The 72,089-nt window shown below is 40.3% G+C and overlaps 1 long non-coding RNA gene across 1 annotated transcript; it reads left to right on the plus strand.

Moving 5' to 3' along the window:
- Positions 1–5,266: 5,266 nt before the first annotated feature.
- On the plus strand, positions 5,267–54,319 carry LOC141737850 (uncharacterized). Its single transcript, XR_012585248.1, has 4 exons — positions 5,267–5,482; positions 44,393–44,555; positions 50,381–50,507; positions 53,922–54,319. It is a non-coding gene; the product is annotated as an uncharacterized LOC141737850 (long non-coding RNA).
- Positions 54,320–72,089: the final 17,770 nt, after the last annotated feature.

Genomic DNA, 72,089 nt, shown 5'->3' on the forward strand with positions numbered 1-72,089 from the left:
GGCCTTGAACACTTCCAGGGATGGGGCAACCACAATTTCCTTGGGCAACCTGTTCCAGTGTCTCATCACCCTGAGATTAAAGAATTTCTTCCTAATGTCTATTCTAAGTCTCCTCTCTCTCAGTTTAAAACTATTACCCCTCATCTTGTCGTACACTCCCTGTTAAAAAGTCCCTCCTCATCTTTCCTGTAGGCCCCCTTTAGGTACTAGAAGGCTGCTATAAGGTCTCCCCGGAGCCTTCTCTTCTCCAGGCTGAACAACCCCAACTCTCTCAGCCTGTCCTCATAGGAGAGGTGCTCCGGCCCTTTCATCATCTTAGTGGCCCTCCTCTGGACTCACTGCAACAGATTCAGCTGATCTGCCTGACAGACAGAGGCAGCGGTCACTTTGATAGCTGTTGTATCTGGGAGGTCTGTGGTATGTCCCTGCCCTCCCCCTGTGGTGATGTCCCCATGGATGAGCTGCATTAGCGTCACTGCTGACATCACAGGGGGCACCATAACTTCAGCCCAGAAGGCAACCTGGAAAGCCAGTGTGCAGCTCACATCGGCTTTTTGGCTGCATCAGTATGAAGTGTGCTGCATGTGTTTCCTAAGGAAATACTGCTTCCTGCAGCAGAGCAATACTGTCATTTTACAGGTTGGTTTGCTACAAATGTGTTCCCGTGGTTAAGTCAGAATGTGTCTGGTGATGTACAGATCCTGTTTTACAGTATGTAAATGCAATCTAGTTTCCTTATAAAAGAGAGCAAACAGGTAGTCTGCAAGACATACCTGGAGCGTCAGGGAATGATAGAAAGGTTGGCTTTTACCATGAAACAGACTTTTGGGATAAAGATGAGGAAGAGCGAGTTTTAATTAAAAAACCTTTCAGCTTATCTTCTCACTCAAGGGAACATGATTTTTCAACCATTAAGAGCAACTGGAGCATTGCAGTTCTTTTTTTCTGGAAGGAGAAATAGGTCCTAATGGAGTGAGGCTGACACTGTGCAATGCAGAAAAATTCAGGTGTGCCCCATTTGCTGTGCATGTGTTGCAGTAGTGCGTACAGGATGCAGTTTCTCCACCCCGACATGCTTTCAGCAGTGGGATGCATGGCATGGCTAGACAGGGGGGCATACACATAGCCCACCTTGTCCGGAAGAGCCTGGTAAGATAGGGAGGCGTAAGCTGTGCATGCGTGGCACGCCGGGCTCCCATCATGCTAAAGAGGGAGACAGCCGTCAGATGGATGGAACAGTAACCAGGGAATTGTAGGGAAACTTTAGAAAAAGGAGTCAGCTTGAAAAGGAGCGACAAAGCAGCAAGAATCCTGGATGTTTGTGAGCGCAAATTAACATTTTGCAAGTGCCCAGCATAGTGATTCACCTGCTCTATCGTGGGTATTGATCCCAAACGTATAGGTCACAGATTGGCAGTTCTTTACGAGTTGTTAATAAATTGATAAACTGATGTAAACTATGTAAATTGAGTGGATTTTTTTTTCCCTATTATGCTGGTGAACAGCAAGATCCAGACAGTTGTGAGAGAACGGAGAATAGAAAGAGTGAACTGCAGAGAATATTTTGCTTTTTTACAGTATTTGTCTGTGCTGTTGCTCAGAGATATTACAGCTCCTCCCTGTGTTTTTGCCATAAATAGTGTATGGGTTGTATTGATGTAGTTGTTTCTTTGCCTTGTAGTTACAAGAAAAAATATTTCAGGGCCTATCAGACAAGAAATTAACCTTTTTTCCTCTCTATATAATATTTATTATGTAGTGGATGAAAAGGAAAAAAGAGAGGTAAATAACTCCACAACTCTTTCCTTTACTTCAATTACTAAAGAAAAAAAGAAAAAGAAAAAGAGCAGGTGTTTGAAAAACCCTGTCATATAAGATTTCCACTTTCTTTGGAAAGCAAGAACATTGAAGTGAATCTACAATTGCTGGTTTCCTCTAGAAACAGTAACACTGACCTTCCTCTAATCCTTTTGACCTCCTATTGTAAGGCTGCTTATAAACAGAAATAGAAACCACATGCTGTCAGTCAGGGCATCCTTAATTTCTCATCCCAAGTAAAATAAAGCTATATCCTTCATGAAAGAGCTCATAATTTTTCTCTTTTCTTGCAGCTGAGAAGGAGTATAATGGAAAGTGACACTGAAAAATCACAGGTGGGTAAAAGTTGTGGCAACACCTTTTAGAGCTGAAAAATCCATCCAAAGAATAATGTGGTTGTGTGTGGTTTTTTTTTTTTTTTTTTATTTTGTTTGTGTGTGGGAGAGTGCTTCTACAAACAGTTTCTCACTTACCTGTAAGTGGACAATTTCCCGAGTAGGTAATTCCTGAAGGAGTCTATCACAAAATACCGAACAACCGTTGATCACATTCATGGTGACACTTGATACTGCAGCATTTTTCTACTTGTTCCCCAGCGTGCCAGAGAGACTGCTGGTGGCAAATACGGGGGTGAAGGCACGCCTGCCTTTGGGGATGGAGGAGCAGTGCAGCTCTTAGTGTGAACAGGGGTACCCAGTTCACGCATTGACCATCCCTGTACATCCCATGATGGTTCACTGTGCAATTTCAGTGCATGTGAAATAGATTAACTTAAAGGGAAACCAGACTGCTCCGGTTGTTTGCTGGAGAGAATGTGTCTGAACCAACAGCTGGTTTTGAGCCATCTCTGAGCTATGTGCCCAGTGGGGATGTTCAGTCAGGCGATTAGACTGACCGTAGGCCAAAGCAAAACCCCCAAAATGCCTGAAACATAGATGTGAGGACCTCAGAAATATTTGTTTCCACAAGAAAATCTTTCCCTTTTATGCCGATTTACTTTTTAAAGTAGATAGAGCCCAAAGTAAATTCCAGTTTGTAGAACTCGTAAACTACTTTTAGTTACATATAAATATAAAAAAAATAAAAAGGGAATGATTAAATAAAAAAGCAATTTTTAGAGAAGTCCTGACTGCTTTAGGTGTCTTGAAAGATACTGTCCAAGTAGGAGCAAAATCAGAATTCTAGTTGCATGTACTCATAAATATTCCGTTAGAAGGATTCAAGTGACTCAAGCCTCTAGAAGATAACCTGATTCCAGGAGGAAAAAAAAAAAAAAGAAAAAAGTTGTGACTATTACTTTCTAAGAGCTAATTGGTATTGTTGCCATTTTCTTAACCTTTTAGTCCTTTACCTAGTCATTACGGCCACTGTGCCTCGGGTCCTCATCATACCATTTATGCTAAGGCAGTTGTGATTATGTAAAAGAATGCACAAATATCTCTCACGATTGGGTCAGATATTAATGATCCTGCTGTAGGGTTGGGGGCTGCACTAAATCACCTATATTGATCCTTTAGGGCCCTATTTTTTTGTATTATTCCATATCTTCTTGTTAGTGATTCATGGTAGGATATTGTCTGATATGCAGTGTATCAAATAGTTTGGGTGATAGATTGCCATCCCAAATATCAAGCAATTCGAGTGATGGATTTTCATCCCACGACAAGTCATGACCAATTGCTCTAGGGGTCAGAATAGAACTGATGGTGCAGCTGTAGTTCAGAACAGCACAGAGATTATATGAAATCATATGTTTCCATGAAGTTCCTTATTTGCCCCAAAGTTCCTCATTTATAGTAAGTAAATGTGCCTGGATACTTAAGTGTTTCTAGCATCACAATATTTGAGTGTTTAAAATCAGCAATGAAAATTAGACATGACTGAATTTTTTTCTAAGTTTCTTGGAGGCCTGTGGATATTTAAGAGATCGGTCTTTACTTCTTGTTTAGGGATACGGAGTGACAGAAAACGGCAACTGGTCAGAAATCCCATTGCTTGTAGGAACGGTTCTGGTTATGGGTCTGAGTTGTATGAGGAAGTGCATCTCAACTCAGAGATCAGGTTTCTCCTGAAAGAAAAGTAAAACCAGTTACCTGTATATGGCAAGACCTGTGCCACAGGTGCTCGGTATTTCAGTTATTCAAGCCACAGAGAGCAGATTCAGGTGCAAACTTGTGCCTGTGTGTGCTGGCCTTGCTGAAGAATCAGGATTGGGTCTCCCATATCCCAGGCTTAGTACCCGTTGCTCGGTGCTTCCACCTGCTCCCACTCCTGCTGCTGCTGCTCCACCTCATATAACTATTTCATTGGATTGGAGACTGACCCTGTAACCCATCCACCTCACATGTAAAAGCCTAGCCCCAAAGAGTTTGTGCGTGTGTTTTTGTTTATATAAAGTGGAAAGCTGTCACTAAAGAAGACCAAAACCACCAAGAAATGGCCTCAGGAAAATATTTTGGGAGATCCTAATTTGTGTATACCCCACAAGACGCCTTTTGTTTAGACAAATTCCATATTAAAAACAAATTGCAAATCATTGTGAATTTTTCAGCTGAAAATGTAATTACAGCATTTGTATTTTTTTCTTCTTCAGATTGTGCTTTAAAGCTGTGAGAAGCCATTGATTTAGGGAAAAAACCTCTACCAAGGTCATTTTATTTGCTGCATAACTTGCATTCGTTCACTTACATCAGGAGGGCCCTGCAGCGCACAGCAGTACCTTGAGATGACAATTATTCTGATTTGGAATTTTGTGTACCATAATTAAACAGTCAGGTACCAGCAGACATGTGTTACCCTGAGATAACACACTCCTTGGAAGTATCATGAGACAGAAGGTGAAATTAGTGCCTCCAGTGACCTGGGAAACACATTATCTCACCACTGCACAAGCTTGAGGGTGTATTGTTACTGTATACCAACTATTAGCGTTATTAGTTGCATCATGATTGATTGCGCCATGTAAAACATATGTTTAAAACATGTTCACTGTTGTGCATCACGCGATAATTATGTCTGACTCTGAAGGACCAATATACCGTGTGAGTTGATAGGAGCATGAAGTATTGTGGTTTTTTTCACTGGGATATGCAAGACTGGCAAAAGTCATCGCGAAAGGGACTTTAGCATCAGAGTCCCATGGCTTCCACGAAACCAGCATCCATTATGCGGTAGAGAGAGTACTCACATGTGGTCAGTTGAAGTGGAGTGTTCACAACCATTGTGCATCACAGCTATGGGATGCTTTCTGATGAATATATGCGTGTGTCTGTGTGTTTGCATGCCCAGAGTGATCTTCACAGTGTTTATTTTTAACGTATGATTATTTTTGTCCTCCCTTCCTGTGCCCGGTGCTGTCAGTTGTTTCATTTTTCAGGTGACCGACAAGAAGCATTTTTTCCACCACCGCCAAGCCTGGCAGTGTACGTGGGACACGGGCCGGCTGGTTCAGCGCAGCCCTGGCAGACAAAGGGCTTTGTGCTGCCTGCTCCTTCTCACAGCTCCGCAGCGAGGCACCACATCAGATGGAAGAGAAGGTCTATCTTTAATCTGAGCTACTCGGGAAATTCAAAGGAGGTGGTTGAAAACAAGAGCGGTGACTGATTCCCGTAGGAGATCGCTTTCCTGTTCCATTTGATATAATGAACAGGATAATCAAAGCAAGGTTAGAAACCCCCCGTACCTTTTCTCCGAGGATTTTTGTGATGTCAATTCACAAGGTATTATAATAATTGAACACACGTGTGATAATGATTTAAAAAATAGTTTCCTTTTTTACCTTTAGAATAATTTGCATACAGCTGCTCTGGCAAGGTGCGTGTCTTATGAGTCATCAGGCTTGTAGTTAAGCATGTTAAACCTCATTACACCTGCAGATGTTTGTTTCTTTGCCTCTTAGTGTCTTTTGGTCTTTGCTAAAAATAGTTGCAGTGCCTCCATAGGGTCTGTATTTCAAAGATACAGTGTAATGTTGCTATTTAAGTTCAAATCCAATAATGAAGCAGAAATCTGGTTCACGCTCAGATAAGAAGAGCATTAGAAGGAAGACAGATGCTGTGGAAAAGATGTACCAGGTTTGGTTGGGCTGTAAGGTCATAACCTACTGCCTCATAGTAATTGCTCTTTCCTTTTAAAACTGGTGTGCTGCCAGGACTGTGCTGGTTTCTCAACAAGGATCCCTGGAAGGGCAAGAACGAATTGCTGCCCCCAGTCCCTGGGGCTTCCCTGGCGGTTCCACCTCAAGGTCTCCCTTTGCATGCCCCGGCTCAGCGCCGGGGGATGAAGCCCTGTGAGGGGGAGGGTGGCCCATGAGCCACCTCCTACAGCATTTGCTGCAGTGTCCCAGGAGAATCCAACAGAAACATTTCCTGGGCTGGTACTTACGCAGTGACCCTGGGTCCCCCCGGCAGCTCTTGTCGTAGCTGGTACCACGTGAAAGCACAAGTAGAGCTTTAATGCGAAGGGGAGCCTTATGTCCTTTGCTGGCAATACCTCCCATGTAAGTGAAATGTGCTACTCTAATGTGTTTTAGACAAGTCGATGATTTTTTTTTTTTTCCTTTTTTTTTTTCTTTACGATGAGGTTAAGGTGTCAGTGCAGGATCTTGGCTAATTCTGTGCTGGCTTTCTTTGCACTTCAGTTGAATCCACATGGGATGGTGATACTCAGCTCTGCATTACTGCTATTTCTCACTTTAATGACCCTGGTAAATCTTTAATGATTGCCATCACTGTCAGAAGGGCACAAAGGGCCCTCGTCTGTCTTGATGCAACCTAAGAAAATATGCTCACAGATGTCAATTAAAATAATGGCATTGGTGGTAGGTCACTTGTATTTTTATGGGCACCCACCTCTTCTTGCAAAAAGCAGCATAAAAATTCCACTCATAATCATTATATTCACTAAAAAAGAGTAAATGTGGATGTCTTATGTTTTGTTTTGATTAAGCAGGGCAGCACATCCCTGACAAAATGAATTGGGACAGACGCTTCACAGAAATGGGCCTAGTCATTTCAGTAATTCAGAGTTCCTAAGATATAGGCTGTTATTTTAAATTAGGTATTCTGAAGTGTGAAATTTTCATCCTGTAATACTTGTTTGAAAGTCTGTGTAAGAGAAATTCATTTAACATTAGAACCAAGATTTTTCCACCACTTAAACATTGTTTCATTGTGAATGATTTCTCTATCGCAGTATAGCCTTTAAGACATAATTCTCTCAAATTATGGGGTATGTTAACGGCCCTGTGAGCTAGGAACTGGATATACAGATCTCCTATTTTCATTAATAGCAGTTGCCTGCCTAATTCACTGAGCAGCACAGAGAAGATGTAGCCCCATGGGTCAACATCAATGGATTCAATGAGGTCTTCACCCTCTAAAAATGTCATTAATAGGAGTAATAGCTGGCTGCGGGCCCTAGTGCTCTCAACAGCTGCAGCAAGACGTCTCTCTGGAGAGCAGAATTCTGACGCAGAGGTGCTCAAGCTTGTTTGGGGACACATCGTTCACTGCTGGCCAGCCATTTGGGCTCTTAAGAAGTCAATAAACGTGCTGGAGAGTTAGACTTTAAGCCTAAAATTAGGCTCATCTCGGTGAACCATGGGCTGTATTTGACAGGGTGGAGTGATGTCTACTGCTCTTCTCCTTCCTCCTGCTTGTCCTGTATCACCAGCTCACCTGAATGTAAGGATAGACCCTGACCCATTGCCACCTGCCTCCACTCCTCTCAAAATTAAATTTTTTTGCTAAGCCAACCTACGTCTTGAAGGGAGTTCACTGCCCACCAGGAGGTGCCCCCGTATATCTTTTCATGCCTGTTTGGTTACAAGGCTGAGATTAATTGGCAGGTTGACCTAAGGGCTTTCATCAAAGATGTCAAAAGAAGGTTTGTATGGTTACCTCTAATGCAGGGATCTGGTGGTACTTCTGCTTAGAGGTGATAGAGTGTGGGATCAGGTTAGCCTGTTTCCTGAGTCAAAAAGTTAGAGTTGGGTATGGTTTTTTCCTTATCATAATGTATTCAACTGCACATTAAAATGTAATTTTTTCTAGAATATGCTTTCCACAGAAATTTCAAGGTGCTGTGGCTCTAAACCCGATCAATAGGATATGATTTTATATAAGAAACCACCTTCTTGTGCGGCATTTCAAATAGAGAAAACTCGAGAACATTTTTGCTGTACGTGGCAGTTAGTTAGTATTTTAATCCATACAACATCCTGCACATGAGAGCAGAGAAGGGTGGATGACCTAGGAAAACACTGTGTAATCTTAATCTTATTAAAAAATAATAATAAAAGTATTCAAGCATTAATATTGGATACTCTAGGTCATTATTTTATCCATAAAGCATATATTCATAGAAGATTTTTATTACACTTCTCTGTTCACCTAACTTTGTAGTCGCTTTTGATTTTGTTTTTTTCTGTAGTTATTTTCCACTTCTAAGTCATTTGATCTATGTTTTCCTTTAGACCTCTGCCTCTGTATAGATTACCAGAAAGAAGTTCAATTACAATTTTGTCTCTGATGTGGATATTTCTTTAGTGAAGGTTGTACAAAGACATGTCCTTCCTCCGGCTCCATTTCAAACAGGGCTTCAAATGCAAACTAAAAAAAAAAAAAAACACAACAAAAAAAGCCTAATCTGAGTAGTCCAAGACATGCTTCATTTCAGCTTTCATGAATATGTGCTTGATATGTCAACAGCAAATGTTTAACAAGCTTCAGTGCTAGAGGATTTGAGTAGTCCCACATCTGCTAATTTTCTACTTTGGATTTTATGTATGGCTTTGGATTTTACATACAGCTCCTTAAAAAAAAAAAAAAAAAAAAAAAGCCAACCAAAAAAAGAGTGGGCTCTTGAACAATATGTGATAGTATCAGATTTGGTTGGAATTTTAGGATTCAAAATTCCTCTGTTAAATATGCATTTTTCGCTTGTATGTGGGATTTCCTGCCTGCGTTTTGTGTTTTCCTCCTGCGAATAAACATATTACAAAAATTTACACTCTGATTATGAGAATATTCTAGTGGAAATACTTTTTTTTTTTTACACATGTTTTAATATAAACTGTGTAATAGTCCCTTAGTTAAAATTCTCACTTAAAATATTTTAGCCCTCTTTGTCAGATATGAATTATAGAAAGACTGTTCACCCTACGTTTACAACACTTTCATTGCTGAGTGAGTTCTGTGAGAATTTATGAGTAACGGTATTAATTAGTTGGATTATACATTTTTATTAGAAGTAATTTTCCAGCAATATAATTCTTGAAATTTGAAAGGTGAAGATTAACCTACTTGGAATTTATTCCAAAATCAAGGCTATAGGTTTTTAGTCTTTCTCTATAGGCATATTTTTATGTAAGGATATCACTATTTGTATCCATTTCCATTTTATGTTGTAATATTTTCCTCATGTCATTTTGTCTTCAGACATCTCTGAGATGAGTATCCAACTGAGATAGTGCTGCTTGTTAAGGGAGAGAGGGGTGCACAGCTGACCTTTCCCCAGATAACGTGTATATAAAGACTAGATAAGAATACCTTTTTCTTAAAGAGGGCTTGGATTTCAAGATGCTAAACATATCAGTCCCTCAAGGTATTTAAACGCTGCTTAACTTGGCGTTAAGCAGCGATTCCAGAGACAGCTAGCCTTTGTGTTCAAAGGGAGGTCTTGACTGCTCTGCAGGATCCAGGGCCGTTCTGCCTACTCTTCTAACCTAAAAGGAACAAACTCACTACTGACCCCATTTCGTGCGACTGTAAGCTGGGTGGAAAGCAAAACAAAACATTGGCTTTTTCCAACCTTCAAACGGGAAGTGGTGGTGGGGGCTAAGCTACGCTTGGGCTTTGTGGGAACAGGAGTTGCCACGCTTCATAGAAAATGTCACCTTTTTTTCAAAATATCAAATCCAAATCTGACTGAAAAAAGGAATATGCTAAATGGTTGGTGGGTGTGGGGGAGAGGATGTCTTAATATAAGATATATTAAGTGTGAAACAAATGGCATTTGCAAGCTGATTGCTAAAGCTTGGACTCCCAGCTGCCTGCTTAGCCTGAAATCCCTCAGACCCAGGGGCCTCCGTGAGACTCAGGAAAGGACCCGGATGCCCCAGTATCCGCCAAGCAGCCACCTCCCCAGGTACCATCCCATTTCCATGCTTCTATTGTAAGTTATATTTCCTTACGTATCTTAGTTGTGTAATTGAGAAGCCTAAGCATTTCTATAAGCACTTGGGTTTATATAAATGAATTTCAAACTTGCTATAACAAGATGTGATTCTCTCTTTGACGCTTTTGTGTTCTGGCAAAGGGGCACCTGAACAGTAAGTTACTAGCAATTATGTGTAAGAAATTAAAGAAAAGAGAATCTGTACTACTTGTCAGAGATGTTTGCAAATGATCCTGAAGGGATAATTTACTAAAACAGACCAAAGAAGTTGAGACAACTGACAAATTTATGTGTGCATGTTAGCACCTAACCTGACTAATTTATTATTTCTCCTTTGACAGCCATCAAAAGCTCTTAATTTCACAAATTTCTTGAAGATATACGTCTCATAATGTAGGGAAAAGCCTTTTTACAAAGGCGGCTTACGCAATTATTTTTTTCTTTTTCTTTCGGAAAGCATATCATATTGGATTTTGCAGTCAATTTTGGAAGGTATATTTCATGTTTTTAGTCTACATCCCTGTATTTACTATTCATGCTGTAGAACTTGAAGTTAAGAAGTAAATGAGAACATTTCACCGTCATTTGTTCAAATATTTCTAAAACTGATTTTGAGTTGAAAGTGTGACAGATGTCACGTTACTGGTACTTGATGTTGTAATTCAGGCACACATTAAATCAAAACTGCCATCAGAAAAAGCAGTCTTCCTTTGCTTCCTCTCTGTGTTCCAACAAAACTACTTATGACACCGAGTGGTGACTTTTTTCTGTCTTGCTATTGTCCATCTACAAAACACCCAAACCTAGAGCCTTTTCAAACAAAACCTTTTTGGATAGTATAGATATTTTTTTTTCTTTCAATTACAGTTTACTGTGAACTTCAGCCAGGGTAGCTCTGCTGTTGCAATTTGGCATGTGGAGATTATGAGCATGGTGTATGACTGAATGCTTTTTTCAGATCAGTGTGTTTGGAAGTGCAATGATAAAAATTCCCTGTACACACCAGTATTTGGGCATTCATTGCAAGTGTTTATATTGAAGCTTAATTTATAAATATATTTCCCAGAAATAAATAGGAATGATTAACTATTTACACAAACGGTTGTTAAAGTTTTTTCAAACTGACAGTTAAAAAAAAAAACGTAATGGGTTTGATATCTACTGGAGCTGTAACTTGCGTAGCTCTGATTTCTGCAGACATCAGCTGTAAGGGACCTTCCCCAGGGCATAGTCTGCTTCCAGAAGCGACCCACAGATTCTTACCTACTAACTCTTGCCCCTGCTGTCGAAGGTGGCTAGTACACTGGTGGAACCCTTGATCTCCTCCAGTGTTTCTCTGTTTCCCCTAGGTAGTCCTGGAGGCCTTAAACTGATAGAGGGCAGTGAAGTGTGACGCATGTGTGAGGGTGCATGGAACAGATGCTCTGTCTGTCCTCCTGGACTAAAGCTCTACTGTCTAAAGGCTTGTGAATTTGGGAGACCAGACTGATCTGGTAGATCCCTTCTAGCCTTGTGCACTAATCTTAGAAGAGAGAACATTTGTTAGAGCTGTCATTTTGTTAATTACAGGTACATTGATTCTTTTTGGAATTTTAGTAATTTTCCCTCACGAGATTATTATCTGGTATATGATTATGTGATTTATTTTCTTTTTCTCCCCATTTGGTTTTGCAGGATCTGGTATTGGAGATTTGCTAATTGTTTGGTCCTTATAAATATGTAAGAATCCTTTTCTTTCCTTATCATCACCTCACCAGCATCCCATAACAAATAAGCATAGATTTCATGTGTGCGTTTTATGTGAAAGTGGAAGTAATGTTATTCAGGTTGTCTTGGACAATGGGGTCCTGCAGGATCATGATGTTTTGCAAAGAAGGTGCTCCATGCACAGGATTCTTGACTTTGTAAGTGTCATTACAAAAAGGATTCCAATATTTTCATCTTCAGCATTAGGAGTTAAGAAAACATAGATATTTATGCTTAGGACAGTGAATGTGGAGGAAGATAATGAATGGTATTGAGTTCTTTATGTGCAAACTGCTCTCTGTGTCTAACTGCATTTTATTACTTATGTTTCCTCTTCATTCCCATGTTAGTTTTCTGGGGCTATGAAATGATGACAGACAAATACTTACTTGATATCCATCAACTTTGTTTGTTTGTTTGTTTGTTTTGGTTTTTTTTTCCCCCTTCAGTGCTGTAAGAATCAACTGTCAAAACCTCCTCACTTTATTTTTGTGGCTATGGGAAAGATGAGTTCCCCTGGCAATACACGTAGAAATACATTAAAATATAAGTGTTTACGCTGATGCAGTATATTCCAGTTTGGGAGACAAAGTAAACTGTATTGGCCTAAGGTCTCTACAGTAATGCAAGAATATGGTCAGATTTCCTCTTGCAGAACCCACTCGGTTGAAATACAAGATTACTGCCTCTAGACTGCTCTTATTCCTCCTTTTGGGACGCCTTTGCTGGCCTAACAAACCTTGTGAGTGGTCTTAAGTCCAACTGACCCCAAAGTCTAGAAGCATTTGCATGAACACTTTGTGTCATTTACTTTCTGCTACTTCTTTAATTTCTGCAACTATACTCTATTAAAACTTATTAGGATCAGCTAGTCATCTGATAGCATTGGTATATAGCTGCTCTTATTTTATATGACGGCATCAAGTTCTTATTTTTCTGCACAAGTAGATGAAGATGCTAAACCCCTCACGTATGTTCTTTTACTGAAATTATTTTAAGTGATTTAAGTCATTAAGAGCTTTTATGCTTCCCTGCTAATTGTTACTATACCGGCAGATTGGTACCCGAGTCATTTTGATAGCACTGCAAGCCTCCCAGAGTTTGGATGCATCACTAGTACAACCACTCCAAACTGCTATCTTGTGTCATTACCATTTATCATTTTCATCATGCACCAGCAGTATTTGATAGGACCAGTCTTAACTTCTGTGTAGTATTGAACAGATGATGAGTGCTTATTTCAAAGATAAAATTTTGAGTGCTTCATACTCTTTTAGCATTATCCATGTGGTGCAGTTCTGGAAGAATGAGTTGACATGGACTATATAGCATCCAAAAACGGCAACTAAAATTGTATTGCAGACTTTATATCACCGCTGGAGAAATGTGAGCCAAAAAGAATTCATCTTCATAATCCTGATCATAGGCAATAGTTGCAGGGGTTGATGGTAAGAAAAATCTAAAAGCCAAATTTGAATTTGTATTGTTTGAGGATACGTGACAATACTGAGAGACGATGAATGATGTGTTTGCAGAGTAAATTAGAGCTTGTAGTAAAATGTTAACCTTAAAATCTACATGTTTGAACAAATTTAAATGGGAGCAAACTTGCTCTCTGAATATTTTAAATAGCTCTGTTACCTAACTGTTTGTGTAGGATGGTTGTACATATGACTGATAGCAATTTCAGGATCAAAGTAATTCATGACATAAGTCAGTATAATTTGAACTGGAGATAATGGGGATTATGCCCGCTAACACTGGAGATGTATTTGGCCCAGTGTCTTTATAATCATTGTATAGACACAAGTCTGAAAAGAAGAGTGAAATTATTCCGATTGCTTTATTGTTTGATTTACTACGTTCTAAATCAGGAAATAGGTTAAATGTTCCCCTTTTCCACCCAGGCCTTCTTAATAGCTGTTTTTGTACTTCCTAGAGTAAAATTATTAATATTACTATTATTATTATTAAAACGAGGATTACTTTTCAGGACCTCACCTTTAAGACAGCATGCGGAATTTTTCCTTTTGATCTTCGCTCTTTTTTTTTTTTTTACCCTTATGTAAACTTGAATTTACACTCCATCTCATGTTGGCAATCTGCCATGTCCTTCTGTGTTCTCATTTACTTGTCTCTTTGTTTTGCTGCTATCTTCTGGTGTCTTTTTCAGTAAAATTAACAAGTTCTTGCTTACACCACAGCTGAATGTGGTCCACTGACTGATACAAATATGCTGTTTGTGTCTGCATGTTCTTTGTGTCTGGAATGACTCCTGCTTTAATGTTGCAATTACCATATATAGCTGGCTGGAAAATTAATTTTTTGCATTAAGAATGTTTCACAAAAAGCAAGTTTCCATTGAAAATGCTTCCACTGAACATTGTAGAAATGTTCCTGTTTTCTTTGTGAAAGACTGCAGACAAATTTTTTGGTATTCTTAGTATTTTGTTAAGACTTTGACATAAAAAAGAGAAATTATATTAAGTGGGTTTTTTTTAAATTGTAGAAGTCATACAAGTGTAAAAAATATTTTTATATACTAAAATACTTTGTATATGTATTTATATGGTGCTAAAAGATGTTACCGAAGGCCAGAAGTCAATATTATACTACCTGTCATCACCATGTGTGAGAGTAGTGTGTCTTGCTACCATAGACTAATTTTGGTTTTCCTAAGGAATTATATCATAAAATTAGTGCTCTTGAAAACTCATATAGATTAACTTATTTTTCAAGCGTTGGCAAGCAATTTTATCTAAATGCTTAAAATAGTTGTGCTTTAATTTTGCTTAAAATGTTCCTATAGCGCAGTGGTCTATTAATGCAAAGCACATGACAAATTAAATTGCATATGTAGGAGTTCTGCGTGATTGTAGTCACTTCATGTTATAGTTCCTATTGATAAAGGTTTGGGAACTATGACCAAAGTTTTATAAGAAACAGGTAATTAATCGGGAGGGATATATCAACTATCTATATAGTGCTCTGAATCTGTAAATAAAGTCCTGCTCCTGTATTTCATCTTTTTTTCAGTGAAAAGTGGGCCCTGTCAAACCTTACATGGTATACCCTGAATCAAGAGCGATTTTTGCAAACATTGGCTTTAGAATCCGTGTGTGAAATTTGAAATGAAAATGGGTTTTGTAGTCTTGATCCGTGCAGTGGTAGAGCTGAAATCATGGAAATTGCCTGGTGGTCTGGCAGAGGAAGGATCCATATCATGAGGAATATGGTGTCAAACCAGGCTGGTGGTACTGGAGCAGGGTCAGGTGGGGAGAGTCTCATAGTGTCTGTCCACACCACGTGTAGCCACATCGCTCCAGTGGAGAGGGGAAAAAATAGCAGTACTGCTATTACGGAATTATTCCAACGTTTTCACTCTCTGCAGAAGGTAATGCAGTGTATTATTTCTTCAGCTGAAAAAAAGAAAGTATTCCTATGGACTGTGTTTGCTGAGTGATCTGGTTGTAAGGGCATCAAGACAAAATGTGCATGCCTTCTGCAGAGAGAAATCTAAGCCGGAAGACGTCGCACCATAGCTTTATCTAAGCCTGGGGGATGAAAGCACTGATCTTGATCATGAAGTTAGCCCTGGTACCTAGATACACTCTGAGGAAAAAACCCTAGCCAGCTTGTACGCTCTTCCTTTCTCTCTCTGATTCAAGCACATAAACTGAATCAAGGACATTTATGTACATATTACACAAACAGTTACAGATGAGCTGACAATGCAGCCTTACCAGTGCTATTACTGAAGCTAGGGTTTGTCACTTACCTGTTGATTTTCCATAAAACTTAATACCTGTGGGAGTCGTCATAACACAAACCCTGGCATTGTCAGCCTTTGGGTGATGTTTTATCTCTTCCTAGCTTTTATCATGTTCAAAAAGCTGTGCCAGTATCCATCGACTCTCACACCATGTCTTTGGGAAAGCACAGGGGGGAATTTCTGGCCTGTTTCACAGATGGGAAAATGAGGCAGCACAAGAAAGGGCCTGCTGAAGGTCGTGTGCCCAGATGGTGACAGAAGCTGGATCAGAACTCATGACTTGGCTCTTAAATTTATTTCTAGTTGGGTTTTTTTTTTTTTTTCTTCTTCAAAATCAGCATGATTTTGGATGAAGTAGGTCATGAAGTGTCTGAGTTGTCTTCAAAATAAATAACTTGGGAACCTGCTACTCACCATTTAATACTGACTCATACTGGATCATCCTGCTTCTCACGCTTTTCCAGAAACTTAGTACTCTGTATTTAGCATTTATACTACAGTAAAGCTTTGTTACCAAACAGGTAGGAAACCCATTGCTTTGGACTCTGTCCAAGGTTTCAATAATTGGTCCATGCCTTAAAATAATGCAGCTTCAGTTGTAGTGACTATTCCAAAATGATCCCATGGTAATCCCTGATGTTCTGGTCTGGAGGACAGTGGTCCTCTAGTGGTCAACGGCTCAATGTCCAGATGGAAACTGGTGACAAGTGGTGTTGCTCAGGGATCTGTAATTGGTACCAGTACTGTTCAATATCTTAATCAATGATATAGACAGTGGGATCAAGTGCACCCTCAGCAAGTTTGCAAACAACAGCAAGCTGAGTGGTGTGGTTGGCATGCCTGAGGGACGGGATGTCATCCAGAGGGAACTGGACAAGCTTGAGAAGCAGGCCCGTGTGAACGTCATGACATTCAACAAGGCCAAGTGCAAGATCCTGCACCTGGGTCAGGGCAAAGCGTGGTATCACTACAGGTTGGGAGACGAAGGGGTTGAGAGCAGCCCTGAGGAGGACATGGGGGTACCGATGGATGAAAAGCTGGGCATGAGCCGACCATATGCGCTTGCAGCCCAGAAGGCCAACCACATCCTGGGCTGTATCAAAAGCATGGCCAGCAGGTCCAGGGAGGTGATTCTGCCCCTTTATTCTGCCCTTGTGAGACCCCATGTGACATACTGTGTCCAGCTCTGGAGCCCTCAGCACAGGAAGGACATGGACCTGTTGGAGCGGGTCCAGAGGAGGGCCACAAAAATGATCAGAGGGCTGGAGTACCTCTTCTATGAGGACAGGCTGAGAGAGTTGGGGTTATTCATCCTGGAGAAGGCTCTGGAGAGACCTTATTGCTGCCTTTCAGTATCTGAACGGGGCTTATAAGAAAGATGGGGATAAACTTTTTAGCAGGGCCTGTAGGAATAGGACAAGGGCTAATGGTTTTAAACAAAAAGAGGGTAGGTTTAGATTAGATATTAGGAAGAAATTTTTTACAATGAAGGTGTTGACAGACGGGAACCCACTGTTTATGGAACTCTGGTTGCCCAGAGAGGTGGTAGATCCTCCATCCCTGGAAACATTCAATGTCAGGTTTGACAGGGCTCTGAACAACCTGATCTAGTTGAAGATGTCCCTGCTCATTGCAGGGGGGTTGGACTGGATGACCTTTAAAGGTTCCTTCCAATGCAAACTATTCTGTGAAAGGGGGGACACACTTGCAGAAGAGCTAATGCCAGCCCTTATCTGGGTCTGCTGTTTTTTCCTTACTTTTATGTCATCCCATATAGTTGTAAAGACCTGCCTCTATTTTATCTCCCTAGCCTGGGTGTTCCAGACCTCTGGTAACATGATACTGGTATATGATCCTTAAATGCTGTTGCAGTTTTGAACTAAATACCAACATTTTTTTTTATGTGATTCAGACCGATGAAGTCTGCTTCTGTAGTTCAGCAACAAAACCAAGGAGATTCACCAAATTAACAAAACCAATTAGAACAGATGGCAAAAGACAGAATCTCAAACCTTCCAGAAAGAAGCACCTAACAACCTGATTATATTTCATAGACTAAATATTGATTGAGATTAGTGCAGTAAGGCACTTTTTATAAATGTAATGGGCAGGTTTTGTTTCCCACAAACAGAATTATGGTTTATCTGGATCAGTAGACACATTGTAACGTAACGTTAAGACAAATTTCACAAACAAAATAGCATAATTCAGATTGTAACACCTGTACTCTTTAATTTGCAATTGTTTGCATGACGAAGGAGGAAATAATTTGTCACCAGTGAATTTGAGCTTATTACGTGTTTTTCTTTTTCACTGAAATATTGTTTAGTTCTCTCAGTCCAAAACCTCATGGAAATGTCTGACTAAGTGAGTTGGCTTTTAATGAGAAGACTTGTGAGGAGGTGAATCATATCCTGCAATCTGAAGTAGCTCTTCGGTCTCTTTCAGCTTGTCAGATCTTTCCAAAGTCCTGCTGCGAGGTAAAAGTCGATCAGCACCTGTGAAGAGGCTCTCCATCACTGCATGGCCAGAAATGGCCTCTTTAATCACGACTCGGAGGGCATTTCAGTTCTACAAGAGCTAAGAGTTTAAAGCTACAAAATAGGAGGATGAAGGGAAGAAAAAGAATTTTTTCTGTCATTTTAATGGCTTTAAATTTCACTTCAGTAAGATTTTCAGGCTTAGAGGGTGACATAGTGGTAGGAATTCCCAAGGTGAGTGGTAAGTGAAAGTGAGAAAGAGGAAGATGAGTTTTTTACTTCATCACTATCTTTTAGGATCTGCAATTCTAAGGAAAGTAGCAAACACAAGATCTACCACAAAAAACGTTGGCAGTGTCAGCAATAGGCAGATGCCATTGGTTCCAGTACACTTTCAACCAGGCAATGTAGAAGGAGACCCATTTTATTGGTAGGATAGGTGTAGGTCAAAAGATAAATTCTGCTTACTGCTGAATCCTGTTTGTAGAGATGAGGAAATCAAACCATCACCAGCATTTAAACCCTAGGGGCAGATTTTAATTGCTAAGTCCCAGAATGTGCACTCAAGATAAAGAAGGAAAAAAGAGTTAGAAATTGGCAGTTCAAAAAATGAATGGGGAAGCTCTTGTGTTTTGAAGAGTTGCGTTGTAGGAAACTGCGATGCCATGGATGGAGCCAATGGCTACTTTGTAAGCTCCTTCTCATGCTGGGAGCACTGAAAGTGGAAATTATAGCAATTTTTTTTTTAATTTGTTCTGTTTATTGAAAGAGGGCTTTTAGGAACATTAAAGGTTGTTGATACATTGAACTCGTAAGCTTATTTACATGGCTTAATTTATATTTCTTGATGCAAATAGGTAGCATGCCAGAATGGGTCAAAGGGCTCAGGTGACTATTATCAGCTGATACCTCAGACCTTTAGTGATGAAAGAGGAGGTGAACAACTCAGTGCAGCAGCTGTGGAGGGGAGGGTAGGAGAAACAAATTTTAATCAATTTCTAGGTCTTCTCTAATTCTGGTGCCACTTTGACTAATTTTGGCTGGTTAGTGAGGCGGAGTGCTGCTATCTGTACTGCTCTAGAACTACTCTCTTGAACAGTTGAAAATGCCAAGGTGTGAAAATAAATGTTGTAGCAGGAACGTGCTACTTTGGGTGATATTTTCAGCAAGAAAATTTAGGTCTTGGATAGAACACGCAGTGAAATGGGAACAAGGAAGAGCTAAACCTGTCATGGGGGAGAGCAGTGTCAAGGTGCTGCTTTGAACTTCACGTAACAAACCAGGAACAGGATAGCGTGCACATAGTATATACAGTACTATATCCAGAAACCTGGGGCGGGGGGGGGGGGAGGGAGATTGCTTAGGGAAAAAGGAGCAGCGAAGCTGACAGTTTGGCAGGGTATCGAGAGCACGTTTCGTTTCCCAGCTACGTCAGAGGCCCTTGCGCTCCCGGTTTGCTTTGAATCAAGCACAGCTGGAAGCATAACCCAGATCTTCCACATTGCAGGTGGGTACTTTATCACCAGAAACTCAAAAGCTGCCGTATTGATACGAAATGATCCCTGAGTCAAATGTCAAAACTTTGAAATATTTTCTTAAAATGGCATCTTTGTTATCTGATATTTTACAAGACATGGAGACTTGAAACAAATTGGTTCAGGCTGGTTGTTTCACCTGTTGACAAATCGTGAAGACAGTGAAGGCACGGAAGGCAGCTCTGGTGGCTATCTGTACAACCATACACCCAGGAGGTAGCACAGGAGCTTTCAGAGTAACCTGCTGCCCTGGCAGGTCTCCATTATTTGGTCTGGGGTTGGAGAGCTGGTGTAAAGGTGAAGGTCTGGGCTCAGGTTGGCTACATGGAGCAGCTCAGGTAATGAACTGGTTTCAGAAAAAAATGCTTAAATGGCAAGTATGTAATAACAGCTGAGCCTGATTTTTCATCACTTAAGTGTTTTCACAGCTTGGAGGTTGTTATATCCTGGGGGAGAGGAACGTTGTAGGTGCTCTGGTTCAATCCCACTGCTTCTGCTGGGAGGCTGGAGGGAGGGAACCCCATACTAAGAGTCAGCATCAATGAGGATACTTGTGTTATATTTACTTCTTTGGTGGGCGAAGGCTCCTTGGCTAATACTAAGTGAGGTCTGGGTGTAGTGACTGTGCTGGGAAATAACTGATGCTGCAGAAAAGGAGCCAGAGGATATGGTAGGTACTAATTCTGCATTCATTTTTGGAGCTGGTTGAGCTTTAGGTCTGCAAGCAAAGCACCACCAGACTATCTTTAGACCTAGTGGGAGATGCTCTAATATGAGACTGGTGTGTGTTATGGCATTAGGACAATTACAAGCTGTCGTCATTTCTATGGCTTAGGTTGGAAGAAGCCCAGGTGAAAAGGGGTGCAGGTGGCATTATCAGGCAGGAGGGTAGAAACTTGTCTCATGGGGCTGCTATTAGACATTGTGATGGGCTATGGAGAGAGTTAGACCCATGGGTCAGAGCTGAGCAGAGTGCCCAGGCTGAGAGAAGCTGCTCATCTCTGTTAGTGCAGGGGGGCTGCGGGTCAGCACAAAATTTAGAGCTGGTCTTGTGAGGGCCCGAGTAACGGAAGAGGAGAAATTACAAACCCTCATAGTTGGAGCAAGGTGAATCTGTCTGCATTTCATTTCTGTATTATTTAACTTTAGGTGAATAAAATGATGACAAAATAATGTTACGTGGGGAGTAGGAGAGCTGGTGCCGCTTACTGCACTTTTGCTTTTTGGTGTAACAGCTTTATCTGAGCTTGGTCCCAAAGGTAAGTTTCAGGCTGTGTGAAGACACCAAGTTAAATGGTGTACTGTATACACAAAGTATGCTGCCAGGTTGAGTTTTTATTTTTTATGGTGTTTAATTTTTGTATTACCATAATTGAAAACTGCCTGCATTGCTTCCTGAAACCTAGAGTGAGGCGAGACAGTTGCCAAAGTAACATCATCTTTACATTTCACCAAGTCACTGTAATGGAATTGCCTGGCCCTTAACATCTTAAAGGAGTACTGAAATGGAATTTTACTTCAGAGGAGAAAATAAGTGCAGGTTGCAAATAGGACAGGATTTTGTGTCGTTAAGTGGATTATACTCCCGTCAGGGTACTCCAGATTTTACTCCAGACACAAATCTGAATTTAACATATGGCCCCAGCCCTAGGCCAGGGTCCTATTTGAATTATTCCAGGCTTGTAGGTAGAAAGCTGTGCTCCAAACATGAATCCAATTACCAGCTGCAGTCAGGCAATTGAACGGCTACAGAAGAAATACTCTAATAGATGGGAGGGGGAGGGAAGCAGGGGGAGGAGTGGGGAGAGGGCTATGATTTGTGTGGTAATCAAGATGAGAAGGTCAATTGTAATAGAACAGGCTGGTTTAGAAGACAAAGCTAATGCAGGATGCCATCCCCTCTGTTGAGGGATGCTATCAATAGATCTGCTGCTTTCATTACAAAAAATGTCACCAACTGACAAGATGAATATAGGCGGGGAAAGAAGAGCTTTTGATGGATCAGGTGATTAAAACCTAGACTGCAGACGAGCAATTAACAAACGCCAAACTGATGACCTGTACAGGAACTTAAGTGTATGAAGGGAGGAACGGAAAAGGTGCAGCAGTGTGCACACACGCATGCAGCTGGTTTTGATTGATGACACTGAATAGGCTTTTAAGCATGTTTTCAAGTACTGTGGGCTACTGAAAAGAAACACCAAAAATGCCTATTGTCCCCAGAAAGCGCATGGTTTTGTTAACAGTTTTATTGCGATTTAAGCAGCTAGCATTCTGCGTTTCTAGAGGCAGCGGGACTAGAAATGAATACCTATTGATCACCCTTTGTATGATGACTGTGCGCAATAGCTGCTCAGAGCCTGGTTTGAAGTGTCTGCTGTGTCAGTGCACGAATGCACCCATTATATGTTTCAGCTGCTCATTTACTGAGAGCAGCCTGGGCAGCTGACACCCACATTCCTAGAAAATTGCTTACTTTTTTTTTCCCTTCTTCATCTCACAAGATGAGGACTTTTGAAAAATCTGAGGGTTTGCTTTCTGCTAGGATTGAGAAATACCAGTTAAACATTCCGTGTCTTCCCCTAGCCTGCAGATCAGCCTATAAAGCAGAAAGAAAAAGCTTTTGGATACTTATGTTTGGTTTACTGCTGTTTACATAATGTTATATGTGATTCTTGAGATATGGCGAATGAGCTCAGACTTTCATCAGTTTTAAAACGCTGGTATTTATCAATTACAAGAACTGATTGTCACAAAGCTTCTAGAGAAGTACGTATCCAATTTATGGTTGAGAGAAATGCTTTGGATTTCTTCAACTATTTCTGGGATTTTAAGCAGAACATAGGAAAACCCATAGGCTTTGTTGAAAACATCTGCATTTTCATTTCAAAAGAGCCAGCTTTTAAAAAATTGGGGCATCAGAAGTTATAATGAAATGTCAAAAGCTATTTATTCTATAAAAGCATATGGTGTTAATGTATCCATCAGTGCTGATAAATCCATCATGGCTTAATCTGTTGTGCTCAGTGTGGTAACAGGACAAGAAACAGCCATCTGCTTACCATATTTGATTGCTGTTTCTTTGCACAAATACAGTCCTGCTTCCAGCACTTAAGAGTGATTAGCTGTAACTTATGGAGCTTGCTGTGGCGTACCCACTGAGTAATTACTGGAGAAAGCAATCGCAAGAGCATCTGAACATGGGGGCAAATTGTTAGCAACTACATTTGTGACAAGTTTAAGGTCTAACAAATCTCCCTACACGTGTGCCATAAGGGAAAGAAAAAAGGGCAGAGTACAGTCTGTAAAGGACAGGACGAGGATGTCTGTTACAGGCATTTTCCAAAGCCTACTCTGCAAAAGCTCTGATTTCCTTCCCCTCCAAGCCCCCGAGGCAAAACAGTCCTTGATTAAGAAAGGGGAAAAATTTTAATTGCTCTTTCTCTCACATTTCTAGCTCAGTAATTTATTTTTCCAGTAGCTGCACAGGATCAGGGATGGGGGCTTTTTATGCTGTGCCTCCCCCTGCCAGGCCGCCGTGGGGCTGGGGAGGTGGTGGGGGAGGCTGAGGCACGGGCAGGACAAAAGCTTCTGTCCCACTGCTTTAATAGATTATTTTATTTAGTATGTTAAAAGGGGATAGTTCTCCAAAGTCTTTCTCGAAATTAGTTGACTAGTTTGGAGAGACCTACTTCCAAAACTGAACCTCTCTGCATCCCTACCTTGCCCTGGGATTTTTTTCAGCCAAATGTTCACCCTGGGATTTTTTTCAGCCAAATGTTCACCCTGGGATTTTTTTCAGCCAAATGTTTGTTTACAGAGGGGCAGATTAAATGTCCAATGAAAGAGAATTGATTTAGCAGAACAGCCGAAGATATTCAGAACAAGTCCAGTGTGCCTCTTTAAGCACCAGTTTTGTCCTATTTTAAGTTCTTAAGTGGGATTTGAGGTTTTCTTAGAACTACTTATAGTACTTTGAGCTATTTTCTTTTTGATTACCTATAACTATTACCCTTCTCCTTTTGCAACATTATGCTACCATCTCTCCGTCTGACGACACCCCAACTCTCCTCCTTCCCCCTCCGCCTTCTTGCTCTAAGGGAAAATTAAAATGAAACTTCATCTTGCCTGTCACTGGGCTTTGCTCCAATAAAAGGCTTAACTGTGACTTTAGAGTTGTATTGGCCTGACACAAAAATTAATTTCTCTTAAATGAATGTTGTAGCTTTTTGAAGTGCTTTGGGATACGTGAGAGATTCTAGATGTCATACAACTAATGTAGGTGTGTTTTGCCCGCTCTTATAGCGGCCAGCTATATCTCACGGTTCTTCTCTCTGTGGTCACTTACACAGAGACTTTTCTTTCTGAAGCAGGAGTAGCTTACATCAACCAAACAACAGAGCTGTTAGAGACGCAACCATTTTTAAGGGGATTGCCCAGATGTTTCTTTGAGAAATAAGTCAGTCATTTGGAGTGAGGCTGCGATCCTGCCTTTTGTGCAGTTCTGCCCACACAAAGTAACTTAGATGGTGGTGGTGGTGGTGAAGATTTTTCCTGGTGTTCTTGGGCTGTGTAACCAGCTGTGTGACAGAGCACACCTTACCGAACCTGGGTGAGTGGCTGAGAGAAAAAAAAAAAAAAAGACATTTTTTGTGTAGCTGTTGACTAAGATGTTTTTTTGGAAACAAGTGAAAATGCGTATCTTTCCTTTGCAAATTCCAGGGCATACCTTGTGTAAGGATCCTCGTTAACAACAGAAACTACTGCCCAAAGCAGTCGACCATATATCGAGCCCTGAGCAACACTAATCCTTGCTGCTCCAGAGGCTTTGGCCCAACTAGGGCAGGGGCTGAGGGGTTTGGAGTCGGGGCAGCAGATCGCAGAATGGCAGGAGGAAGGACGAAAACAGTCAAACTGGGAAAGGAGAAACCAAGAAGTGTTGCAGTGAGTTTTGCCATGAGCAAGTAGGTGGAGCTTTCCATAATAGGAGAAACACTTGTGGTGTCCAATTCAGAGGAATTTCCTCTGGTTGCCCGTTTGTAGCCAGATAAGGCCTTGTGTGTGCGGGATGGTCTGTGCGGGGATGCTTCTCGGCCAGCAGCCTGAGGTCGACCTGCGTTGGCATCCTCTCTTTTGGTTCAAAAAGGCAAGAACCATTGCCTTTTTGTACTGGGGACAATGCCATGCCTCCGCCATGGCAGTACTTCTCTCCCTGCCGTGCTCAGCTGTTTCCCGAGGAACGGCACACCCTGCCTTTTCCCTCCTGAAGGGGGGAACTTAACAAGTAGGCACACATGACAAATGCATCGGACAACTGGGATGTCATGAGTAGTTTTACTTGATTATCTCTCTAGTTCCTCTTCCTCAACAGAAGGAGACAATCCAGGTTCAAATGTTGGCTTCCTCTTGGGGCCAAAAGCAAAAAGTCAGTGTGTATGAAAGCACCACCAGAGGTACAACTGCACGGTGTCAGTGCAACTCCAAACATTCAAGGCTGGTACAAAGATGTTCCTCATATGCCTTTGAGAGTATCTCAGGAGGAAGGTGTTTGGTCCTAGCTTAGGATCTGCTGTAAGAACAACGGATTAAAAAATATAGGGAGATGTGCTACGCAAATCATTTCCAGTGGCAATAACGCCCATATCCTGATTATTCCAGAGTAACCAGATCCCTTTAAATCTACTTAATTCTGCGGCATATGCTTTTTTTTTTTCTTTCCAGTATCCAGCTCTGTTTTTTCAACTTCACACATTTTTTGAGTAAAGGTTTAATTCATTCTGGTGACAGAATTCCTGTGCGATCTAGAAGAAATGAGAAGATGGTTTCCCCAGGCTAGTCCTCATTCTGCCTCATGGCAAGCTCTTTTCATTCAAAGGAGCTGAATTCTCATTCTGTGCTGTAACTTGTTGCAGTACTAATTACATCTTTGCTTTAAGAGCTGGGGTCACCAATACAGAGTGATTGTGGTGTGGCTTTTTACCTTGACTGAGAAGTGGTGACTTTTGTTTGCTGCTGCTGTTGACTGGATTTGTGCCAGAGCCATAGAGCAAATTAAATATTATATATCTCCCATATAACCCTGGCTAATTTAGATCCAAAGTAATTGCTTTTAGAGTAATTGATTTACATCTATAGCCAATATTTCTCTGTGTCTTTTGTTGTTTTAATTATCTAATGATCTAATTCTGCAAGCAATACAGGATAATGACTTCATGCTTATTTCATTTTGCATCACAGAAAGTCAACAATTTGAAAAACAGAGATTTGCAGTCCAAATTACATAGGACCTTTAACCTGGCCATCAATTTGACCCACACAACTCAATGCTCGCACGACGTTTTTATGTACAAGCATTACATATAAGAAACATCCCCTATTGTGCTGAAGGTAAATACTTAGTTCCCGCATTTTATATGCGATCATAGGATGTGCTTTTTGTCAAGGAATGAATTTGTGTATTATTTTATTAAGGAAAAAACAAGATTGAGAAAAGACTACCTGGAGTTTTTTTGTTTGGGTTTTTTTTTCCTCCCCCTCCTCTCCCCACCCCCCCAGTAATACTATGATTTGATGTTGTTTGACCGTGCCTGTTTTTGAAGTCTGATTATTGCATAGGACACAATCAGTTCTTAGCTAATTACTTTAGCTAGTTCATTATTAATTTGCAATGCAACTTCTTCCAATATAACAAGTTAGAGTCTGTGCCATGCCAATAACAGAGAAAAATGAGGCAGAAAGGACTTAGGAGCTATGGAAGGATGGGAGGTGATGTTACAGTTTTATTCCATCACTGCTGGCTGCAGGATCTGTCTGTGACGACAAACGGGAAAGCTTCCCACTTGTCATCAGCAGGCTGCTGGAGGGTGGGAATCCAGCTGGAGGTCAGTCACTTACCAACAATTACGTCAATCTTGAACATGAGAGGGCAAAATGTTGATAATGCTTTTGTAGAAACCAGAGTCAGAATGGAGGCCATAAATCCACAGCGTGTAGGAACTGAAGACAAGAAAGAGGACAGTTGGGATGAGAGAAGGGTTGAAGCTGATCCCCAAAACTCCTATGAAATACATGAACAGAAAGCAAACTGTTGTGACAGTCTGAGCAATCAAAAGGATTGAAGAGGGTATGTGCCCTCAAGCACCTTGTCAATAATCTTATCTGAAATAATCTAAATTCTCACTATGTTGGAATTCATTGGAATCACTATTTAACAAACATTTCTGGAGGGGATTGGCAAGGCATTTGCTCCCAGCAGTCTCCCAATTAATCTTTTTTTTGTTGTTGTTGTTGCTGCAAGATGGGAACAAGAATAAAATTTTGAGAATTCTGCAACATTAGAGGATGTTTGAGGGTAAAATTAAGTATGTGGTTGTCAGAGGCACTGAATTTCATCAAATTCCTGCAGATTATGTTTCTGTTAAATAAGAAATCTGATACTATTTCCCCCTTTCATGCCCATCTCTCTTTCACATGCTGCAGTTTTTTTGCTGTTTGCACAGAAAGAAGGATCCAAGTGTGGTTTACACCAACATTGGACCTTTCACAATGGCCCAGTGCAAGTTTTCCAGAGATGCTATATAGTCTTGCTGCTATTTAATTTCTTTGGCCTTTAAGTAACTGTTTGTAACTAACTTTACTACCACCAGAATTTCCTTCTCTATCTTATATAGTGTCCCCGCCTGATAATTACAACCATATTGCCACTGATTTTATTGATGGGGAATTAGCTATAGCTTTTCATTATTATTTTTATTTTGGTAAATACTAAATTTTTCTGCTGTTTCTCACTGATGGATATATTGTGTATTGTTTTACAAGCTTTACAGACTGCTTCCATAACTGTAAAATCCACGAACCCTGGAGTTTGAAAAAGATCACATAGCACTTTAAAAAAAGTTATTCTCATTTTATAGTCATTTGTCAGGTAATCAATTTAAATGTCTTGTATACTGCCCTTTCAACGTGTAGGTGTAATTCTTATAAGCATTAATAGGATTTACATTTCCTATTCACTGGAGACCATATTCCTTAATTTGCTTCTCATTCTTGCAATGCATAGGTAACAGGAATCTGGTGTAGGGTAAAATACTACAGTATACAGTATATTTGCAAATATCTTCAGTATCTCATTTTACCAACTTTATCTTCAAATTTATTCTAGTCTGAGAAGAGAAACATAAAGGCATCGGGTTTATCACATCTGTTTCCTAATAACATGTTACAAGATAACATGCCACCCTCTCTGGGTTTTATTTCATAACTAATATATTTAGAGGGACATAAATCTGACTCTCAGTATTGATTACCCACCCCAGGGAAAAAGGCTCAGTGGATTAAAATTCTGACATGGGAAGCCAGGGTCGTTCCTGAGGGAGCTGCTGTCAGAGCAACCATCCGGGCAAATTAGAAGATGGCAAATTAGGAGGAAAGATGGGGCGGGTGGCATCCAGAGAATGGTGAGTAAGCAGAGAGCTGCAAACCAAACTCAAAGACCTGCAGGCACACCGAAAACAAAAACCCAGCAGAAAGAAAAGAAAAATTTTTGGAACGCATTCTTGAAAATCCTGGATTAAAGAGATTGAATTTCAGCCTACAGCAAGTGGGTATGTTGTACGGGTCTCTGCTGCCTTGCATCGGTACTAAAATTGTCCCTGACATCTGGAGACTACTGTATTATTCAGACTTTAATATTTTTAAAAAAAGGGTAAAGTAGTGTTCTTCCATAGTGAGGCAAAGCTTTTGTGCTTCAGCTACACTGTTGCATAGGCAGGGGTTTCTTGAGGAAGACTGAACTTTTGCAGATATTTGGGTATGAGTACGTGGGAGAAAACAACAAAGTGAGTTTAGGTGCTATTAAAATTGTATAGATACAGCATTCAGACTTCAGCACCTCCATCACATACTCAACGCTAATAACTGTAGAGCTTTCTACAGATTCCATTTAGTAAAACACGCTTGCAAGGTTCATCAGGAGCTACCGACAGAAATTCACTGCAAGCCGTAACGTTTTTGTAGTATAACAATTCCACAGCAATTTTCAGGCACTTTTACTTGATATCATATATGGTTATTTAAGAGTAGCTTACTTTTCTTTTGGTTCAAGGAGAAAAAATATGCATTAGCTAGCTAAACTTCCATCCTTGCCTCAGAGCTTGACTGATCATTTCTTTCATCAGAGGTCATCTGTGCTTCTAAAAATGAAACCTGTGTGGCCGTTGTTTGTTCAGTTGTTGCATATTAGCTCCTCAGTGGTTAAAAAGATCTGAACAAATAAGAGGGCTTACCCTACATTATATTACCCTTTATTAGTAGGAAATTGAAGTCTAGAGATTATTATTAAGCCTCAGCCACTGAAGGCTACCCATACTCCGATAAAGACCCCTCAAACTGACCCTTGATCAAGCTGCATTAGGAGGATTTTACCCTTGTTACTAATTAAATAAACAGTTCTGATGGTATTATTCTTCCTCATAGCCACTTCATGACATCAGCTCTCCGTGTCACCCACAGACAAAGAGAATCGGGTTCCTCTTTGAGACGCAATGGTGTATTAAAGGGCTGACACTGGGCCATCCGCTGCTCGCCTGCCCTGGTACGCTTAACCCACTGCTGTATCAAGTGTCAAAGGGCTTTTCGTTGAAGTTTGGGGAGAATAAGGACAAGGTTTCCATTAAAATAGAAACTTCGTGGATTTTGTTTTTCAAATGGTGGAAAGGCAATTTGATTTCTGCCTTGGTGTGCCAGAAAATACAGAAGGAAACAGCTTGATGAGTCTGAGAGGCACAGTCATAAAAATAAAGGGTATTTGGGTAACTTTGCCTTTCACTATTTAACTCAGCTTTTTATTAAGACTGTATCTTTACAAACACATTTATCTACTGCAAGGTAAGCATGAGGTTAAGGTAAAGAACCCTTAAATTTTTGCAGTGTTTCAAACGGAAATTTCATTTTGAAGGGCGTAATCTCTATGCCAGTGTGACCTAAAAATAAATAAATTCCAAGCAGAGTATTTATTATTTTCTGGGGAAAAAAAGTCATCTCTACTTTATACAAACAGAGTTCGCTGGAAACAAAATAGGGGTGCATTTGGGGTTTATTTTGGTTTTCTGATTTTGTCTGTGTGATGGAAGCTCTGAGGTTTACACAGAGCTACAGTCCGATCAGAAGGTCCATCATGGATAACAGAAATTCTTGTCACTCAGGATGACATAAAAGATCACCCCATCACTCTGCTATGGACTCCACGGCCTTCCAGTTCCGATTATGCAGAACATATCAGCAGGAGCCAGAAAAACAGATGGGCGTATTATCAAAATAAATGATCATCTCTTCTTCCCAACATTATTGGTTTTATTTTTCTATCTTTGGCATGATGTGCTCTTGGGGAAAACATAGGAGCCAGGGCCTTAGTTCTCCAACCACTGAAGGCCTGACTTCGGCATCAGTATTCAAAAGAATAAGATCCTAATTTAGCTAATTATGAAGGAGCCATTATGTATTTTTGTTTGGTCATTTCACATATCAGAAATCTTATGACTTAAGTGAAATGAATCTTACTTGAATTAGAATATTTTCAAATTAAAAAAATATCCAATTCAAATGCTAAAATTTCTAGCAAAGAAAATATCCGCTTACAGTTGACAATTAGTTCCAGTTGCTAATTTTCCTCACCATAAAAAGAATCAGTTGCATCTTATTTTTCCTATCCTATACTTTTTTTCTTGTATTAGGCTTCATTAATCATTTTTCTTGCACACTTTTTGTGTTCCAGACTGTAAATCCACTCTCCAATCAAATTTCTGATCTTCATGTAGGCATATGTAGCCTGCGGTCAGCACTCCTTAATAACTTCTAAATAGCTCAAGCTGCTTCGGTCTGTGATTGTTTTCCAGTCCACTAATCGTTCTCGTGGCTCTTCTCTGATCCATCTCTTTACTAACACCCTCATCAGTAGGGCACCCTCCCTGCGCCATGGCTCGCAGGAATATATCACCGTGTCCCCGCAGGTTGTTATCCAAGGATTTTGGCCCAGTGCTGGCATGACTTGTCCGTCTGTCCTGTCTCTTCCTCTTTCCCATTTTCTGTGGGAGCATCCCTGTGATCTCCTCCAGCAAGAGAGCTCAGCTCTGCCTGGATGTCAGTGGGCTCCAGTGCCGGTGTCACCCACCCCAACGCCTCCTTTTCAAGTAACGCAGGGTATGAGAGAGGGCGGCCTGCTCTCCCAGTTCCAGAATACGTATTTTATCAGCCTTTAAATTTACAGGATCACAGAACGCATTTTTCAAAGCAGGTGGCACCACTTAGAAGTCGTAACGTTTTAAACTTGTCCGTGAAAGATGGATTTGTTGAAAAATTACTAACAATCTATAAATCTTTATAAAACCAGGATCAATTCTGAAGTAACTGTGTTTATTTTATTGCTCATCTGTGTCATGGTAGCTCTTGATGACATAAAAACTTGAAGTGCAAGACAAATATTGTTTGTCAAACCCTATAAATTGTCATTAGCAGTGCTTGGAAAATTTTCTTTGAAGTGCCTTCCACTAGAAAATGAAATCCTGTGGAAAGAAAAACATTTTGTAGAAGAGTTAGCTAAGATCAATCTTTTTTGCAGAAGAATGGCTAAAAAGGGTAAGCTAAGATTTCTATTTCAATATTTCTGTAATAAATATATTTTCTTTGACTTTCTGTTACCTTTCTTATAATATATAGCTTTATTAAGACTTAAAAATTTATAAAGGAAATTTGAATTTCGTAAAAGCTAAATGCATTTGCAGTTTTTTGTTTGGTTTTCCATTTTGCAACAGAAAGTTCTAAAAATTGCACAAAACGCTAGTCTTGGAAATCTTTATTTGCTTATGCTGTTGACGATTCGACTCGCGGTTTTGCTCAAGGCTAGAGTCAGGCTCGGAGACTTGCTTTCACAACCTGCTAGCTTGGGAAAATCAGATGCGGGAACTCGAACGTGAAGAGCGTGGACGCTGGAGAGAAGACTTGCTGGAGCCTTACAGCGCAGTGAACCCGAGCCCACGTTCATTCATGGATAGCATGGCATAGATTATTGCAGGCTCTCTGCAGGGACTAGTCATACTACGTGCTGCATGAGATTGCTTCTCCTGCCTCTCAGTGCTTCCTCACGGTTTTTGAGAGGCAAAACAAGCTTCAGGTGTGAGAGAAGAAATGATTCCTTCCTGTGGATAAGGTATGGGGAAATTACGGTTATACTTAAGGTCATAGGAAATCTAAGGTAAATTCATGATTAACCCAGTTTTTACTCTGTTCTTGTTCCATTTTTAACTCAATTTACAACCTTCCTCTGGGAGGCGTTATGCCTACACATCATTTGAGGCAAAATCCATTGTTTTCAGTATTTGTTAGTTCATTTATCTGTTTTTCCCCCCTTGTTCTTCTAGGATAATGGTTTCTGTAGAAGAATCAGCATTCATTCATTCATAATTACCAAACCATGGTATCTGAGATACTGCTGTGATGATTTTTCTGAATATAAGTTGCCCTTTGATAGCAACTGTCACAGTCAGGTAGTGATAAAAAGCATGAAAATACCTTCTCTAGAGGCATCACATTCTAACAAGGATCATCAGTGTATATTTTTCCTAGCTTAAAACTGAGCACATAGATTATGTCAGAAGAGGACATAAATTCTTGCTGCTTGCTATACTGTGTCATAGTAGAATGTCATGCAGTTTATACTTACATCCCATAAATGTCAGACTGTCACAATAGAGAAAAAAAAGTGGCCTTGTCCCAGGGCAGCCTGAACCTTTCTTTTTTTTTTTTTTCTTTTTCTGTTTTTTTTTTTTTTTTCCTTCCTTTTCCCTTTTGTGGAGAAGACACCCCCTGCACCAGGTGACCTTGCAGCCTCAGGGGAATGTGCATGTAGGACACATCCTGCATTCTGGTACAGCAAAATTTGGTGCCCTCTATATAAATCTCTGTTTGAAATACTGCTGCACTGTGAGTTGATATGACTGATGAAATGTTGTGAAGGCAGAATGAATCATAACAAGGTAGTTATAAGGGATGGGAAAGTGTAAATAAATCAAAGCAGAGATATTAAAGCAATCTTTTAACCATAACATTACACAGAAAGTGAAAGGGTGGGGAATGCTGTTGGAATAGTTTTTCTGAGTTTTTTGTGTGTCAATTGTTAACTTGTCCTCCAAGATATCCTGAGGTGTTACCATGTGCTCTTTGAGAGAGCTCAGCAGCGCGCTTCCCTGTCTCACATTAGTGCTATGTTCAAATGTTCAGTATAGAGTAAAAATTCCTGTACATCTTAGGAGAGGGAGAAATCTCTCTGTCCTTTTCCTTGCTCCTAGGAGTAGCATCTGCTGGAAAGAGGAATTAAATCTTTGTGTGTAATTACAGAGATTTTACTTTGTGTGAAGAAATGGGCTGTTTGGCTTTGTATCTGGATTCTTCCATTTGAGTCCGTCTCGAATTCAGGGGGAAGCTCTCTGCAACTCTTTACAAGTCTTTGATTCACAATTTTGTATTACTTTAGATTGAGGCCTTGTCTTGCTTAACTGCTGTACTTCAGAAAGCACAAGGTATGGAAAAAGTGACTAGGCACAAAACTCCACATTTCTAGCGGTTATGTGAATACATTTTTTGTTTTACTGGCATATCTCAAAAGCTACAGCAGTTCCAAGAATACATCATGCTACAGTAGATCAGTAATTGTCTTAAATTTCCTTTTGCTTTTTAGCTTGCTTGAGAATCTACATTCTGATTTAGGAGACAGACTTAAAATTATAGGACTTTGCTATAAAACCAGGTGTGTGTTCGCTTATTTACATATAAACATATATTTGTATATATGTCACCAGGCTGCATGTGGTGGGTGCTTGGAAGCGATGTTTCAATAGCTTTAATAGCTTAATCTCTGTTTTCCCCTATCCCTCTTCAGATGGTGGACATTTGCTTTTATCTGTTTCCTCCTGTAATGAGATTGGCTTTTGCCATCTGTTAATTTGAGCCTGTTCCCAGCTAAATCATTTGGGGAAAGAATGTGGATCTTCTCATCTTAGATTGTAGGAGAAATTCAAAGAAAGAAATTGCATTAGTTGTGTTGCTGATTATTTTCTTTTATGATTTCTTTTTTGTAGGAAGCTTGCAGTGATTCCATTTTACCTTTCTAGCACTTCAGAACAATGATGAAATAAAACTTGGTATTTTGTAAATATGAAGAATAGACTTTCCAGAGAAACTGATGTAGGTTTCCTTTCCAAGATCAAATGCTGAATTTAACTCAAGGCCTATGGATTTCATACCACGTTTTCAGTTACTGAGGTGGGATGATTAACAAGATGCTTGAATAACAGGAGAGAGGAAAGATCTTAATGTATATATACTATACAAGAGTTAGTTTGTGATGACGAAGAAACCGGTATGTTTTGAATTACTTTAGTCGCCTATAACAGTTTGTACGTTATTGGTTTCATTTATTATATCGGCCTTGGTGCATTAATACTTCATAGATACATATAGTAAGTGATGATTGACAGATGTTCTAAGGCCCTGATTCAAGAACGTATTTTGGCACATGTTGATGCCTATTCAGGTGAAAGTCCAGTAAGTTAAAGCACTGCCTTGGAAGTAGTGAAGCATGTGCTTAAATGCCTTCATGAATCATGGCCTAAATAATACTCCCTCAAGGTAAACCAAACACATTCCTCATTCTTTTAGCAGTGAAAAATGTAGATCCCTAGGCCTTGTCATTCTGCTTCTGAGTGACTTCTTTGATTTGTACCAAAAAACTTGCGTGAAAATTACCGACTCTGCAAAGAGGAGAAAGCAAATATTGATACCAGGCCTTTGATTGGTCCTGAACAAAACATAAGCAGGCGCATTAAAAAAGAATGGCCTTCCTAATGAAGTTGCTATGGAAATGTCAATAAGCAGAGAAGCAATTTAAATGATCTTGTTGGCACTTTTTTTTTTCTGTTGTTCTTTCCTAGCGGCATATGGGAAGGAATATATTCAGGACATCTTAATGTTGCACCAGTGACTGTCACTTGGATGTCTTATAAAATGGTAATTAGGTCAGTAGGTCTATCATGGAAGGGGCAATTTGCTCCTCTTCTTAATATGAGAGATGGAAAAACAGCGATATCCATTCAGATGACATACCGCAGCGCAAACCTCCCTGCCTGAGAACAAGCCGTGCTACGGGATGCTCGGTAGCAATTCTCAGGTCTGGTCACACCATGGTGGCAGCCAGCCTTTATTTTGGCCTGCCAGCCATGCCCAGCCTGCAGTGTTTCAATTGCTGGCAGTGGCTGCCCTTTTGTTTTCGTGTGTTCCCTCTCTCAGTGTGCCTTCCATTATGGTTTGTTGGCAGCTCTGAAATGCTGGTGATTCCAACAGTGATTGCTTTCATAAGAGTCATGAGAGAGTGCACCTTTAATATTATCTGCACCGTAGGTAGAAAGCAATAGTTATCCTTGGCAGCATGCCAGTGAATAGAAAGTGACATTTTAAATGGACACTACTGGTGCATCAAGCAGATGAAATTAAAGGGAGGCTGCGACAGCTAATGAAAGGCTGGTATGGGAAGTGTCCAGGGCGAATTTGCTGTTTACAGGCAAGTGTACCTGGTTGGATGGGAACACAGCTGATTGCAAGTCGCAGTGGGAATAAGGAGCTATCGCGTGACGAATGCTGCTCTCCCAGGATGGCATTAGTTAGTCCTTGCCTGTGGAGATTCATAGGTTAAGCAACATCATCTGAAGTGCCATCAGCAGTGGCTGGGGATTCTCTGGCTGAGAAAGAAATTTTTGCTGCTTCACGTGGGGAAAACAGCCTCTTGCAGCTCATTTCCAGATGTTAATAAAAAAAAAAAAAAAAAGGTGCAAACACACACAGAGAGCAGAGTTTTAAAACAGACAAAATCAACCTGGCATCTTACCTTTATTGAAAAGGTACGGAAAAAAAAAAGAAATATCAGTCTTAAAATCATACAATAAACTAAGGTTAGTTAACTGCATTTACACAGCTCGTATCACTCGCTAGTGACAGCTAAAAGTGATTTGTGGAAAAATGTTTGTGTAAAAACATTAAGGGTTCTACACGGGCATTTTGACAGAGTGTGCGTGCCAAGTTCTAGTCCCTGTGAAGTGAGGGGCTTTTTAAGCATTGGCCTCGGTGTGACCGCGGGTTGGATCAAATTGAGTCTCCGGTAATACATCCCTTCATTCAGCAATGTCCTGGCTAGCATAGTCAGTTTTTAACACAGCTATTTTTACAGACATTCAATAAAATTTGATTTTGAGAAAGGTAGTAAAATTTCAATACCAAAATTTGAAATAAAACTTTCCTTTTTATTGTGGCACTTCTGCATTTATTTTTCAGAGTTCTCAAGCAAATAATTAGATTTGCTTTTTTGAGCATGCTTTCATTTATAGACAATCATGGCTCAGCATTAAAATAGCAAGAAATAAGGGCAGGTTTTCCAAAAATTTCAAGACAAAGCTTCCAACACACAAATCCAAGCTGGATCTGCAAAGGTGTTTACCAAATGTTTGGAATGAAGAGTAGGTGCGTTCTGGCATTTTTAAATGCTAAAATAAACGCCATCACACTCTTCTGAAGTTTTCTAAAAGCGTATGTTAAGATGGAAGTTGCCAGTTAAAAATTGACCTGCCTATGAATATTTTGAGGCATGTTTTTATGCATTTGCTCGTATATATATACCTAAAATATTAATCATCTCTTGTTGTCGGTAGGAAAATTCAGAATAGTTTTAGATGCACAGCTTTGCTGTTTCTTGACAGAGTGGATTAAGCCAGGCAGTTGATTCAGCAATGGTGTTTTTGTTGGCATGAGGTTGGTTCTTCCTTTGTGGAGCTGCAGGACCAGCAGATGTTGAAGTGTTGGGATTCTGTGAGCTCCTAAAAAAAATATTGCTTGAAGAAAATCCATACCCATGGCATCCTAAGAATCCTGCATGGTTATATTTACCATTGGTTCATGTTTTGAATTTTAACACACTAGTGGCAACTTTAGGAAGCCACAAAAAAGACAGACAACAATGTTAAAAGCTCATGAAATACAGCTATCGCTAATAGAGCTGCTTGTTTCAAGGCATGATGTGAAAGGAATTGCAGGTATGTTCTTATTTCCAAGCAGCTTCATTCTTCTCAACAGGGACTTTTGCTACTAAATTATTTAGGATCACATTGTTTGTTGTGATTGAACAGAGTTCAAATTTAGAAACCAGAAGGCCAACAAAAATGAGAAACTGGGACTTCAGAATAAATAAGGATTTGAGACCGCGATGAGTTCTCATCCTGCCTTTTTCCTTTGCTTGTGAAACTCACAAGCGCAGCTGGCACTCGGGGAAGGCACTGCTAAGACTGATGATTTAGATTTGTTGGCCTTACAGCTGGCTCCCTCTGCAAAGGGCAGATGCTGAGACTGGTAGTCTCTGCGTGCTGCTTATCTGGGGCACCAAGAAGAAAATCCCTTCTTGATTTCCTGCAACCTCATCCTTCCCTGCAGAAGCAGAGGAACTCAACTCAGCTCAGTCCCAGAGGGGAAAGGGGAACAATGCCAAGCGCCAGGCTGATTTCTGAGCCAACCGCCTGCCAATGGCAAAGAAACAGATGGGGAAGAGGTAGAGGGTGATACCCTGGGGCTGCTGCAAAAGGAAGGGAATCCCCAGTCCCTGGGAAGGGAAGGCTGTAGGAGGAAATTTAGGTATGTGTTTGTGGAGGAAGCAGAGATAGGATGGAGGACCTGGTTTTCTCTTGGTGCTTGGGGGCCATGGGGCTTTGGGAAAGATAAGCGAGTAGATGCAAGAATTCACACCTAGATTATCACCATATCTTAACAACTGCGGCTGCAACAAGATGTCAAAGGCATCCTAGACAAGGACTGACATCCTTTGCAGGGGGCTGGACTGAGACTCACACAATACATCTGGGATGTATTTGGGACTTAGGGTTCCAGTCACGGTGCAGAGTAAAGATCCATAGTATGAGATTTTGCCTCTGCCACACACAAACTGTTGAATTGTTTTCAAACACAGATTGATTTCTAGTACCAATTTCTAATTACTTGGTGTTTTTAACAGAGAACTGAAAGCGTTAGCTCTACCTTAAGGCAAACAGGATTCTTCCTGATGCTTGGAATTTGGGGAGCCATGTAGGGTGATGAGGTACCACTAGTCTACAGTATTTCAGGAAATACAGAGGCTGATGCAAAATTGGAATGCAGATATTTTCACTGGTACAAAAATGAACTTATATTTACTTGGCAACTTACATTGGAAATTGCCGAAGTTATGAAACTGTTTTTCAGTAGCATAGCTGTTCAAATGGAAATTTGTAATGGATTAGCTATGTTTCTTAAGGATGTAGAGGACCAAAGGCAATAGAATGGTGTGGAAATTTGGCAGATTGAAAATTTACTCTTAGCAGAAAGATTATTCGAATTGAACTCTGTAATTTAGAGGACAAGAAGCATATACAATGAGCAGAAGACATAAACTTGTTTTCAGGCAAACCAGGTAAAAGCTGCTTTCATTTGCTTACTTTGTATAGAAACCAGAGATGCTTTCTTAGCATACGTAACAGATTGAAGTATGCATGCTAATTTACAGACTGAAAAGACTGTTTCTATTCTAAGTGTATAAAGCGCTTGAGGTTGGAAGTTGCAGTTAACAAACGTCTGTGAGTAGAAGGGGAGCAGGAGAATAATTACCTGGGAAAAGTAACTTGAACCATCTACTCAGAGCACTTGAATTGCATTTCCTGTATTTTCCAGATGTGTGTCTTTCCTTGTGCGTGTTCACTTCTTCCTAAATCAGAAATAATCTAATTCAGGGAGACCGTGTGTTTTTTGATGACCAAATCCATATTTAAAACAAGAAAAAAACCCACACAAACCACCCTCTCTGAAAACAAAACCTTAAGTAATTCCAACTCATAAGCAAATAGAAATGTTATCTGGATTAAATCAGGGCAGCATGATAAGCCTGAACTCATGGCTTCCAAGCAACCTCTATTAGCTGTAGGGACATAATCAAATAAGAACGTTCAGTCAATGACTCTAGAAAAAGCAGTTTGTGATTTCAAAACCTCAGAAGGGCCCTGAAGTAGCCATACCTACTTCTACTTGTAGGATAGGAAAGGTCTGAGGACACTTTCTCTGTGCTCCATGCACTGCAAATTCCACGTGGAACCCATGTCAATCTGCCGAGCAGATAAGCTTGCAGAGTAAGGGCGGGGGGAGGAAAGAGGAGCAAGCATCTGCAGATTTAAGAAATGACACAACAGAGAGCTAATAGCTCGCAGAGCCAGAGACGCGTATCTTTGTGAGCTCCTGCAGTGTGTCTGCAAACACGGTGGCATGTCTAGGCAGGCCTGTGGCAAAGAGGTGACCTGTTAGAGCAAAATGATAAGCACAAAATTAGCTATTATAAATTACATGCCAGTAAAAATTCCCAAACAAACCCCAAATAGATCAGCTTAAATTTTTCCTCATTTGTGATTCCTCAGTGGTGTCTTAGACTCATGTGGAGTTTCTCTACTTATGTGACTGGAGGAGACCCAAGGAGAATGTCATTCATAGCCTGATTAGCATGAACTCCTTAAACTAAGGCTTCATCTTTGACAACTGTGATATAAACTTATTCTTCCAAGAGTAACCAGAGGACAGGTACCTATAGATGTCATCCATCACCTTCAGATCTACTGACTTACTTGCAACGTGCCTTCATAGTCTCACTTTGTATTCCTTGACCTTGGTTAGATATTCTTTTTTAAAGATTTTGAACTCTGCTGGACAAGTTCTGGCCTGAATAAGAATTTTCTTCTCTTCACAGGAAACTACGGAGACCTAACAATTGAGATGAAAACTTCAGCCAGATGTGTAGTTTGTGTGCATTTTTTTTTTTAAAGTAATAAAAAATAGAGTAGTGCTGATGAATTTACAAGACTTCCTCAAACCCCTGTCTGTGGCATCAATTTTTTGCTTGCTCTGACTAAGTAACATCTCTCTCCTTGAAAGCTTAAAAGGGCCAAACTGAGAATGTAAGGAGGAAAACAATGCTGAAAGCAAGGAGGTTTATGAAATAGGAAGCAGGGCATGTCACAATTTTATTCCCTTTCTCTTTGGTACTGCTAATTTAATGAAAATTTGAAGCAAGTGCAGCCATTTTCATCCACAGTCTTAGTAAAAGTCTGATAAGATTCCTAACATAGGATAGGACTTTGCTGACATTTTTGCAGATGAGAAATATCTAGACAGTATTGTAAAAGACTAACTACTTTGTGGGATTTGCTTACCTGTTATTCAGTGGCTTGAGTTTCATTTTGGACTGTCTTTAGCTAATTTTAAGAGTGCTAGTAACTTCTGAAATTCTGTTGATACCCGTATCAGCCGAAAAAATAAAATTTAAGGCACCCGAAACAGTGAGTCTGTGGAAATTTGAGCTCGAGTGATTAATCTGAACCTCCATATCAAATAGGAACCAGAAACCAAATCACAGTTCTGGGATTTCCTAGTTTCCCTGTTCAGGGTCTTGTTCTCACCAAAGTGATGAGTGGAAACATTCATTCCTCCTTTGTGAAGGGCTGAGACGAGTTGTTCCGATGCCAAAGGCACAACATAGCTGTCAGCACTGCGCTCTCCAAAATGGCCAGCTAGCGGAAGATCTCTGGCGTTAAACCCAAGCTTCTAACATCATTCACTCTTTCAGCATTTCCAGAAGTTATCGTGTGGCGCAGAGGTGCAACACGGGGATGCTGCCAAGTGCCAGGGCGTGGATTTTGGCTGGTTCCTGCCCAAACCGGTCCGACTGTTGCTGTGACTGCTGCTCTGTCCAGCCACGCACGCTCATCTGGATTTCAGAAATTGTTTATCCCATTGATAAAATAAATGCACATTCAAAAGTAAAATTATTTATTAACAGTAAAGTCGGGACCTGAAGGGCCCTGCACCAGCACGTGGTGAAATCCAGACTCTGTCAGCCGCTCAGATGACTGGATCCTATATTAGTTATGGACACAATCTCCCCAGGTATGTAAATAGGACTAGGCAATTTCAACTGCTTTTTGAACAGTAAATTGCTGTCTTTGCAAATGTCTATTTCGCATACATTCCATATAATTCCTTCCAAAACCTGACACTTTTTAGTTTATTTCACCTCTCAACCCCTCTTCTACTTTAAATACTGCCAAAAGGAGTCGGATAGGAAAGGAAAAATCCATTGGAAAATGAAAATAAGCATCTGTACACAATCATACCCTCCATCAGTATGAATACAAGGCACTTGAGTCTTATACAAAGCTGTGAACATTACTTGCCAAATTTGTTGCAGGTGTAGGCAGAAGCAAGAAAATATTGAAAGACAGAGAAAAGAGGGTTAAAACACAGGCGTACGAACATTTATGAAGAAAAGAATAATTCTGAACATGTTCCTTAATATTAAATGTGTTACAGCTCTTTTTTCTGTCTACTTATGAAACATTTTCCAGACAATAGATACTTAGTAGAAAAGTAACACAACAACAGATGGATCAGATGCCTCCAATAGTACAGGTTTTCTCCAGATGTAATTTTAAAAATGCATATTTGCAGACATGAAAAGTCCTGTGGATCCATTTTTAGAGAAGTTAGTTTCTCAGCATATTCCAGTTTTTTAAGGAGTTGTGGGACTCATTAAGCTGGCTTTTTTTTCTGTGGCTAACATTAGCTTGTTGTGTTATTTTATCATACAATGTATGCCGTATATAATTTTCTATACCTTAAAATCATGTCATAGAGGATACACTGTCTTTCACAGAGAGATTTAATATTTTTATCTGCAGCCTTCCCAAATGACCTGTCTTTTTTTTAGTATTTCTTTTTTTTTTACATTACTTTTATGTGGACCTTAACCCAATGAAAATAAAACTCAGTGAAGCAAGATGTTCCCCTTTACTTTTTTTTTTTTTAATTAGATATTTCTGATTTTAATGAAGCACCAACCAAAAGTGAGGAATTGGAGTCTAACTGCAGTATCCGGTCCTGATCCTGTAGCTGACTTTTTATAACAGACTTGATGTGTAATCTGAATGACGCAAACTCCAGAAGAACGTAGAATAAAACACCACTCGTGTGTAGAATTTGCAAAAAGTAGTTTCAGTCATTTTTATCTCTAACAGAGTTGGCTAACGCTTTCTTTTTTTTAAAAAAAAAAAACAAAACAAAACAAACCAGAAAAACTGTTTTGGGAGAGAAGAGAGGTTTGCTTTTCCCATGGGAAAAGTTAAATATTTTGCCTAACAGTTGAATATGGTATGGCTTGTGTCCAAAAACCTGCTAATTTTTTAAAGCCTGGTGGGAATTGTATTTTGGTGCTTCATGAATTCATCTTCCTCTTTGGTTCAGGCTTCTCATGTCATTCCACAGCTCAGTAAGAAGGGAGGTGACTTTGGTGGAGCCTGGGAAATACTATCTGTATCTATCAGAAGTTTAAGGGAAAACGGAAATTTTAAAAATTCTCATTGCTATAAATTGCCGTGCTAGTGCTCACTAAACAAAGTTTGAGACCTGGTTGTTTCTGTCAAAATGCCAACACTGGAGCATGGGATCTTAATTTTAGATATTTAGATGGGGTTTTTTTGTACTTATGGATATAAGATAGATGGAAGCAGTTAGGGGAGAGCAAGAACAGGCTGCCCTGGCATGTGGACTTTGCCCTTCAGTTTGGAGCTTGTAAAAGTTACCAGGACAAGTAACAGGAAGTTCCATCCATTTGGGCGTGTAGCCTGTGTCATTTGGGTCAAGTATAATCTTGCAGAACTTGTACCTTTTCTGCTAGCAAAATTGCAGCGTACTGAAACCTGAGTTAAATCTGCATCTGGAATATCTACAGACTCGTGGAATCCTTAATGTGATCACGAAGATGGAACAGGAAAGGGTGGAGATGGCTGATCTGTCCTCCCTACTACTTTGTGCAATGTCCACCTAAGAGGACAGAACATATTGTCTGTTCTCTTAGCAAAATATTTAATTTTTTTATGGCTTTGGAAGAGCAGATATTTCATATTTTCTCCTGTATAACAAGCTCACCAAAGCTGTATCTTTTTCTGGTGGCTGATTAACACATGAAACCAATTGACATCTACAATATTGGGCAGAGTTGCGTTGACCCAGGGCCGCTGATAAATCAAGCTTGTTTCAGAAAATTTGTGTCTAAACTTGAAAAAAAGACTAATGGTTCCTTTTACCTATATTAGCAGTCCCAATAGGACTGACTAGTGTAGTGTGTGAGCCTGAACAGCTTGATGGATTTCTACAAGTGTAGACTTCACTGCTTTGATTAGGGATGTAACCTTATTCGGTTTACTTTTGGAAGTTCACTTTGGTTTGTAGTTGCCTGCAGGCATGCAGGCACACAAATATGCATATCTGCTTTCAAGAAGTTTGTGTTAAAGACTAAATGTAAGTTTGAATCAGGAAGCGTACACAAGTAACACAGCAAATCCGCTGTGTATTTGAGATACTTGGTGGCGTTAAAGAACTATGCTTTCTTATGAATATGATCTTTCCACATGATGCTCTTTGTAAGGTAATTTCCTTTATTCACAAGAGTCAATTGATGTCAATTGTACTGTTTCTGAGTTAGGATAATGTTCAGTGTGACAGATCATTGCATCTAATGCAACAATAATCATCCATGTCCCGCTATTTCGACTCACTTGCATACATATTATTATAGAAGAATATTGTTAAGTAACAATACTGGGGACTGAAACAATTAAACATATCAGTATTTGACTGTTGTGTAATGTATCTTAGCGTGACAGAGCATATATTTTCTTGTAACCTTTCATTACATAAGTGCATACTATTTTAGCTTCTTATTACCTTACTTTGGGCTAAAGATGCTTGATGGACAGCAGTATTTTGCCCTCTCCTCAGTGTTAGGTAGTATCATACCTCCTTTACAGGGTAATCTTTACACCTTGCCATGCCAACTGAATGATTAATTTCCTTAGCTTTTCATCCGGGCATTTTAAGGGGGTGTCACCCCAAGTTCTATAATATGCAAGCAGCAGTAATTCAAAAAATCATGGGAAAGTATTCATTAAAGCTGGGGGTTTGATACTTGGAACTTTCCACAGGTTGCAGTATAATTTACTTATGTATTGGAAAAGCAGCTCCCACTCTGCCTGGCTGAAACCGAGTAACTCGGTGTGTTTTCACAGCAGATCACAGAAATTCAGCACATGAAGACCACAGAACCAAATCATCGCTTGTGCAAGATGAAGCAATAATTTCAGTAGGTGCAGGAAACTTGATTCTACTCCAAAGCTCGCTTTCACCTTCCCTTTTCAACTCCTTTAATATTAATGGCATTGACTCCCTTAGAATGACAAGAAGAGTTACTAAATAATTTTCTTTTTCTTCATTCTCAGTATGTTTGAATTTGCACCTCCAATGACATTCTTTCTAATACTTCAGACTGGCTGCCTGGAAATCTCCTCGCAGCAACTTCTTGACTTCTGTTCCCATTGAGGCAGCTAAGAGAGTGGTTGCTACCCTCTGTGTGAACCAGCACTAGAGGAGGGGAGGGTGAGCTCTCTCTCTGGGCACTTCACTTGGGTTCCTTGACAGCAGAAGTATAACATCACTCAGTCTATAGCTTAGACCTAGCACAAACCTCAGGAGTTTAGAGATACGGCCAAGAGGAAAAGTTACACGCAGCCTCTCTGAGCTTTGCGAAACTAAGTTGTAAAGGTCTAGCAGTACCATGCACAAATGTTCTTCGTGTTTTGGCTTCCCCCCCCCGCCCCCCCCAAAAAAAATATAATATCTTATTTCTGTCTTGGTCTACTGGTGTTTTGCAGAAATGGCAAAAGGAACATCCCTGGCACAAGGATCATTGTGCTGAATCACAGGTGCCTGCTCTGACTCTCAGCTACAGCACTGCAGAAGAAAAGGTACTTCCTTGGATAGACTTTGCTGGGAACAAACCGAAGCAAGAGAGGGGCACAGAGGAAGCAAACACAGGTAGATGATTTACAGGAGGGTTTTAGTCAAAGTGGCTGTGTTTTACCACCCTGTTATTAACTGAAAATGGTGAATTGTAATTCAATTGGTGGATAACTTACTAGTTAACAGACTGGTACATATGTCCTGAAACTGTTGAGAGTTGTGTAGGTTTTTAAGACCTCTATTTCTATCAGGAAACAGAGCAATTTTTCATGAACAAAAACCACTGGTGAGTTTTGGAATCTCCCAGATCTATTTTCGCTTGTTTCAATGAAAGTGCATTTCCTGATGGGGCCTGTGTGCTGATCTGTGCTATTGCTGTGTGTGCCACATGTGAAAATAATTCAGTGAGAATATTTGGCTATGTTTGTATTGGTACATGTGTGTATATATATACACACACACATATATATTCCTATTTATACTCATAAATCATTTCTTTCAAGAACAGATGCTCTTCTACTGTTCTGTATCTCAGTGTTTCCACACTCAAGAGTGCCATAATTTGGAAAAAATTGCAACTGTCACAACTCTGCAGCAGTAATGGTTTTGTAAGAACCAGCTTAATAAAAACATCAGGCCTCTCTGTTCCAAACAATTTTATTACAGTTAACAACTCAGCCAGTTATCAAGTATGTTGTCACCAATGCACTCTCTCTCTCTGTGAACGATGACATGAATGAGGTTTGGTTTTCTGTAGCATCTTAGACATATACATACTGTCTTACAGCTGTGCAGCAGTCTTTCTCTGAGGAATAAAACCACATGAGAAGGAACGGGAGCTAAAAAAAAAAAAGCTATTTTGTGCAAAAGCTGGTTTGTGATGATAAGGTTCCACAGGCATCAAATTAGTTTACCTGTATTAATTTACACAAAAAAAATATGCAAAATCTACTTCCTGGACTTTGTCTGTACAGGTCTTTATTTTTCTGAACTAAATATGGAATTTTTAATAACTGTGTGAGTTCCTTAGAGGAATCAGCTCTGGCCTTCACCACTCCAATGCCTACTTCATTCCTTGTGTTTGCATGGGTGCCTTGCCGTGATTAACCTCCTCAATGTAAATACTTCCATAGCTAGAATTCCTAGAGACTTTTATTTGCCTGTTTATAACTCTTACATATACAAAAAGTCTGTTCATGTGAGCTTTGCAGTCTTTCAATTCATTCTTTTTTCTTTTAAAAGTATGACAATGTTAGCTGCACTTTACCCACTAGTAAATCTCTGCTTGAACTGTACTGCATTTTTATTGTTATTTTTTCAAGGATATGCTATGGAAACTTTCTGTGCGTATCAGCTGAATGTGGAACTGGTTATTATGTTAGTCAGCCTTCACTGATATGCTTCAGTTTTCCTCCACTTTTTTTAATGTCTGATATTTCAGGAATGAGTTGGCTTAGAAACTGAAGCTAAGAAATGTTGAACTAGGAATCGTGACTTTTGAGTAATACAGAGAATTTTGTAACAAGCCGATCCTCAAATCTTATGCTTTTATTTATGATACTAAACAAAATGTTGATTCTGTGGAATTTTACCTTTAGAAAACAAAACTGAGTGTGATTCATTGTGGCTCCTGGGAACCAGTGAATGGAAATATGGAGTTTTTAAAAATGTATTCTCAACGATTTTCTTTTTTCCTTTTTGGTTCTTCTTGTCTCCAGAGACATGTTTTCAGTGTATGGTAAACTAGGACCATTATATTTTTCCAGAGAGCAGATGTGATAATTAAGAACAGGAATAAGTTTCAAAATTCAGTGAAAAAAGTAGTTGTCAAGCGTATTTCTAAAATGAAGTGCAAACAAAATGCATATTGTTATGTGGATGATTAATGTCCCTTGGCTTCTTTATATTGCTGCACACAATCATGCATACTCTATCTGACCATCAGAATTTTACTCTGCTAAATATACTTGACCATAATGCCAATCAATAGTTTCTCCTGGCAAATAAAAACTGTTAATAGCTTCAATATAAAAACTTTCTTTGCTTCAGCTAGAACGATACAGTATAACTGTTTGTCATTATTCCTTCCTCCTCAACCTGAAGAACGTGCATCTAAATTAATTCCTGTCACTTAGGTGCTCTCTTGATAAATACGTTATCTATATTTAATGTTTCTTTATTCTCATTTTATTATACGTGCGTGCAGCATTGAAAGAAGATAACTGACAAGGCAGTGTATCACGGCAAGAGAATTTGCTATTGCTTCTTTGCACTTTTTGGTAGAGCAGCTATATTTAGAACACGTACTGTCAGCCATGAATTGTCTACCTATATGCTTATCTTTTTCAGTCCATGATATAAAATAGCTTCTTCGTACTGCCTAGATAAATATCCCCAAGTTTCACCCATAAAGCTATAGTACTTATTTCTACAGTAACTGATTAATTTTCGAATGTTATGAGCAGGAAGATTATTTTGAAGAGGAAAAGAGGTGTAAATCCAGTATAATAGGTGTTTGTGTGGGTGCTATAAGACTTTTGTTGCCTGCACCATAGGTAGTGCTTTAGTTAAGGAAAATGAGAGGTTGAATTCAATTTCTTAGGTGAGGAGTGATTTATGATTGCAAACATACAGAGTGTAGGAGTCAAAATAATAAACATTTGTTAAATTTGCACACTCCTCCGTTTGCTATATATAATTATTTCCTGTGCATAGCGTTAATGCGTCACGAGTAAAAAAGCTTCTCCTGCAGTGTTGCTAAGCTCCCCTATTGAATACAATTGTTTGTGTAGTGTTTAAAAAAAAAAAAAAAAGTACTTTATCTAAAAGGCTATATAGTATTTCTGTTACAAGCAGGGGAATTTACAAGTTCTCATTGTTTTTCAGTGCAGTAAAAATATATAGAGAACTACTAGTGTACATATATTACCTTTAACATAAGCAGGATTCACAGAAAGCAGATCCCCAACTTGCTCTTTGTGAATGAAAAATTACCTGAATATATGGTTATTATACTGCTTTTTCTTGTTTCTCTTCAAAACCAGGAAGACGTTGCTGAGGCTATAGTCATAGGGTTCTCTAAAAGAGCATCTACTAAGCTCTTTGTGGTGATCATCATGTTCCCTGTAGTAGATGTAGTAGTTGTAGTTATAGTAACCCACAGTACAATACTCCATGTTTCCTACCAAGTTTATTTGAGGGGAGACTTGACATTCTTTTCGCCTCATTTAAAATGTTTTGAGTCTCTCTCCTTCCATACAGCATTAATGATGCGCTTTGTTTCTAAATCTGAGAAAAAGTTGGGATGGTTATAGTTTTTAAGTCATTTCTGGAAAGAAGTAATGAGAAGAATACAACTGTTTCACCACGCTGTGAAACATACAGGGGCTTGTGGCAGAAATCAGTCCCTTGACCAAACTGTAGGTGCTGTGAAAGACGGATGCAATCCAACCAATTCTCAGTGACTCCACTCCTGCAGAGCTCATACTAAGCACTATGAAAAAACTCTAGAGGAGAAAAGTAGATCCTGGTCCGATGCTTTGGTGCTCTAGGAGGATTTCTAAAATCCTTATTCCTGATGTAGGTACCTTGTTAAGACCAGAAGACAGCTAGACAGGCATTAGGGGTCTCGGTTTCTGGTGATTTAATACTCATAGACCATCATGAAAGCAGTCGCTAAACAAGAGAAGAGATATCCAAAGAACATAAAAAAAATACAAATAAATCATTGTTTTATAAGATGGCAAAGTTTAATAGGGCATACCACAGTGTCGTGTACTAAGAAGTTGTTCCTTATGTTAACGTGTAGTTTGGAAAACAGGACAAAAAATGAAGTTTCAAAATTTTCAGCTGACAAGAACAATTACTTTCATATATTAAGATTAAGTAAAATTCTCTACTGGAAAGTGCAAAATAAATTATTTGGAAAAAGAATCACCTGAATTAGGTGAGCTGTAACTATCCAGACTGGGTGTCATTTCAGTGTGTGAAATCTTCACTTCCCGAAATGATCAAAAAGGAAATTAAAAAGCACATGAGGTATTAGAATGGACAGGAGTTTGAAGCAAGTATCATAAAAAGGTGGATACAAATTCGAAGTGTCTGATTCGGGTTGTTGATAAAGGCCAGATGATTATGTTACTTAAAACCTTTGTCTACAGTAATGTGTTAATTCAAACTTTTTTTTATACTGTGCGGGCAAATGGAGTAAACCCCATAATGGCTATCTAATAAATCTGTCACTTTTCCTAATTCAAGACTAATTCCAATAATGTGGAAAGTAATAGTTAGCGTCTATACAGCCCCATTGTATACTAAGAAGTCTGCAATGACACATAAAGAGTTCAAAATCCAAACTCTTTCAAATACCCCTTACAGAAATATACGTGTAATTAAAGCTGAATGATCTTGCAGTCACCTACAGTAGGTGCTGTAGTTATTTTCTTCCTTGACAACAGCCAGAATGGGCAAAATCCTTTCAGGGATTTCCTGATAATGGGGTGGATTGTGTCTTTGAATGAGATATCCCAAAGTTATACAGCGTTGGTATTCCAGCTGCTCACCTTCTAATCCTCCAGGTCTGGAATTGCTCAGGGTTTCCCAGGCTTCAGCTATCCTCATGCATGCACACAACATATAGTCTCTCTCCATTTTGATATGAGGCCGCTTTTGCGCTCATGGAGTGAACCTGGTCTCCTGCTGCATCTTGCGGCAGACCACCTGCAACTCCTTTAGGTTGTTGTAATTCCACAGCATTTCATGTTATTTTGCCAGCAAAAATATTGAGTTCAGCTGCAGCTGCATCAATTAGCTCCTCAAGTCTGCAAATAGTGACACCGGTGACACTTTTTTGGATGAACGAGGGACCTACTGGCGAGTACATAAATGAAATGATCAGCTCTCCCTTTCATGTGTCTGTGTTTAAACATTCTTTTACCATCATGTACTTTGCTAGTCACGATCCTCTGCCCTTAACTCATAAAACACATACAAATATTTTGCATCTGTCACAACTAAGATTCACAGATAGATACACAGATGTGTAGCAGCACAGATGCTGGTTAAATATATATATATATTCCTGTTGGTCAGAATTAATTGTTATTTTGTGATACCAACTACCATTTTATATTAATATGAGCTGGCAGCGTGCCCAGGTGGCCAAGGCAGCCGAGAGCATCCTGGCTTGTATCAGCAATAGCATGGCCAGCAGAACGAGGGAAGTGATTGTCCCCCCTGTGCTCAGCACTGGTGCACTTCGAATGCTGTATTCGGTTTTGGGCCCCTCGCTCCAAGAAAGAGGTTGAGGTGCTGGAGTGTGTTCAGAGAATAGCTAGTGCGGGGTCTGGAGCACAAGTCTTATGAGGAGCGGCTGAGGGAGCTGTGATTGTTTAGCCTGGAGAAAAGGAGGCCGAGGAGAGACCTTATCTTTTTCTACAGCTGTGTGAAAGGAGTCTGTAGAGAGGTGGGGGTTGGTCTCTTCTCCCAGGTAACAGGTGGTAGGACAAGAGGAAACGGCCTCAAATTGCACCAGGTGGGGTTTAGATTGGATATTGGGAAAAATTTCTTGACTGAAAGGGTTGTCAAATATTGGAACAAGCTGCCCAGGGAAGTGGTTGAGTTGCCATCCCTGAAAGTACTTAAAAGACATATAGATGTGATGCTTAGGGACATAGTTTAGTGGTGGACTTGGCAATGCTAGGTTAATGGCTAAACTTGGTGATCTTAAAGACCGTTTCCAACCTAAATGATTCTATGATTCTACATAGCTGGTATCTTGTGATTTCATTCATAACTGAATTTCATTCTGTTATTGTTATCCTGTGCTCGTTCCAATTAATATTTCTCATCTTATATCAGCTATGTGAGCTCTTCTAACAGGGATGTCTCTATCCTCCCAGAATACGTAAGGACCTTCTTTCATGGGGAGTACTTTGCCAAGGCACCGTTGCTGTCTTATAAAATATGAAAACCTGCTCACTTGCCTCCTCTAGCCCTACACCGGTTGGTGTTACTCCAAAAGTGAAGGTGAGTTTTTGATTCCAGGGTTTAAGATGCCTGCTAGTTTGCTGCTTACCCAGCCCATGCTGGGTGTCTTTTCACAGAGACCAAATGGTCTTAACCCTCAATGTATTTTTAGAAGGGTTAATCCCTTCACCTGCATTGTTGTTGGGGTTTTTGTTTGGTTTGTTGTGGGGTTTTTTTGTAACAAAAATATAGACCTACTAGGATATGCAGAATAATTTTAAATTAATTAGAGAATCTCTTCTGAACAAACTATTGAACCTACTTGAACAGTAAAAACTGTGCTGTTAATTAATACTGTGCAAGACACCTCTGTGTTTTCTTTTGATTATGTCAGTCTCTGTTGATGTTAGTGGCTCACTTACTGCTATCATCCATCTTAATAGTATTTTCTTAAAGGCATGCTATATCTGCTACTCCAACCCTTGTTTCAAGGCATCTTCTGGGGAATGTTTCAATCAACTCTCTTGACATAGCGTGTTGTAACACACACTGACTGGGACTATGATGGTGATGTGCATGAGCTGCTTCCTTTCAGTCGTTTTGGACAATCAGTAGCATGTTCAGGAATGAAAGCAATGGCAGACGTTTGAATACAGTGGAAGACAAGGGTGTCACCAAGAAATATGTGTGGGCTCAATCAGTTGCTGTGATGAGCAGGATCAGCTGTGGATACCTAACTGTGATGAGAGGGACCCAAGAACTGTAGGGGATTGTTGGGATGATGGGGAGCATACCCATCAACAAGGTGAGGAAAAATGGCCCTCAGGAGCCCAAAGAAGTGGAATTCATCTTGGAGGACTGAGCACATGACTTAGAACTGCAATAGCAGTAAACACTTGGAAGTTTATTACTGGCCTCATGGGCCAGTCACTGAGGCTGATAAGTGGAAAACAGTACCTGTTTTCAGTGGTTTCCAGGGTTTTGATATGTTTTTTTCAGGTTGGCAATGAAATGAAGCAAAACTTCTGAATGTTTGCCTCTGGTGCTGGGAGAGGGGAGAGTGTATGTGCATCGGGAGTCTACTTTAGCTGGCTGATTTCAGGCAATGATTCAGAATAGAAGAAATACAGATATGAGTCCTGGTCAGCTTGACTCGGAAAAGAGGTTTTCAGTTCCAGGTTGCTGTTGGGCAGAACTGGTACTTGACATTTTCATTAAAAATGATCACACGCAGCATTACTTGCTCCAGTAGTTGCAAAGTCCTTTGTTTACCTTGCCTCTATTTTACTTTCAGAGGAAGGAACATACCTTTGGTCCTCAGAGTGTCTAAATGCAGAGGAACGGTGCATGTCAGTATATGTCCATGTGTATTCGGTTGCCTCTCTGTACATTTAGAAATCATAATTGGAAATATAGCCTGAAGTGGAAACACCAGAGGACTTGATTCTGACCCTGCGCTGATATAACTCTATTAACGTCAGTAGAGTTGTTGGTGCTGATTTATACCAGCATGGGGTCAAAGAGCACAGCCTCACGGCACCTGGAGCAGCTGGGGTTCCCCTGGCAGGGATGGTGAATAGGCAGCCAGAGGCTTTTTTTCTTTGCGAATTTGCTATTTTGGGTCTCTGTCAGGGATTACTTCTTACTTCTCTGTCTTCTTCTGGGAGTATGTGAATGTGCCATGTCAGGTGTGGTTGTAGGCTCCCTGCTGGTGGGAATGGTGAGCAGTTCTGCAGAGACACTGTGCTGACGGACAAACCAGCCTAATAAAAAGGAAGTCTGCTGGATAACTTCCCATAATGTCTTTCCTCTCACAAAACCTGACAGAAACACATAGCAGAAACAACAGCTTTTGTTTCTTATCTTTAACCTTTCGTCTGGCTTTGTGTCTCCTGTATCCTTGTGGTTTCTTGTCAGCTTTTGCTGTGTCCATCCTACCTCTTCCCTGAGCCTCTACCAGCAGGAGAGGAGAGTGGTCTGATCTAGAGGATAGTCAGCAGCAGGCTATAAATTTGGCAGCATATCATGAGCATGCTTCAATATGCTATATAATTTATAAGGCAACACATCCATTTTAAGACCAGCCCTGAATCCCAGTATATCAAAAAGCAGGAGACTGAAGAATAGGCCACTGCTGCCACTTATAATAACCCCTCCAGAAACACATTGTGTGAAGGGTCTTGTATCTATCATTAAAGTTGTTTTCTTTCTCCTTTTAGCTGCTATGTGCCATTTATTTATTAGAAGTTATTGCTAGTATAGCTTCATTGATAAAGCTCCATTGTACCTAGCTCGAAAAGAGAACAAAAGATGTAATATTCCCTGGCATATCATGTGGGTTCTCATTGTATGGCATTGACTTCAAGGGACAGAAATTTCTCTCATTAGCTTTTCTTTGCTACTGAATTCCTGGCAAAATCAGAGTTCAAAAACCGAGTTTAAAACCCAAAGGGATTAGAAAATGTCAAAATGCTTTATAAATTGAAGGGATAGAGAAGTTCTGGAGACAGAACTTAAAATATGTACATCATCTTAATTGATGTATTGTAGGGGAGTTTCTGTTACTCTGGGCAGAGGAAAATTACCCTGTGGTCCTGCCCTGCTTCTGCATACCAACCCTCTTCCCCCCTGGGTAAGCTTGCCCTCTCCTCTGCAGAGGTGGACAGGGACCGTCTCTCTGGCCATGGGGAGGGGAAGGAAAGAAATCTGCACGTTTCTCTTCCCTTCCTCCTTCCTCTGCTCTAGCCTGATGATGAGTACTGAAGTGCAGGACATGAGAAGAATCTAATTCCTTGTCATGGTTTAACCCCAGCCAGCAGCTGAGCACCACACAGTTGCTTGCTTACTCTCCCCTGGTGGGACGGGGAGAGAATCATAAGAGTAGAAGTGAGAAAACTTGTGGGTTGAGATAGGGACACTTTAATAAGTAAAACAAAAGCTGCTCACACAAGCAAAGCAAAAGAAGGCATTCGTTCACTGCTTCCCATCGGCAGGCAGGAGTTCAGCCATCGCCAGGAAAGCAGGGCTCCATCATGTGTAATGGTTACTCGGGAAGACAAAATGCCCTAACTCCAAATGTCCCCCTCTTCTTTCTTCTTCCCCCAGCTTTATATGCTGAGCATGGCATCATATGGTATGGAATATCCCTTTGGTCAGCTGTCCCGGCTCTGTCTTCTCCCAGCTTCTTGTGCACCTCCAGCTTACTCGCAGGGCAGGGTGAGGAGCAGAAAAGGCCTTGACTGTCTGTGTCTGTCAGCACACTGCTGACCAGTGTGTAAGCACTGCTCAGCAATAACTAAAACACCCTTGTGTTATCAACACTGTTTTTAGCACAAATCCAGAATAAAGCCCATACTAGCTACTATAAAGAAAATTAACTCTGTCGCATCCAAACCCAGCACATTACTACAAAACCCTTGGGATTTAAGTGCTTTTCATGTTATTTATTTATTGTTTATCTATTTATTTTCCCAGGAAGTCCAGCCTATCCAGAGGATGTTCTGAAAGGAGGAGCTACCCAGAACTGATGGGCCTGATCTTGAAGCCACAGGTAGCTTGGTCTGGCTGTTTATAACCTGAGTGGAGGAAAGAGGTTTTCAAACAGGACAAACCATGCACCGTGGAGACTCACAAACTACCTAAAAAAGTTACATACAGACCAGAATACTTGAAATCATAAGAAAAGAAGACAACTTCTGCAGGCAGTGAGGCACAGAGAGAGAAAAATGTCGGATTAGTGCGACGGTCAACAGAAGCCAACACAGACTTGAGAAGTGCCATAATGCAGCCAAGATTAAATATCAGAGCTATGCTGGGGGGCATCTGAGCCATCTAGAAAAGCAGCAGCCCTCATTCACTGCAAAGCAGGTAGCAGAAAACAGCCATTTCCAGATATTAGAGGAAGTATTTTCAGGGATAGAACTAAATATATCTTGGTACATGCCAGGCTAGAGGACCAGTGTCAAGGTCAGATCAAAGATACTGGACTGATCTGCTACTGTTAGAGTTTGGTCTTTGGTACCAGTAAACCATGTGGAGAACAGAAACATCTCCAGATACTCTGAAAGTTATTGACTCTGAGCAATACCCTGAACCAGTCCTGCTCACTCAGGCACCATCAGCAAGTTCTTCCATAAGAAAGGACTCAATGAACGCCGGGGTCCTAACAGCCTCCTCAGGATATACGCACAGAGGAAACCCCTGATTTATGGCTGTGATGAAAGATGACTGGTGGCATGCCCACCCTCTTTTCCAGCAGTGCTTACGGACTTCTAGTAAGTGAGGGGTCTATTTCTAGGGGGAGAACAAGTCAGATAAAAAGTCTGTGGGTATTGACTTCCTCGCTTTCTGCAGGACATTGCTGCAGGACGTTTACCGTCATATTTTCCATATGACATTGCTGCAGAGGCAGGCAGTCCAGGGCCAGTGAGGGATGGAGAAGTATCTGGTAGACAATGATTCCTTTGGGATTGTACTGTCTAGAAGATGGAAGAGGGCCAGGAAAGATCAAAGGCACGGTGTCGGCTAAAAAATAGTGATTACAGCTGCGTGCGTGTATGGTTGTGGGGGGTATTCTGTTTTCTGTTTTGATTTAATTATTAGGCTGTTAGGAAATATCATTTCACTTCAATTTCAAAGCAGATTTTTTTTGTGTGTGTGAATTAAAACAATGTTACAGATTCTTTTTTACTCAAACATAAATGTATGTGTGTGTCTGTAGTTGCAGATACATAGGCTCACATCACGGCATTTTAAGGGTAAGCTTAGATTCTTATGCAGTTACATTATAAAATTGCGTGTAAAACTGAAATGGTTCACTGAAAGGGAAACTATAAAACTGTAAAAAGATTCATGATCCCTTACTGGTCTTATTTTAACAAGAAACTATAAAAGGAAACATTTATTTTCCATGCTAAAAGTAAAGGTCACTCAGTAGCTTTCAGTTTTCTTTCCCCTTATTGGCACTCATGTTGGTTTCTGAAAATATTTAATTCTTTTTTCTTTCATTTCTTCTCTTTTAAGCTCACCATCTTTCACTCTAACAGCTTCTTTCTTCTCTATTTCCCAGCAAACTAATATCCTTAGGGGTTCTCCTGCCTTTTATTACAAGGAGTTCATATCATCTGGCCCTATGAACTGGAGGGCAGACAATGAACTATTTTCAGCACTATAATGTTCTAGAGAGAACCTGCACACCCATCTAAACAAGGCTCATTCTTTAGTTAGTGCTCAACTTTCTTTTCCGTAGAGCTTCTGGTGCATCTCAGACAGATGGTAGAGAACCAGTGGTCATTTGTACAAAATGACTAGGAAGCATTAAAAATTGTGTACTAGCCTCCAAAACACAGAAGCTGCTGACACTTCTCTATTTTATTGAGATATAGGGTCAGTCACCTCTTATTTTTAAGAGGTCAGCTGCTCTGGCTATTGAATAGTCAGAGAATATATAGACTAGTACCTTAATTTCTTTTACCTCTGGGATGTCTCCTGGGTCTTAACGCTCCAGGAGTATAAAAATACACTAAGTGTCCACTTTCAAACGGAGTGGCTTCTGCTTCCCTGGCTGAACTCCATGCAGTCGGGTCCTGCGCTATCGAAATAACTTCCTCTTTTAATGTATTAAAGTTTCTGATAAATTGAAGTCATGGAATCTGCAGGGCCCTTTCAGGGTGCAATAGTTGACCTTACTGCACATGTCCATCCAAAGCCCTGAATGCTTTTAACATGGTCTGTACATAGAGGTTCTCATGAGGTTTTCAGCAGTAATATTTTTACTTTACAGGGAGTCTGTGGGCTTAAGAAGTTAATGAACTAATGACTAACTAGGCATTACAAAATCTTGAAAATGTTTCATTGTCATGAGACTTTTTTCCCTTTCTTTTCTGAACATATGCTTGCTTTTTGCTGGCTTCCTATTTTTTATACTTATTGTTCCTAATGACCTCTATAAATATAAACTTCTTTCTAATGTTTCCCAGTCCAGTGGTGTTTTTGTTGTTTATATTTTTGACAAGAGGTCTTTCTTTTAAGGCAATACCATATTGACTTTTTAATTTTCTTTCCCTGCTCTGGCAACTCGAGTGGAGTTTGTGTGGCAACTACTTCAGAAACCATTCTTGTGTCAGCTTCATAGATTTTACACAGTAATTTATGATGTGCTTTTGTAAAGCTGCAGGCCACTAGAGCTACTGCAGGTACACATGATAATATAGTTCTTTTCTTCCTCTTACATTTGGAATTGAAAAGCTCTTCCTTATTTTTAGTTTATTTTGTCAATTTTATTCAAGCACTGCCTAGTTAGTATTCTCATTATCTCTTTCTGTTGAGCGCCCAGGAATAAAAAAATCTCCAAGTCATTCCATGGTTTACTTTAATCATTCTTTCTATAAAAGAAGCGTTTGACTGTTAATATAGCAAAAGGGAAGGTCTTTTTTTCCCTGAAAAACTACCATAAAATTCGGATTATTTTAAAATTAGGTATTTCAACCATCTCCGGAAAGCCTTAAATAGTGTAATTTTTTTTTCTTCAATTAGTTTAGGCGTCACATTTTAAAATGTGACATAGTAGGAATTAAATTCTAGCAGAATCCTATCTAGAGCAAACTGGCAGCTTTTTAGAAAATTCTCATTTTCTAAGCAGATTTTCTCCAAAATACTTGCAAATCAGTTGTTGGATGTTCTTCAACGGTAGGTCTCTGTCACCACTGTAAGACTGGTACGTTTGTGAATATGTTCTACCTAGTGACAGGTGATCTACTGGGTTGGCTGTGACACAGTTTTGGCAGTGCCTGCGGCTCTCACTTTGCACTCCCCTCCCCTCCCGTCCAGCCCATTTCCCCTTTGTACCACGAGCATTTGCTGCACTTGCTCATTTGAACCCCCTGAGCTATTTAGCAGGAAGCCTTCGTGATCACACCTTTTGCCTTCGTTTCAGGGCATGGAGGCAGCTGCCGTCCCAGCGCACTCGGGGGACTCTGGCAGGATGGTTTAGGAAGCCCTTGGCCCTGATTCTGCTGAGACACTGGCGTAAAGGTGGGGTTTGCCCTTTTGATTACAAAAGAGGAATGTAATTGCTGGTACATGCTGTTGCTGGCAGTGGTTGCTAGTGCCTTGATGGATGTCAATATGTCGGACCTTGCTTCTGTTTTGAATAGAAAATTGCACCTGGTCCCAGAGCTCATTACAGTCTGTGTTTAAGGTAACTATGTACATACTGCAGGGAGACTCCACTAAATTAGTAGAATTGATTAATAGGATTGCTACTAAAGAAAAGTTGTCTCGATGAAATTATTTCATGATTTGTTTGATAGGAGAGCCTGTTCCATGCCCACAGCTCTAAATAACCTAGGGGCTACATCTGAATCTTATAGGCTAACCTGATGTGAAAGGTTCGGCACCTGCATGACGATGGATTAGAGTTCTGCAGGTGAGAAGTCTGGGATGGTACAAGAGGAAGGGACTTCACGCAGTGGCCAGGCTCATGTGCTCTTTCCGTGTAGCATCTTCTGCCTCTTGTGGACGGGACGGAGTATTGGTCCGATCCGATGTGGCAGCTGTTATACGTAATCCACCCATACCAAAGGACCTACTCCTAAATTCAAGCCTAGTTAAACACATGTAAATGTTTTGAAGGACCAGCTTAATATCATGTGGTTTAGTGCAGAGTACGAAATACAACACTTTTTATTTATCGCACCTTTCTAATTCTTCAGAAAAGGTACTGTAGAAATCTGTCTTAAGATATCAGCAGCTGTAATCGAAAGAATATTCTCTTAAGCACTAGTATGAAGTAAATCTATCCAGCTGAAACACAAATCCAAGCATTTGAGGAAACTGGGTGAGCGTATTGAAGCAGAAAGCACCAACAATTTTGGCAACTACCAAAATGCCACTGACTACAGCAGAAGAGAGTAGAACAGATTTCCTTTCAGCAGGCATGTCTTCGTTCTCTCTTTTTCTCACAGCTGCCTTTGTCTACTGTCTATGCAAATACCTATACTATATGCCTCATGAGTTTTCTGTCTTTTGTGTATTTCCTGGATACTTCATTATCCCAGAGAGCTTGTGGAAGTGTTTGTGTGTGTTTGTATGCACAGTGAACAATGCCATGGACTATTCATTGGAGTGATAAATTGTGTTCGCTCTGATGTCAGGTACCTCTCATTGACTTCAGTTTCTTTCCTATTGGATATGTTTAAGATTAACCAGGCATTAGTCATTAATCAAGGAGGTATCTGCAAATAAATTTTTCATCGTAATGAGCTGTGTAGTTGAATTAATAGTATTTGCTCTTTCATTATTTGTCATGATGTATGGCTATGGCACCAGTGCAGTGCTCCCAGCTTGGCTGTTGGTGTTGCTGTGATCTTAACAGATAACTCAGCAACAAATAAAATACTCATGTAATAATTTGTCAGGACATATTTTAACTACGTGCAGAATTCAGTCCTAATGTTTTAGGCACTGCATTACAGTTTTCTCATAATAGATATATATTTATAGCTAACTTGTTGTCTGGTATTGGTAATGTAGCGTATAGCCAAGTAGTAGGTCAAAGCTGAGACAGGACAATAATAGATTTTGGAGTTTGTTATGATATAGACCTGCAAAATATCTTTTAACCATAGATGTAGGTGTTGTATTATGCACCCAGACATTTAAAGGTTGACTGTACTCCAAATCTGCAAATTCTACTTGTAAGGAGGAATAAACAAAATCTTTTCTGTAGGAGCTTAGTTTTGAAACCTAGTGTTGTCCTTCTTGATCTACTGATTCCCCACATTTTAATTTGTATTGTTTCTGCCTAACAGACATGTAACAGAAATTATACTCTTCATGAGATTACGAGAGAACATCATTTATTTTACGACTGACTGAATTCTGGAGAAGGATTTGTGTAAAAAATCTAGTGAATATAGCCCGTAAAATAATTTTGTTGTGGATAATAGAATTTTGTACTAACTTAATATGCATTTTAATAATGTAGAAACTTTCACTGAAACCAAAATTATTGCAAAAATTAACCTGTAATATGTAGATCTGTTTACTCTCAAAATGCCCTCATGGATGTTTTATAATCTTTTTTCATTTTGTTCATACTATTTTCATTGAAGTGTTATAAGCAGTAAAAGGTAACTTCTGAAAAGGGATGCTTCCAAGGAGGAAGCATCTTGTGTCAGTGCCCCACGGGGACTGTCAAGCCTCACTTTCCCTGGCTGTCCCTCCCCCCCAGAACCCTTCCCCCTGAGCCCAGGGGCACCATTTCGTCCCAGACAGGGCTGCAGGTCTGCCCCAAGCAGTGCCGTGCCTGGACCCGTGCCCTGCTGCCCTGGCTGGGCTCCCTGAGCATCGCCTCGGGTCCCTGGAGGGATCCTGTTCCTGCCCCTGTCCCAGACCGGAGCCCAGGGGGCTGCACCCTAGTCAGGGGTCCCTGCCCCATGTTGGAGCACTCCTGGCTCCAAGCCCAACTCCTTCTGCACCCTGACATCTTCACAGGATGAACGCCCAGTCTGAATAACAGCTCATTAGCTGTTGATCTGAAGAGCTAGTGATTCGTGGGCTGAAACGCACACAGGTAGCTTATTGTTCCAGCATCCAGCGTGGGGCCATTTGAAAAAGTAAATCCCAATTTCAGAGATGAAACCTGTTCCGGTTTCTCCTTAAAATCATGAATACTGACAGCATATGACAAATCTGTCTCATTTGTAATGTAAGGAAATGACACCAACAAAACTACCAGCAAACCCCAAACAGCCAGCGGAGAGCTCTCCCATGCAGAGAAAGGGGGATGGAAAAGTTACAACTTGCAGAACAGACTAGCTGGGACTACTTGGCCCATCTTTATATTTTATTATAGGATGCAAGGCAAAACTGTGGCTTCGTGTTCATACAGAGTTATGTGGCCTCATGACCCATTTCAGAATTTGAACATTTACAGGAGCTTGACAACACTGACAGTCTTCATCCTCTGCAAAAATTGCATTTACTCTAGCACCGTCAGTGTTGATGTCCTTGTGGGCATATAGAAGAGCAATATGATTGAGGAGAGCTTGTCCCATGGCACGTTTATGCCAGGATTTCAGTCCCATTGTGGCACTGAAAGATCACTCAGCCGTTGCAGATGAGGCAGGAATAACCAGCACAAGGCACGGCTGTTTGAGGTGTTCTCTGAAAAATATCTGGGTCTTGGATGTGTTCGTCAGCAACCGATGCTGACCTATAGCACAGGAGAAGATTAGTTTGCATTTTTAATTCGTATCCTGGAGCAGCTGGGCTCCCCAGAGCAGTGCATGGGCTTCACAGGATGTCACCGAATTGTCTTTGAAAGGGAAGCTCTCGCTACAGATGTATAAAGATTAAGTCCATTGAAAAGTGCTATGTAATCAAGTTAGCTCAGCAAACACAGCTAGCTACTTTGGGATGTAAATTAATCTGAAATTTCATATAGAACAATTTGAGCCCTTAAAATTCAATAAATTACTTCTCTGGCAAATCTTTAACTAAATACACAGAATTTACTATGCAGATCAGAGACCCCTTGTTCTTCGGCTGCCTCTTCTCCTTGATTATGACATAAAGTGGGATTGCCCTGTCTGTAATGTCAGTGATTCTTCCACAGCCGTTGTCTCAGACTTGTATTCACTCTTTGTAGCGCTTGGCAATCGATGGCACTGGCGTTGGTGAAGCCTCACTGTTCGTTGCATGTTTTTCATTCTATATTGCTCGTGCGCCATGTTTGGGCTGGTTTCCTGACCCGCCATGTCCTCCTGTGTTGCCCTGCCGTGGTCCATGCCGTATGGCTGCCGCTGCCCGCCGGCAAGAGAGGTCCCAAACTCACCCTGTGTGATCTGCCTGGTGGGGAGTGTGGAGCTGTGGGAAAGCAGGCATGTTCCTGGAAATCTCTGCTTACAGTAGTAAAAGCTACAGCCTAGGAAGAGGAATAATAGTCACAATTATCACTGAAGTGTTTTGACACATGTTCGTAAAACTCCTTAAGAACATACACGGAATGTATTATTTATTTTAATGAAATTCTGTCTAACCTAGACTGTTACTCACTCTCCCGTCTCTGATTCCTGTGAAACCCCAACTCAGAATATGCTCTTAATGACGAGCCTGAAAAGCTTCTTGGGATTTGCAGACATAAGCTTCTCCCAGCACATTTGGATTTTGATAGAGAGATATTACTAAAGTGGCAGAAAATTTGGAGTGCAGAGTTTTGTTGGCAGAGTGGAGCTCTCCCAATGACATCCTCGTATTTTTTTTTGCAGGGAAAAAACTGAAAAAGAGAAGTTTATCTGATATGCACTTCAAGTAAGGGGCACGGTACGGGTGGAAGAAAGAAAACAGAGAAGTCATTCTGAATCCTTTGAATCCCCTTGCCTTCGGGACAGAGCCGTGCCTGTATCTCCATGCTATAGTTTGTTGAGCGCTCTGAACCGCAGCGAGTGAGCAAGTATAAGTATGATAAATACCTCTACAGCTCGGTCGCCACAGTGCTCTGCAGACTTTTATCTACAACAGAACTCCTGCTGTAACCAAAACAGTGTGCTACGGTCACGCACGCCAAGCGATCCCTCTGTCCAGTACTGCGGGTGATGAATAGCTGGCTGTGCTGGAGAAATCCTGAGCGCGAAAAGCGTATGATCCCTCTTTTGCCAGGGGAGCAATGCAAAGAGATAAGACCAGGGCATCTGGCCCCCCCCCCCCAAAAAAAAATGTCACCTTGTGGAGCAGGATTTAAATCGACGTGAAGTTTAAATTCCAGCTCTGATTCAGATATTTATAAACCTGACATCTGCATGTCTGTAGAAGGAACAGTTAACGGGTTGACTAATAGCCAAATTGCTGCAGGAAATGCAGAGGAAGAACGTTTGGAGGTCAGATAATATTTAATCAGGAAACTTTTCAGCACATCTTTGATGTTCCTATTAATTTTATCTTTTCCCAATTCATAAATAATATCCATCTGGAGAAACTTAGACGCATTTAGTTGCGTTTTATTAAGCAGGAAATAATCCACTGGTCACACATTTTTAGGAAACCACACTTGGCTTTATCTTCTCTTCCCGTGGAGACTAGAGTACATACATAGTAAAATCTCCTCACGGTTATGTCTCAGCTACAACCACAGGTTTTTCTTGTATTGCTCTCTTGTCAGATCACCCGAGAATAAACCCAAGCACCAATAAAATTTTCTGTTTACCCTGGATGTCTTGAAATACCATGGCTCTCAGGAATTACTTTGTTGTTTTATTTAAAGGGTATGTACTACGATTGATTCCAGCGCATCATGACATTTACAAAAGTCCTTTTTGCAAGAAAGCTACTAATATAGGTGAGAAGAGAATGCATCCGTAATTTAAGGGAATCCTTGCTATTCTATGGTAAATTTTGCGTATGCTGAAGAAGTAAGCGTTCTGGAAGGCCCAGGGGAGAGGCGAGCTGGGTGTGTGCACGGTCAGGCTCGTGACTTCCCCCGTGGGACAGGTCGGCACACATAGACCTACACAGGTCCTGGAGTCACAGGTCCCGCTGCCACCCCTCCTCTGGGGTGGCTTAGGTTAATGCTGTCCCTGACCCTGGCTCGCCCCCCCATGAGGCCATGTCTGCCACATGCACAGCGGGAGGACTCTTTAAAAACCCTCCGAGCAGAGTGTATGGGCAAGCGCCCGCTACGATGACATGGGTTGACTTTGAGCTATTCTGCTATTCACATTTCATTTTAAGCATACAAGCGGTTATTTGATAGCACAACATGCATAGGGTTAAACCAGTAAATGATAAAATTAATCAGACAATATCCACTTCTTTTACGCAGGATTTGACTTCTGGAAGATGTCCAGATACTTCATGGCAGTTTGGAAGCCGTGGTAATTCTTAGAAGAAATCTGAATAGGGATTTTTTTTTCAATGTATGACATTTTATACAAGATATTTGCCTCTTTCTAGTTGGTAGCAGAGGGAAGAGAGAAGAGAATCAATATTTTTTAGCTATCTATTATATAAACGCCACTCAGAGACCCATAGCTAAGGCTGAACTGAACTACTTTTAGAAGAGGAATGATCCACCTGAGCTTTCTGTTTTTCTGACTTTACAATTTAATTATTGTAAATTAAAGTTTTCAGCTAGATTCTTAAAGTCTTTTGCCATCCACTGTTACTGTTATTATTTTGTTCAACTATAAGTTCGGTTGCAAGTTCAAAATAGCAGGCCTTTTAAAAATTCCTATCGTGTAAAAACCTTGTGCAGGCTATACTGGGAAAGTTTGAAAGATGAGTGGCTCTTAAAAATAATTTCACAGTGTGTCTACGTTATCAGGAGCTGAACGATACTCTCCTGCTGAAGACTTGTAAAAATACCTGCCCTTTGCTTCAGAGCAGTGAAGGCACAGTTGACATTTTAGATGGGCTTCTCCTGTCCCTGCTTCTTCGTGGCGCTGCTTCTTCATGCAGCACAGCAGGCTTAGTTAGCTTGAGAGACAGTGCCCATTTCCAAACGGTTCGAAATACTAATGGAATATTTTAATTAAAAACAAACAGTCCTACGTAAGTGCTTTCTTTAGATTAATGCAGCAATTTTTTTTACAAACCAAGTGCTTTAAATACAGAATAGTGAGCTGGGTCTCAAGACAACTGCTTTAAGCTATGGGAATGCACAGCTTGGGGGATATAAACAAGTTTAACTTTGCTCCTCAGAAATGCTGCGTTACAGGAAAATACCCACCCTAACGTCCTTTAAAATTCTCAAAATCGGTGTGGGGCTATGTTAAAAAACCCTGTTGTTTTGGTATGTCTTAGAAAAGCTGTTTGAAAAGCTGTCTGAGTATAATTTTACTTCCCAGGACTGTTTTTAGAAAGTTTTTTAGCCTGCTTTTTAAGGCAGCAATATTTATCTACTTTTTATCTGTGATTCTCTTCTTCCCTCCACCCCCTCCTTCCCAATAGCTTACAACACCTTTTGCCAGTTTTTGGTCAGGTATTATAGAGGTGAGTCCAGGATGTTATGTTCCTGTTTCTGGGAGAAATAGATAGCTGGACAAAGGGAGAGATTCTATTTAGTGTCCCAGGTAGCAGCATGAGCTCAGCCTTTACAGGCACCAGAAAATCCACAAAGGAGCTCACCTTGAGAGCTGTAGGTACCCATGCCTTATTTTTTCTAGAGACCTGAACTGCTGTTTATCACCATCGGCTACATCTACGGTAACAACTAGTAAGTTACAATAGGAGTGAATCTGAAGAGTGAAATAGTTGCACTGTGTGCATTTTGGGGATTTTCCTTCAGGCCAGCTCCAGCCTGGTGCAGCGGGCTAAAAGTCCCTTGGTGGCTGGAGCACAGTAGGTAGTGGTAGATTTACGAAAGAACCCAGGCTGTACACACACCCAACAACCTTTTTGTACGAACCAAAGGAAATTGGGTCAGCCAGGAGGAATTCTCCTCAGGAGTCCTCACACACAGACAGCATGATAGATGCAGTACATTATGTACATAGTACACTGCTACGGAGGCTGATCCTTTCTCTCATCTAGATACACCAGGTTGATGCAAAAGACAATACTGAAATAATATCATCTACCCAATGTCACCGGGAGTATCTCATAGAGAAAATCAGTGTTATTGTTGCATTTCATAGACGGAAAAATAGAGAAGTGACTTGGTCAAGATCACCTAGAAAGAGGCTAATTGGGAAAGTTGCTTACAAAACCCTGTGCAAAGAAAAAAAACAGAAAAGCTTAATAATTCAGACAAGCCTAATTTGCAATTATGTTGTTTGAATGATGCATCTGTACAAACTTGAATATAAGTGATTCGTGGAGTCAGAGCCAGTGTGTACTGTAAGCGCACACTATACTTTAGATTTACGAATACATAACAAGCAGTTCTCTTTGGGAAAACTGCTCTATAAAATTAAAATGTAAATGATTTTTTTTTTCGGACCTCATGTACTAAGGCACATTTTACATTTGGTTTTGTTTTTTTTTTAAGTGGTGGGTCGTTTGCCTGTATTCCCTTTTAGTTTTCCCAAATGATAATTCCCTGCTTCCACCTGGCTCTAAGAGTCATTAGTGGGTGACAGCTATCTGAGGCATCCATACAACTCTTCTGTCCTGTCTGTTTGAACTGCCATGTTTCAGATGTGTTATCAAGACATTGCTATTGTGCAGATACAGATTGGTTCTTGAGACTGATTTTTCTGCTTCACCAGTTCTTTTGTAGCTGCCAGAACTAATTGCTTACATTACATTACCAATCTGCGCCTCTATCACTCCTTGGATGATGCCATCCATTGGAATACAGCTGCATGCTTAAGTGCTTAACTTAAATACTTCTTACTATTCCTGCCTATGTTTACAACTGACAGAATTGTCTCTGATTTTTCTCCGACCTCCACTACTTGCCAGAAATTGTATAATGGTCGTACTGATTCATTTGCCGTTTCTATGTCTAAAATTTTCTGAATTTTCAGTCACTTAATGGGAGTTAAACAGAGCTGTCTATAAATTCTGTACAAAGAATATTTCCTTTCTGAGACCAGGTGAAGTTGCTCAGTAGCAACATTATAGTGACCAGTGATATTTAGAAAACTTAAAACTTAAGAAAGGCTGAATGAAAAACTGGAAATATGTCAAAGCCTATACTGCCCTACATAATAAAAGGCTTTGTTGTTATGGCCCAGCTGTATTGCCTCTTCATTACAAGACATAAAAACTCGATATCCACTAACAGTGATATGCTTTGACACCAACACTTGCTGTCAGTATAAATTGCTGGGTGATGCCTGCACACATTCAACTACTCATGTTAATGTTAGCTAAATGCTTTCTTATAACTCAAGAGAAATATTTTGTATGATACTTACCATTCCTATCTAATCTGTGTTCGGAAGGAAAATGATAGTCTTGCTGAGCACAAGTAAATGAAGGTATGTACATCTATGTATTTGTATTTGAGAACAAACCACCCAATATTTTAATATTTCTTTTTATATTTCAAGGGTTATTCAGGCCTATGAAGAACTTTGGTTTTATCTGTTCTTTACGTCACCGGTACATCAGGCTGTTGTTTTAATGCTGAAGATTAGTTATTATTAATAATTCCAATGGTAATAGCCATGATACACTTTGACACAATGTGAATAAAACACAGTTCTGTAAATGGCATAAGAATTAGATAGTGCTACGTTTGATGACTGGAGTTTTGCTGCAAGATTAAACCCTGCATATTCAAATCCAAAGTACTGATGTGGATGTGAAGATTCTCTCAACATTTGTAGCCACTATTTGAATAGCATTCATTTTTTAGGGATAACATTTTTGATGCTAAGCAGAACATTTTTCCCCATAAAAAGTGATATAGAATAGCTTCTAAGTGTGAAATATGTAATTTGTTCGTAATCTCAGGTTTCATCATTGCAGGTTGTGTGGACATCAGTCGACCTTTTATTTTGAAGAAAGAATGTCATTGGTCTACATACTAACCAATACTTGTTAAATAACCTTAAATGTGGCACTCCAAGTACTTTGTTCTAGCATTGGCTTTTTCAAGAGACATAATGCAGACCAATTAGTGACTTGGGACACACAACTGTATGTCGCTGCTTTACTTGGTATCTATCTGAATTATCAGGCTTGCGTGCATGTTATTTGCCACAGGGAGCTGAATTTGTTCTTGAGTAAGGAATGAGATCAAAGTGACAATTATTTTGGTTAACCCATGTGCTTTTGTTCTTGTGATACTGAATTCCAAAGACTTTCAACTTCCATCATCATTCCTTCAGCTTCTACCCACCTATTTTTTTCCTTTTCTTGGTTCCAAATATGTGGAACCTGATGCTTTTTTCAGTTAATATTACATTTATCCAACCTGAACAATTTTCTATCTTTTACTTGATTGCCATGTGAGGCACATGCTACACCTCTCAGGTTACTGCCAACCCAATGCTTTGCTGACCAGTTCTAAATCTCAGCTTGTTTGAGGAGTGTTCCCAAGCCTGCACACAAGGAAGTACAGCTTTTCCATGTGGGATGCTGTAAACAGGGTCTCACACGGCTGGTGGATTTCCCAACTTTACTCCTATCACAGAAAATGTAGGGCAAAGGCAGAGGAGGAGAGAGGCTAAGCAAAATAAAGGCTGCTGAAGTCATGAACTGAATAAGCATCACAACTAAGTTGCACTGTGATTTCCTACAGACTACATCCGCTCTCAGATCATTGCAGCTATTTCCTTATGGGAGGTGGGGAGTAGAATTTATTCCAGTAGTTCCAGAATTAGATTTCTCAAAGGGAGAAAGGAGTGGGGAGAAACACAAACCACTGTGGTTATATTGGATGCTGATTTAATTTACATTTGTGGTGATTGGATTGCAGTAATTTCCCTGGGGAGCTGCTCCTGAGATAGTAATTTCAAAAGAGAAGCTTAGCAATGGTGAACTGAGAACTTCCTGCAACAGGATGGCCCACAGAAGAAAATGTCTTTTTAAAGGCATGTGGATTCAGCCAAATTTAATAGGAATTCAAAGAAAAAGGGAGAGTGGAGGGACTGTCTTGCAGGCAAAGCTAGTTCATTTGTGGGAAAACTCTGTGGTGGTAAAATTGTTTGCTATAAAATGATCTTCCAGGGAATTACACTCTATATTCTTTAAAATGATCTGTGGGAAATTTGGGGCTGAGATTACTGAAGAGCCTGGTGTATTTTCTTTTCAGTGATCTATGTCAAACACTAAAAAATCTGGGCACCCATAGAGCACAAGAGTGGACAGGGTTTGGCCAGGAATGACACGATATGCCTAGGAAGAAAACATCAAGTCCCAATTTTAGTTTTGATTTCTGTCCCACTTTTGTGGCAATGTTGTCACCTGTCACCCTACAGAGAAGTAGGGTCAGTCCTATTCTATAGCTGGAGGGGGCTTCAATCTCGTATGCTGTGGCCTATCTCAGCAGTTATTAGACACTTTTACGAATAACAAAAGAGGGAAAGGCTGCAAGTAATAAGGGTTCTGATTAATGCTAGGATGAACAAAGAATGAAGCCAAACAAAAGAAGGAAACACTTTATTATCTATCTCAAAGCAGGGTATGTTAGAGCACATTTGGGACAGATTTGTGGTGTGTTTGAGCTGCCTTTTCTGGTTGGACAACACAACAGAGCTGCAAAATCCGCCTGATCTGAAGGCCCAGTGTACTAGTGATTCTGGCTGTGTTACAAAATCACCTTTGGTGTCTCTATTAATTAGTTGGCAGGGCTCTCATGCTGCCTTAGCTACGATCCATTTGTTAAACCCACTTTCATGCTAAAAATAGTCTCCTCTTGTTAGCCCTGGCTTTGATAGGACAACTTTTACTTGATTTGCAATGCTGTGTGAATAGACAGAAATGAGGTACTGTGACAATACTGGATGGGCTGGTATAAAGTCAAGCCAGACATACTCATAGCAAGGAAGGTAGGGGAAACGCTTTGTGTTGCACAAGAGAAAACCCTCAGGGAGAGCTTACTTTATGTCTTCCTAGCTGCTCGCTTCTTTTACATCCAATGCAGAATGATTGCTGTGAACCTGCGTTAACACTTGCAGTGCCCTTAAAATCAAAAGCTATGTCTAATTCACTCTGTACAAAAGGGAAAACATTTCCTCTGTATCTTGTAAGTGCCAGCTCTTTCTCAGAGTCCGTTCCATAAGGACTGCTGCGGATCAGTCTTTGTGATGGCCGATTACCTCATCACCCTTGTCTGGCCAGGTGTCCGGTACTGGCAGCTGAGCGGATCAATAAGAGACACATCACATCAAGATAGATGACAGACATCTGCTGTGTATACAGTTTGTACTAGCCATGGACCCATGTTTCATACTCTCCTTAGAACTGCTTTCAGTTCTTGATCAATTCCTTCACTCCCTTTAGTTAGCATTTTTACAAATATGAGAGCAGAAAAGAGAAGAAAAAATTTTTTTTCTTTGTTTATCAGTAGACCCAAACATAATGACCTCCTGATCCCAGCAACCTTTTGCAAAATGCTTCCGCTAGTACAGTCATCTCTCCTGCTAATATGATCACTCATTGTTTTCCTCTTTGAATGTCTTCTTTGGCCTCTGTCTTCACCTTTTTCTCCATCTTTTAAATTTAATCTTGAGTTTCAAGAGCTTGTCTACTAACCTTCAACTGCTGGTGGCGTATGACAAAGACAAGTGCTGCCAAGGTGCCTGCTGCTTTCTTTCCTTTCTCCCATATTACGCTATTAAATTATGGCAATTTTTTTAAAGACTTGCACACCTAGCAGAAGCCAAGAGATTAGCAAAGCAAGTTTTACTTCCTTTGAATAGAGACTGCATGTTGATTCCTGGACTTTTTTGCTTCATTTAATTAGAAGATTAAAAGAAAAGTTTCTGGTTGATCAAAACTATAAGATACATAAATAAACAGTTTCATTTCAATTATGGCTATTTTAAAATGACTCATGATGCTCACTTGAAATTGAAAACATGACAAGATATCCCTTCTGTTTGCTTTCTTCCAGATCCTTTTTAGAACAAATGTTTTATCAAAAACAATATGAACCTATGAAATATTTCTGTGCTGTTGAACTTGTTCTTTTCAAACTCATACCCAAAAGCAAAGCAATTAAAAATCTTCATGTATAAAATTTCCCGTAACACTGTGTGACTCCAGCCACTGTTGTGTGAGACCTCATGGGTTCATAGGGCCGCAGAGCAGCAAGGTGCGTGTCCAGGCAGGATTGTCAGATCAGCCATCATCCAGAACCGGGCTTTCTTCAGATCTTTGCTTCTTGTAAGCCTTAAACCCAAGCAGATTTTTTCCTTTATGAAAATAGGGAAGAATTAGTGTAGAAATACTAGAAAGACTGGAAGAGGGCTATTTGACTAGTGAAGATAATTTCGAGGCTTTAAAGTTTTCAGAAACACGTTTGAACCCTTTGGTAATTCAGTTAACACAAGGACAAATGTTGTCCTCCTCTGGCCCAACCTGCATTGTGGCAGCATTTCCCAGCAGAGACAGCGTGGCAAACCAGCAGCCTTTCTCTTTCCCCAGCACGATTGTACCAGTCGGGGGTCAGGCCACCATGGCTCTTTTGCTTCTACGGTTCAGAGTCTGGGTCGTGCTGGTTTTTAGGTCAACTGGTTTTGAGCATAGACTGCATTGGTACGGAGTGAGAAGACAACTGGGTTTTACAGCATTATTCTCTGATCATTTGGCCCAGGATCTGGCCAAAGCTGTGTGCAGTTCCCAAACCTGTAAGAAAAATGACTAGTTTGGTTCCCAGCAAAGTCAGATGCTTTGTTAAGTGCTGCCATTTTACACTGCGTCACTGTTATAAAGGCAAAGGCAAAGTCAAGATTAACTGGGCAATGTGGTAGCTGTCTCAAAGGAACCTTCTGATGGCATAAAGCAGATAGGACTGCATCAGCTTACCCTGGATAGGGGGATCCCCAGCAAAACCAAGATTCCAAGAACACTGAATATAAGACGAGAATTTGAACAGATTTATCCTCTAGACCAGTTTTTTTGGAGGATCGGACAAATGCAAAGAAGACCATGAACTGATTTAAGTGTTGCAGCACCGCAACTCAAGTAAGCCCAGAGATCTGACTCACCATTTTGTTATTGCTTGCAGGATCCACAAGCAAAGCAATTTGGAGACATCACAGTGATGACATTTTCTATGTTACTTTTGTGATGGCTGGGGAAACTGCTGCCACTTGGATGTGAGAAGAGACAGGCAAAAAAAAAGCAAAGAAAGAGTTAGCATTAAAAAGTGGAACAATACACCGCTCTGTTTTATTGTAGGTTACCGTGGATTCTTTCCACCTGTCCTCGTGATGTCTTTGGAAGAGTGCTGTCAGTTACACCTTGCTGCTCTAATGGATTTTTACTAGGAGTACCACAACATCGTTTTTACTAATCTCTCTTTGGAAACGTTTTTGGCATGAGGAGTTTCCTGGCTTTAGCATATACAGCGTGGAACTCATATATCTAATTTAAGGGAGTTATTTCATCCAAGCTTTATTTGTCTTATTTGTCTAGGTGCACCTAGACAATGTGATCCATCTAGGTTGTTGGATAGCAATGCTTAAAAATTTAAAAAACATGGTTATAAAGAAGAAAAAAACCACATGCAATCAGTCTCTCTTTGCCATCCTGCTGTCTTTTACTCTCTTGCTGTCACTTAAAAATCTTAAGATGGAGGTGTGACCCTTACTAATACATTCCCATACGTGTCTAACACTTCTGCCTAACAGCCCCAGACTTCCTCATGCACAGCCGTCCCTGGAAGTGTGGATTTATTCTCTTATGAAATCTTAGAAAAAGGTGTAAACTGAAGTGTAAATAGCATTCATCTCACCAAATCGATTGGAATGTGACTGCTGCTTTTAAGGTGGATCAGAGTTTAGGGGAAAGTGAAAAATTTCTAACTAATGCTAAGGCTGGGTAAGGGAATGCTAAAGTACACAGGCCCCATGTTAGCAGAAACTGATTTGTCTCAGCTTATTCTGTTGTGTGGTGGATATTATTTGAAGAAGATAAGACTTGGCTATGAGCAAGAATATTTCATATTATAGATGCAAAGTGTGTTATTTTATGACCCTGTTGCTTTTTATTCCTAATCAATTGTCATACATACAAAAGGAAAGC

This window comes from Larus michahellis, chromosome 1, assembly GCF_964199755.1.
Source record: "Larus michahellis chromosome 1, bLarMic1.1, whole genome shotgun sequence".
Lineage (NCBI taxonomy): Eukaryota > Metazoa > Chordata > Aves > Charadriiformes > Laridae > Larus > Larus michahellis.